General features: G+C 45.3%; 4 protein-coding genes across 7 annotated transcripts; 2 read left to right on the forward strand and 2 right to left on the reverse strand.

The window, feature by feature from the left end:
- The first annotated feature begins 4560 nt into the window (after positions 1–4560).
- Positions 4561–27796, forward strand: LOC112995083 (broad substrate specificity ATP-binding cassette transporter ABCG2-like). 3 transcript variants are annotated; one of them, XM_026119841.2, is made up of 17 exons: positions 4582–4709; positions 9517–9584; positions 11466–11743; positions 12308–12367; positions 13657–13771; positions 16068–16220; positions 16968–17125; positions 18191–18342; positions 19514–19630; positions 20461–20726; positions 21314–21396; positions 21755–21844; positions 22888–23012; positions 23382–23536; positions 24986–25075; positions 25916–26019; positions 26957–27796. In XM_026119841.2, exons 3-17 carry the CDS (start codon positions 11466–11468, stop codon positions 27102–27104), a joined length of 2094 nt encoding a protein of 697 aa, XP_025975626.2. In that variant the 5' UTR covers positions 4582–4709; positions 9517–9584; the 3' UTR covers positions 27105–27796. The 3 variants fall into 3 exon arrangements, with proteins under 3 accessions (XP_025975629.2, XP_025975626.2, XP_064370038.1); XM_064513968.1 differs by lacking the exon at positions 4582–4709 and adding an exon at positions 8962–9128; XM_026119844.2 differs by lacking the exon at positions 9517–9584 and having other exon boundaries at positions 4561–4709.
- Positions 27797–28249: 453 nt separating this feature from the next.
- On the forward strand, positions 28250–32755 carry BLOC1S2 (biogenesis of lysosomal organelles complex 1 subunit 2). Of its 2 annotated transcripts, none has more exons than XM_064513970.1 (5): positions 28250–28402; positions 29173–29289; positions 30907–31026; positions 31492–31596; positions 32163–32755. In XM_064513970.1, exons 1-5 carry the CDS (start codon positions 28342–28344, stop codon positions 32192–32194), a joined length of 435 nt encoding a protein of 144 aa, XP_064370040.1. In that variant the 5' UTR covers positions 28250–28341; the 3' UTR covers positions 32195–32755. The 2 variants fall into 2 exon arrangements, with proteins under 2 accessions (XP_064370040.1, XP_025975630.1); XM_026119845.2 differs by lacking the exon at positions 28250–28402 and adding an exon at positions 28581–28960.
- Positions 32756–41315: 8560 nt separating this feature from the next.
- On the reverse strand, positions 41316–49789 carry LOC135328711 (cytochrome P450 2H1-like). The gene is made up of 9 exons (XM_064513969.1): positions 49560–49789; positions 47356–47518; positions 46246–46395; positions 45314–45474; positions 44722–44898; positions 44222–44363; positions 43738–43925; positions 42659–42800; positions 41316–42195 (listed from the first exon to the last, which is right to left on the reverse strand). The coding sequence occupies exons 1-9, from the start codon at positions 49734–49736 to the stop codon at positions 42014–42016; spliced, it is 1482 nt and encodes a 493-aa protein (XP_064370039.1). The 5' UTR covers positions 49737–49789; the 3' UTR covers positions 41316–42013.
- Positions 49790–56437: 6648 nt separating this feature from the next.
- LOC135328712 (cytochrome P450 2H1-like) lies at positions 56438–64915 on the reverse strand. Its single transcript, XM_064513971.1, has 9 exons — positions 64682–64915; positions 62478–62640; positions 61368–61517; positions 60436–60596; positions 59844–60020; positions 59344–59485; positions 58861–59048; positions 57781–57922; positions 56438–57317 (listed from the first exon to the last, which is right to left on the reverse strand). The coding sequence occupies exons 1-9, from the start codon at positions 64856–64858 to the stop codon at positions 57136–57138; spliced, it is 1482 nt and encodes a 493-aa protein (XP_064370041.1). The 5' UTR covers positions 64859–64915; the 3' UTR covers positions 56438–57135.
- Between the last annotated feature and the right edge of the window lie 4353 nt (positions 64916–69268).

Below are 69268 nucleotides of genomic sequence, written 5' to 3' on the forward strand. Positions count from 1 at the left end.
TCTCCAGACTCCACACAAATACAACGTAAGTTTTGGAGTTTCCTTACCAAGCCTGTGTTTAGTTTACCAGTAGGTGTCAGCCGGCATCATTAACAGCCCCTCACGCCTACAGATGACTTCTCAGTGCCATTTTCAGAGGAAGTCAGTAGCAGATCTCCCATTTGTTTTACTGAGAGAAACTGAGACATAGAAAAATGACTTTCCCAGGGTTGCCTTGCAGATTAGCAGCAAAGACAACCCAGGCTTTCCAAAACACACCTTATCATACTAGAGCCACCCACACACGTTTTTGTTGCAGACTCTGCCCATCTCTGGCAGGTTACAATTCTTCATTCTTTCTCCATTCTTTAAACAGGGTTAGTGTAGGTTTTGCCCATTTTTGCAGTGTTGTGACAAATCTGTAATAAGAGCTATTATTAGCATACAGCTACTGCTGACTGGTCAGCCTTTAACACAGGAGACTGTCAGCTGGAGATCTCACTGCCCCTTCCCCTTTCACAAACACGTTGCAGCAGGAGTTACTTATGAATAACCAAGCAACATCAGGGAACAACTCACTCAAAAACAGGCCATATTAGAAACTAGAGAAAATGATGTGAGGAACAAGCATCATGTGATAAGCCAGCTGACTACAAACTCATAGAAAGTGCCATGCAGTCCTTTTGCTGGTCACAGAAGCCCTAATTCAGGGCCCCCCTATCTGAAAGCAAGGAGCCTGGTACTGGGAGAGCAGTAGACATAGAAGGAATTTCACTGGGTGTAAGGTCCAGTCCTTCTCCTGAGCTCAGATGCCAAGAGACACATTGAAAAGAATACACCAGATTTTGGAGAGAGGTGGTGGAGCGAAGAAGCTTTGCTCGTGGGCTGGTTTTGCAGGTGGCAAATGCCAGGCATAGCTCCCAGCCAGCCGGTCACAGTGTGTGCGTGCAAGCACTGAAGTGGACGGCAGCACAGTACCAGCCCCCAGGGCGTGGTGAGCTGAGGCTGAGCAGTGACACAGAAGTGCTGAGGGAGGAATGCAAATGTTGAGCTGATAAAACAATGTGCGTGACAGGTGCCAGCTTGATGTCACGGTTCAAAGCCACGCTTCACAGTGGCACACCACAACAAGTCATCCAGAGAGCCTGTGTGCCTGGCAGAGTGACAGGGCTCTACAGCACAAGCTTTCTCAATCCAGCTATGAATGGAGAGCAGAAATGTGTGTGGCAGAGCCAGTCACTCCAGGGCCATATACTGACCCTTGCCATCCCCTGAAAAGACCAGTCATTTCTCTGATGACATGCTCACCCCCAGGTCTCAGAAGGTGCAGCGGCCTGAGAAACTGTCAGTCAGAGCAACATGCAAGGCTGAGCAGCTTGTAGCTTGTGCTGCCTAGGAAGCAGCTGAGAAGCCACCCCAACAGGTCATTTCTGGAGGCTGTGACTACCTGCACAGTTGCCTTCTGTAAAAAGCCTCAGAAACAACAGCAAATGGCTTTCTCAGACATGGAGACACTGTGCATGTACATTTGCATGCACATACACTGCTCTAATGTGTCAAACCAGCTAGGTTGTTCAGACGTATCTGAAGTTCACAAAGCAAAAAAAGCTTAGAAATCATGTACACAGGTTTCTGGGATGAACAGCTTAAAAGGACAGAGCTTTTCCTCAGTTTCCTGTAGAACAGACAACTGTTACAACAAAGGGAAATGGCAGTCTTGCTGAATCCCTCCTGTCTCAAAGTGTTTTTTCCTGTACGGGCCCAGAAGAGGCCATACCACCAACCTCACCTTCTCCACCACGTAGATATGGAGGCAAAGGCAGTGGACTGGTTGAAATCACACAGCACCAGGGTCTGGTCCCTGGGCTGCTTGCTGGATCACAGAATCACAGAATGGTTGAAGCTGGAAGGGACCTTAAGAGATCATCTGTCCAACCTGCCTCCTCCAGCAGGGAGCCCAGGACCCTATCCAGATGGCTTTTGAATATCTCCAAGGATGGAGACTCCACTGCCTTTCTGGGCAACTTGTTCCAGTGCTCTGTCACCCTCAAAAGAAAGAAGCTTTTCCTTTTGTTCAGACAGAACTTCCTGTGTTTCAGCTCATGCCTGTTGCCTCTTGTCCTATTGCTGGGCACCACTGAAGAGAATCTGGCCCCATCCTCTTTACATCCTCCCTTCAGATACTCATACACAATGATAAGATCCCTCCTGAGCCTTCTCTTCTCCAGGCTAAACAGGCCCAGCTCTCTCAACCTTTCCTCGTATGTGAGATGCTCCAGTCCCTTCATCATCTTAGTAGCTCTTGACTGGACTTGCTCCAGTAGCTCCATCTCTCTCTTCTACTGGGGAGCCCAGAACTGGACACAGTACTCCAGGTGTGGAGTAGGGGGGAAGGATCACCTCCCTCAACCTGCTGGCAACCCTCTTCCTAATGCAGCGCAGGATACCCTTAGACTTCTTGGCCGCAAGGGCACACTGCTGGCTCGTGGTCACCTTGTCCAACAGGACTCCAGGTCCTTCTCTGCAGAGCTGCTTTCCAGCAGGTCAGCCACCCCCAGCCTGTACTGGTGCAGGGGGTTATTCCTCCCTCGGTGCAGGACTCTGCACTTCCCTGTATTGAACTTCACAAGGTTCCTCTCTGCCCATCTCTCCAGCCTGTCGAGGTCCCTCTGAATGGCAGCACAGCCCTCTGGTGTATCAGCCACTCCTCCCACCTTTGTATCATCAGCAAACTCGCTGAGGGCGCGCTCTGTCCCTTCATCCAGGTCACTCTGGGAAGGGGTGTGACTGGCAGTTTGCCTTCACAAGAAGAGGCACTCAGTGGTTGAAGGATAGCTGTGGCATCAAGACCACTTTCTAGACTTTCCCAGAGCATCAAAGGTGGAGGGAAAACACACACTACAGCACTGAAAGAATAGCCCTGATCACTGCCTCTGTACGCCAGATACACTTTGCTACAGGCCGTACCCTCTCCTGCTCTGATTTTGCCAGCCTTGTTAAGCTCAGCAGGATTGAGACTGATGAGAGAGGGCTAGGTGATCTTTCCAGAAGTAACTCCTCAGAGACTATGCAACTATGTTTCCTGCTTGCCTGAGAAGAAGGAAAGCTTTTTAAGGAGAATAGCCTGACCTGAGGAACAGGCCTTTCAGGGCCCTCGAGCTCCGATGGGAGGCTGTGGGCCATGGCCCTGGCCACACAGCTGGGCTGCAAGGGCCTCTAGTTCTGGCATGATATTAGTGGCCTTGGTAAGGGCTGTGTGTTGCTGAGGAGCTCCTGGAAGTGGAGCAGAAGAGATGGCTGAAATGGGCATGTACCAGTGCAGAGGTGGGCCGTGCAGGCAACCAGGAGCAAAAACCAAATGCAACAAGGCTGGTGTTCTTTTACCTGGGTACTCATGAGCACAAAGATGTTTCCAAATGGTCTATTCAGCATTCAGGCACCAAGACACATGTTCAGGTGCTGTGATCAGGGATCCTTGTGATGGCAGAGGATAAGGGTTCACAGCTGTTGAGTCCTCATCATGTCCTCATCCCAAATCACTGCCAGCTGGCTTCTGTCCTAGGGTACCTAGCTGTGGTTTAGTCATTCCTGATAGCCCTGGGCTCCCTCTGCTCCTTCTGCATGCACCAGCCATCCCCACTTAGGCAGCAGTTTCCAAACAAGGAGAGGAAATTAGTTCTGGAGGGAGCTCCTGCCCTAAGGAAACACTAAGCACTGGCTCTACTGAATGAAATTGCTAGGTATGGAGATGCACCTGGGACCCAGTGGAACATAACCAGTCGGGCTAGCTGCAAGGGGAGTACAAACAGCTCTGACACAAGTAGCTCAGGAGCATGAGGCTTTTTCCTGTGGCATTACTGGGTGAGCTGTGCAGCCAAATGCTTCCTTCTTTTTGTTCTTCCCTTCATCTATCTTACTGCCTTCATCTTTAAGTCAAATATCTAATCCAGCCCAGTGCTTTGGGTTCTCTTTCATAACACTTACTGCCTGGTGGTTCCCTGTCTTTCTGCCTCAGTTTCCTTATTGGCAAATGTGATTTATGTGCAGTCTGCATCAGAGCAGCGGGCCGTTTTCCCAGCCATTGCAGTTTGCCTTCTTCTTTCATCTAATGTGATGCTCTGCCCCATGTTGGAAGGAAGTGGCTTGGTAGTTTTCTGCAGGGTCATGTAGCACTGTTAGGCAACTAGGAAGGCACAAGAGGAGAGGGAAGTTTTGGCCTTGCCAGAGCTAATTTCTTATTTCTCCTTCTCCAGAATACATGCCATTTACTGTCCTGCTGTTTCACACTCTGCTGTTCTGTGGTGTCCCTTGTCTGAGCCCTTTGGGGCAATGACACGCTGTGAGTTTGGGTGTACAGTGCCTACTGCAAAGAAGTCTGAACTTATTCAGTGCTGCTGCAGCAAATACTAACAGCAGCAGCTCAGGCCTTGGTAGCAGCTAAAAATTAAATAGCTCATAGAATTGGCTTGTTGGGGCAGCCTGGACTTTGCTCCTGAGAAAGGAGGTAGTATGTCCGCATAATATTGTGTATGCCAACACTGACGTCTAGGGAGGGAGCTAACCTTTGAGAGCTGTGTTTGGACAGATAAAACGCTCTGCAATCCTGTTAACCTCCTGCAGGCACTGAGGCCCTCAGAAGGGAAGCAAAACTACGGACTGTCCGTTCTTGCAAATGGCAGTGGAAGACGTATTTGGAGGGGTCCTGCCGCAGTAGCTTGTGCCAAATCTGGGTGAGTCTTGCACTGGAGAACTCGTGTTGCTGCCCAGCTTAACTTGGTGTCAATTCTCCTGTTAGTCTGCAGTCCCAGGCCTTGCTCTGAACGTGTAAGAGCATGGGGTCTTGTTGGGTCTCCTTCCGGATCTGTTTTGTTGGGGAGCACATGGGAGCTTCCTTCTTTCTTAGCAGGCTCCCAAAGCTATATCCCCCTAACAGCTAGAGAGGATGGCTAAGATGTTTCCCTGGTCTATGCCTATTTCCAGCTTTCGCATCAGACCACAGTGTTTCTGCTCCCTCTGCCTGTTTTATCTCTCTCCCTTTGTCTGTCTAGACTGAGAGGGAAAGGAGAGTCCCTATGTATTTATACTGTACCTCATATGGTGGCCCTAGGTTCTCTGTAGCAACACTAACAACTTCAAGATGGAGCTGTAAATATCTGCATACATACATGACATTAGCTTTTTAACTACTGAAGAACTGGAGCTGTGGTTTAGATGCTCCAGATACTCTAGACTACAGATATTTTATCCTTGCCTGATTATCTATTTTACCCAGATGATACCTGTGTGTAGTTCTGTTGACCTTAGTTTAGCTATTCATAATTTCTGTCAGGCTCAATGTACCGCACCAGTTAAGTATGGATTTCCTTTACACATAGATTTGCTTGAATCCTTTTTTATCCTTAAGCGAGTAAGGATTTAGAGTTGCTGTGTATTCAGATAATGGCCTAAATGATTTACAAAGCTTTACAAAGTTAGATTTGTATGTAATTTGCAAGTCTTGTAAAAGCCAACTTCCTCAAAGCATGCAGCAGTTTAACCTAGTAAGGGGGGCCAGTCAGCACTAGCTTTGACATGGTGAGCAATCAGCATGGAAAAGGCAAGATGAGATGTCTTTGTGCCTAGGGTGGTGAACTTGTACATGCAGGAGATTCAGCACAGCTGTACACATCTGTACAGGGTGTGTCTTTCAGAATGGTTTCTGCAGCTTTTGGTAAAGAAAAGCTAGGAAATATTTCTCACTCATGCACCCCTATGTCTGATACTGCTATTTTTCTCCCTTGATCTCAGCTGCTTTTGTACCCAGAGCACTGGAATGTGCTTCTTGCTGCATTCTGTAGGGAAGGCAATAATAACTCATCAGCATCCAGTTCCTCCTGAATATATTTCTCATTCACTCTCTTGCTGGCTCAAGTCCCTGAAATATTTTATGAGCTTTATGAAATTCAGTATTAGGCTGGATCAAACAACCTGGATCCTCAGGGCAAGTAAGCATCCCAAGGAAAGCAGTGGAGAAACAGATCTGAAAATGTTGCATCTCATGACTATGCTAGGCAAAGCCATGGCTGACTGGATTAAGTGGTGGCAAGTCGTGGCCTGAGTGGAGAGCTGGACTAGAGGAAACCTCCAGCGGACCCTTCAAATCAGTGTTTTTGTGACTCTGTGGCTCTGGCTGCAGGAAGGAGGGGAGAAGAGTCCAGGGCCTCCAGGAGACAGTGAGACTGACAGTCCTTGGTAACTTCTTCTCCACTGCGTGCACTAGGGCACATAAGGGACATGTCTATAGTGACCAGATCCCATAGGAAGGAAGCAGTGTTCAGATTAGCTGCAAATGGGAATGATGCTTTCCAGCAGGCCTCCTCAAAGCCTGACTTCCTGCTAGATACATTCCCCCATCCCCAGCACAGTATCACAATCTCTCCTGCTCTGTGACCTTGCGGTGGCAGACAGATCAGACCAAGCTCAGGAGCAAGAGGGAAGCCACCAAACTTGTACTAAAACCTGCATGAGACCTGAAATATGACCCAGGTTGGTCTTGCTTTGCTACCACACTGTATCAAGCCAAAGCCTGTAGGTGAATTTGTTTAACATCACTCCATAAAAGCAACAAGGCTTTGTTGCTTGAAGTTTGCTAGAGCTTTATGCTGGGCTAATGCCTTTGTTATCTTTCTGTAAAGACCATATGCTTTAATGACAAGCAAAGACAGTGTCAGTTTTGAAGATGAATCCTCCTCCCCATGGATGAGCAGCAGAAATCACTGCTGCCACTCACTTATGTACAGAGTGGTGCAGTGGGAGAAAAATACAGTGTGTAGCACCAGACTCTTCTGAGGCTTGTTATGAGTGTTTGGCTTAAACACTCACACCCCTCACCAGTGGTCTCTGCCTCTGTGCTGGCAGAAATGTTCCTCAGCTATATTATGAGCTAGATCAGCTAGATAAGTAGATGCAGTTGAAAAATACTCCCCTCCTCCTAATTCTCTGTTGTTGCTAGGTTAATCTTCAGCCAGACCCAATTTCCCTAGTGTGGTCAGAAGTAAGCAGGGCAGCTGAGGCACAGTCTGTGTGCTTGGAGCAACGGAGAACTTTTAACCTTCTCTCCCATGCTGCCCAGCTGGGGAGGGACATGAAAGAGACTGAAATCAGAAGGCCCTTGAAGAGGCCCAGAAGAACTGTCACTTCAGCAACGGGCAGAAGGAAAGCCAGGGCCACAAGCCAAATGCTTTAGGTTGACAGATCTAGTTCTTCCCCAGATCTTGGGTCCCCACTGAAAAGGGATCAAAACTGTTTTCTCAGTAATGCCATCACGATGTGCTTAGGCACAGGCATTGCAGAAGTGTGTTTTTCATCTCATGCAGTGTGGGGGGAGCAGTGCTCCCCGCTGTAACTGCTGGCAGGAAGGGATCTGTGACCTAGGTCGGAACGGCGGAGCAACTGCAACTGACTGTCCAGAGTGACTGACAACCTCTAACCCCGCTGCTTTAGGGAGCGGTTCTTCTGCATCACTGCGCAGGGCCTGCGGTGAGCTGCAACTTCATACTGCTCTGAATAAGCTTCCCTCTGCTCCCGAGCACACAGACCGCTTTTCCCACTGTCCCACGCACATCGTGAGAAGGCTGTCACTGCAGCACAGTGGGAACGAGTGAGTACTTAAGTTTGAAATACCCTTGGAGACGAAGAGATGTGCATTCTTGGTGATTAAACTAGGGCAGAAGTCTTCAGTGTAGGCAGATTTTACTCAAAGGAGGAAGCTAGATAACAAACCAGATATGAACTCAAGTCTGCTTCTGCCCCATAAAGTGACTGAAAATAAAATCCTTATTCAGCAAGCCTTGTCCTTGGGCTCAAGTCCGCTTCTGCCCCATAAAGTGACTGAAAATAAAATCCTTATTCAGCAACCTGATCCTTGGGCGTACCTATGGCAAAACTTGCCTTCCTTGCCTTTGTGCCTAAAGCTATTTAGACACCCCAATAATCCCACCTGCTCCGGACTCCTGTCAGCCCTGTAGAGCAATGCAGCTGCAAGAGATGTAAGGGTCCATTCTCTGAAGTGCTAGCATGAACTAACAAGTACATGCCTGAGATGGGGCACATGTCAGTGAGGAAGGTGATGAACTTGCGGAGTTTTTACTGCTGGTATTGACTGGATAGTTAGAAACATGCTTTGGCTTATCTGAGTCTTAAATTGATCTAGCAGGAGTTGTACTTAGAGAAATGCAGTGCTGTACAGAGGAAATCACTGCTGTACAGAGCTGCAGAGGAAAAGTCAAATGAAAGGTAATTATTACAGTGACAGCACGATACAAATCGTCTCTATAAACCCTAGAAGCAGATCTTTGATGAACTTGTGACACCAAGGAGTCTGGGGAGAGTGAACTTATTTATAAAGGCAATAGTGCTTGGGAACATGAGGCTGAAGAGGAACCTTGACAACAAACCAAAGGAAACTGGATCTTCCTGCTTTCACACGTTCACGAAATGGGAACACATGGCAAGTGCCAAGAGGGTCCTCACAGAGAGCAGGCAACTTGCAGCTCCTCGGGCTATCGTGACCCCCTTGGGCCCAGAGAGGGAAAATACTCGAGAAGCACACTGCTGCAGGAGAGGCGAGATCAGTGTGGTGGTATTACCCTCAAAGGGGTTTGGCCTGAGCTGACCCAGCTGGAAGGACAGTGTCCACTGGGCACGATGACCTTTCCAGAAGGCACAAGGGAGGGAAAGCTGGGCGCTGCCTTGCAGCCCTTCTGCAAGCGCGTCCCTCCGTGATGGAGAGCCTGCAGAGGCCATGGGGGGTTTACGGCGGAGCTGGCAGGGAGATGCCCCTCTGTCTCGACACCCTGCGGTGCTTCGGTGGCTTCCAACGAGGAAGCAGTCCTTCCCCCTCCTTCCGCCCCCTCCCCGGACCCCGCCAGCAGGGAGGTCGGGCAGCGCCGCGGGGCGGGGCGGGGCCGCGTCCCCACGGCGGGGCCATCGCCCGCCCGGGCGAGCGGTACCGCGGCGGCACCGCTGCATCGCCGCCGCCTTGCCCGCGCCCCGGGGCGGCTGCGCGACTCCCCGCCGCCCGTTTATGCAACGCGCCGCCCGCACCCGCCTATAAACGCTGCCGCGGCCAGAGCCCCGCGCCCGCCGCCCCGGAGGCGCCGCGGAGGGAGGTAACGGCGCGGGGGGGCGACGTCCCGGGGGGCCGCGGCGGGGCTCGGGCTCGGGCTCGGGCTCGGGCTCGGCTCCCCGCGGTCCCGGGCAGGGGCCGCTCCGCTTGCGAGCTCGCCGCGGGGACGGGGGAGCGACGCGGCCCCCCGCCGGGCTGAGTCCCGCGGCCGCCGGGCTGCACCGCGCCGGGCGGGAACGAGCACCGCGGGGGAAGGGGGGCTGTGGCAACGGCTCGTGGTGTGCCCTCGTCCCCTGCTTGCTTGTAGCTGCCGTTAAGCTTTTATCTTTCTGTCATCCTTGCGCACACCCACAGTAATTGTTTAATTTGCCAGTGCTAATCAGTAACTCAGCAAAACCCCCAGTAAAAGTGTTTATGTTTTTATTGTTCAGATAAAGAACCTGGCTCTCCGGAACACGCGAGCTTTACGAGATAGTCGAGAGTTCAAAAGTCTAACCAGGTATTTGCCTCTAGTGTCATGGTCACCCTGACTATTTTTTTTCCCCCATGCGTTGTGCAACCTTTCAAGTGCATAAGCCTGCTGTTGCTGATGTAACTAGCAGATCTTTCCTTGCTTCCCACAGGCAAGGCATTCCCAGGGGTGACCAGCCTTGAAGTTCAGGATGTGTCCAAGTTAAACAAACAGCCCTTTCCCCTCACCAATTTTTATTTTATTTAAACAGCAAAAGCTATTGCAGCTTTTCAAACTTTAAGTGCTCAGAAGAGGCAGAGAGGAAAGGGCATTGTTTGTTTCTTTAAATCTGGCTCTTGTCCCTCCTTTTTCTTAAAAGGATGACCATCTCACTCCCCGAGAAATCCTCTGCAGTTATGGATATTATTGGTCTTACTGGTTATCATCCCCTCAGCTCTGGGGGACAGGCGCAGATGGTGGGAAAAGGGCAATCTGTGGGATACATCTGCCTTCCCACAAAACCCAAGAAACCAGTGCTGGATGTCTCTATGCCCAGTTCCCCCTCCTTGCTCTTAGCTAGCCTGGTGACTGCCATGGCTTTCCATGAGAGCGCAGCAGCTCTGTAGCTTTACAGCAAATACCTTCATCCCGGCAACTAAGAAGGGAAGTGAATGCTTAGACTAACTTGTGTTAGGCTACCACGAGTGTGTTCAGTTCCACTTGTGTTCAATTTCTGCAAAGGGCATGCAGCATTTCCCCTCTTCCTCGCGACAGTCCCTTGGAAGAGGGGAGGGAGGGCTTATGGCTGCCGGGCCTCTGGCTAAAAGGCAGGGCAGGAGCTATGGCCAGGTCTCGCACAGGCTGCAGAACTTGGGGGACTGCAGAGTTTCCAGATCCTTTTTCACATGCAATGTCAAGGCAATAACTTTAAATGTGTTTTTAATGAGAGAGGGGATTCAGACTTGTTGCAGTCAGTTACACCAACAGCAACAGCAAGGGAAGCAGCCCCTTGAAGAAACACTTAGTAGTCATAGCAGCAGTTATATCAATATTAATTGTTATTATGATAATTGCTGGTTATACCAGTACTGATGCATTTCCTACTAGGCAGGCTCTGGTTTATTGGCAGAGACAGCAGTTCCTTCTGTGTGCTGTTTACATGCCATTCCTTCCAGGTGCTCCTGCACCGAGCTAGAGGCAGATCATCTGCTTGAAACAGAACTATTTATAACTTTGCCTGTGATTACAAACAGTTACCATAATTAATTTTCTGTAATATACCAATTTCTATCTTGCTTATCTCTACTGTGAGATGTCCCAAATCTCTTCCTGTGGGAGAAAGAAATCTTACAGTTCTTCAAGGTAAATGGTGCCTGCTCAAACATCCAAACTCCTCTTCCGCCATGTAGCTGTGAAGCCTCTTTGTACTATTGCTATTGAATCATGGTAAGGAATGTGTGTATTCCATAGTCTTTCTGTGACCCTTCATACAGGTTCATTAAAGGTTTCCTCTGCTGGCTTTGCAGAGGGCACAAGTATGTTAAACCTGGAGGAGGGGAGCTTGAGTCTCCTTAGCTTGAGTGGGAGCAACCTGCATTTGTAGTCCCCAGTGTGTCAAGCAAGATATTGACCACCACAGATGGGCTGGGTTTTCATCTCGGAAGAAATTCTTGGAGCTCATATCACCTCTTCAAGCACATACCTGCTCAGTTCTTAAAACAGGCTATGCATATTGCTCTAAATCAGTGGGTTTCTGCCTCTTTGTGGATTACTGAATGTCTTCCAGTGTGGATGTCCGTCCTTCTGCAAACCTGGCCCATGTAGAGGATGGTGTGGTATGTGTGAACTTGCTTTTTCCAAGCAACTTTCTGCGCACTTCTTCACTCAGATCTCCTTCCTTCCATGTTTTTGCACTGTTTGTCTCAACAGATGGAAACTGCCCAGAACAGTGACCTCAAACTATCTGCAGTGGAGTTTGACCTGTGTAACAAGGACATGATGGCAGACACATTTGACCACAGCACCATTCCTGTTGGAGAAGAGGAAGGAACAGGCAACTTCCAACGTTCACTTCCAACACGAGAGTCCCTCCGGTCCCCTCGGGGCTCTGTTGTGAGTTTCCATAACATTCAGTACTCTGTCAAGCAGTCCAGCGGATTCCTGTGTAAACGGAAAACTGCAGAAAAGAAGATTCTTCATAATGTTTAGTAAGTTTTTGTTTAAAGAAGGTTCTGGAGGGGTAGGAATTAACCTGCTGCTGTGGAACTGTGACATCCATGTCGTCTTCTAGATTCAGGTGTGCTGGCAAAGAAATGACTGCCCTCCTACCCGTCTGCAGCTCATGTGATCACTTCCTAATTCACTTTAGGTGAAATAGCTGGGATTTAGCTGGAGCAGTTTCAATTAAATATCTGAGCAAATTAGGACCAAACTTAGGAAGAAGATCTGAGGATTCCCTAAACTATGGCTGAAGCTGAGGCAGGAGGAAAGGAGCAGCAGAGAGCAGTCATTTCTTCTTCCCAGACCCAGCTCAGCAGGGAAGACACCTTAATTTCTGTCTGCTGTAGATTGCTTTTATGTCCACCTCTGGTTCTGTCCCGACAGGAAGTTTGGGACAAGAAAGGAAAAGTGCTTATTGATTTGAGATTAAGGAGATGTTTTTAATCTCTCAAGTTTTTCTTTCAACAGCATTTTGTTCACATCCCATTTCCACTATCAACTGCATATGAACAGCCCCCCATTTGGGAATAATCCTTTCCTTTTTCTTCCAGTGGCATTATGAAGCCAGGCTTGAATGCTATCCTGGGGCCAACAGGCAGTGGTAAATCTTCGTGAGTATTTTCTTCTGTTCCTTTGGAGTCATTTGTTCGAAGGGGAGGGCTGGGGAAGACCTGAGGAATCTTCAGGCTCAGGCCTTTGACGTGTGCCTGCGAGAAATCTTGTGAAGTGGTGTGGCATCATGACCTGCTGCTGCCTGCTCTGCTGGAGGTTCCTTCCCTGTGGTGGGGTCACCAGAAGAGATTGTGTGCCCACCTGCCTATACTCTGATTTGTAGTCCTGTGTTATTGCAGTCACCTTTGGTGGTCTGAATTAAGATACCAAGCTGAACTGGTGTGACTGTCGCACAGGTGGATACTCCGTCCTGCTGGCAAGCTCTCTCGGGCAGGAGGGAAGTAGTCCTGTGCCAAGCTGCTGCAACAAGACTTCTTTGGAGATGCCAGGCTGGGCCCTCCTTTTTGAGGACTGCCAGGAAAATGGCATTATGTCTTTCTATAGAACAACTACCCTGGATCATCATCCTAACCTGCCTGTGGCCTCACAAGGGGGATTGCAAATATTCTGAGTTCTTTGGATGAAAGCACAGAGAAGTACCTTGCAGGCTATCTCCTGTCACTTGCAGATTATCTCCTGTCAATGCTGATGCTATTTTCTCTCCAGTGGAACCAGCTTTGCACTCTCTACCTTTGAGGATGTCAGGGACAGGGAAAGATGGTCAGAGTTCACACAAGTGTGTCTTCTTGGTGACCCCTGATCATCCCCTTTGAGGAGACTGCCAGCTAATCAGGACATTTTCAAGAGCAGAGTCTCAAGACAGTGTTTACTTAGGTAGCAGACAGGCTGACCTCTGCATCTGCTGTAAGGAGAATCCAGAGATATGTTAAAATTACTTTTATATAGTTGATCTTAACTCTGGTCTTGTTTATACCCATTTGGATTAACTCTCTTGAGATCAAAGTAGTTACTTCTGCGCTCCACTGGCTGGAGAGCCGACTTCAGCTACTTGGCAAGGTGCTTTTGTGTGTGTTTTCGATTGAGGTTAGCTGTTAATGTGGAGACTGAGTTAATGTCTGTAGGGGGCTGTAACTGCTGTGAATTGTGAGGGTCCATAGACCGCCAATACTGCTGGTGTACAATTTTCACTTGAATCCTGCATCTTCACCAGGCTTTCTGCACAAAAAGCTAAAGCTCTGGAGCAGGAAAAGCCCCTTCCCGTGCTCTTTGTTTGGTTTGCAGCATGCTGTGAACAGGCTAGAACAGCAGTCCTGACTTGTGGTACTTATCCAGTCAAAGATAAAAACAGTTGTTATGGCAAAATCTAATGCTTGGTGTTTATCTGAAGTCTTCTAGATGTGCTGGCTGCCAGAAAGGACCCATCAGGCCTGTCTGGAGAAGTGCTTATAGATGGCATCCCACAGCCTCCGAATTTCAAGTGCATCTCAGGATATGTCGTGCAGGTGAGTAATTGAGCCTTCAGTGGAGGCCTGGGAGCCTTTGAGAGGGAGGAGTGTAGACCAAGAGCAGGCTATAGTGTAAAGCCTTCGAAAGGTGTCTTCCATGAGAAGCAAGAGGTGGTACATTGGAGGGAACTTACCACACTTCATGAATGACAGATTGCAGGGTCTTCCCTTGTGAGCAAATACAGGTGGGGAGGGAAGGGGGCTCTGTCACATAAGATGAATAAAGCCTAAGCTCTTGAGCTAGAAATGCTCAGTGAGCCTTACAGAGCCTAATTTGATAACTTAGAGTATTTTCCTGGGAAAACAGAGGATCAAACTCTTACTTCTAGACAAGCATGCAGGTGTTTGTCTTCCTGAGGCCACACGGATGCCCTAACCACTAGGCTATTTTGGCTTGTTCTTTGAGCTTTGCCAGGATTGGGGGGAGGGGGAGTAGTGCACTGAAGGGGGGACACCAAACCCTTGTAAAATTCAGAAGCAGTTTTAGTTGACAAGAAGTACCTTCAAACTATCGAAAAATAATTCTAGGAAGTAAATAGACTCCTGCTGTTCTTCCTCTGATTCTGGCTGGCTAGGCAGAGCTTTGTCCCAGTCAGAGACAGGAAAAGCCAGCTGAATCTGGGGAAGTGGGTGGAGGCCTGGACCAATTATAGACCCTCCAAGCCCTGGGGAGCTGAGAAGGAGGGGATTCTTGGCAGCTGTATGAGCAGCCAAATCTGGAAACCATCCAGGGCTTCTGATTGCAGACAGACAACGAATATGCAGCCTTTTTGAAAGCTGCTAGTTGGGGGGTTTTGAGAGGATACATTTGAGAAGACTGATACTGGATCTTGATCTTCCAGGTAAAAATTCCCAAATCCTCAGTGTCTCATAAATGGTCAGAAAGGTTCTTGCAAGAGGTTCCAGTTTGAGACATCTCTCCAATATCCAAAGTAACAAAGCGACCAAACCTAACCTTGAAATGATATGCAAATAGGCAAGACATTAAACTCTCTCCCTTTCCACCCCCATGCACTACTTCCTAGGTTGAGAAAGATTGCCCAAAGAGTGAATATAAACACTTAATGCCTAAAAGCATACATACATATAGGGTCAGTTTTGCAGATCTGCAAATGAGCATGCAGACATGCCAAGTCATTTGCATTCCTATAAAACTCATGGTGGCCTCTCTACTCATGCCCTGTAAGTGAGGGTGTCATTCCACCGTTAGGTTTGGTTGTTAAGGTGGCTTAAGAGATTCCCAGCTGAGTTTCCAGTGCGATGCCCGAAGAGTTGTGTTCCCCACTGAAGATGGGGAATGCAGGAAGGACTAGGAAGAGAGATTGAGGGAGTGCACAGGTAGGGAAGTGGTGGTAGGATTTTCCTAAACCAGCTTTGACACCAAAGCCACTTTATTATACAACTACAGCCTGAGTGATGCTTGTCACATACTTCTGGCACAGCATCACGTTAAGCTTCCCTTTTTACTCCAGGGCCAAATGCAGTTGGCTGACACATCCTTTGCCCAGCTGATCAACTGCATCTGACATGGAAAGGGTCCCAAAGCTGCCCAGATGTTTGTCAGCTGGATAGACTTGACTCTTCGTCAAAATTCATGTGTCTGTGTTGAAGCATTGCTCAGGGATGGTCCTTAGAGTAATGTCATGTGCTCAAGAGTTGCAGATACTTGAGAGAGTGGGAAGGAAAAAAGAAAAAAGAAAGAAAAAAAAAAGAAAGGGGGCATCTTGGTGTGGTTGCCTTGTTCCTCCTAGGAGCTGGCTCCCAGTGGGGAGCTGGGGACAGCTCCTTGGAATCACAGCTGAACTTGGTGGGTGCTCTGGAGCACAGCACAACATAGCTTTTAACTGGGAACTGAGCTGACTTCAGTGACTCCCTGAATGACTGTCATGAATGCTGAGCTGTAGCAGTATCCATTGGCTTCAGCTGGACTGGCAGTGTTGCTCTTTCCAAAACCGGCTAACTGCTCTGCCCCACCATGGAAAATGTATGGAAAAGGCACTGCCTGTGCAACTCCTCTGCATTTGAACTCCTGAGCCAGAAAGCAGGCTGGGTTGGTAATGGCCTGTGCTGAGTGCAAGCTGGGAGCCCAGAGAGCCTAGTCTACCCTTGGCTGCTGCTGAGTGACCTTGAACTTCACGTGTCCTGTAAGTTTTCAAGCAGGGGTTATCACTCAGTCTAGTTTCCATTGTGGCTCCCAAACATTTTATCCAGCAACTGCCACTACAGGGATTCTGGTGCCCAGGCAGGTAGCTGGGAATGAGGCTTTTCAGCTGCCAATTTGTATTGCTTTCAGGATGATGTTGTCATGGGCACAATGACAGTGAGAGAGAACCTGCACTTCTCTGCTGCCCTGCGACTCCCCAGCTCCATCACCATAGAAGAAAAGAAAGAGCGAGTCACCCAGATAATCAGTGAGCTGGGGTTAAACAAAGTGGCTGATGCAAAGGTGAGTAGTGAGAATATATGTCCTGGAAGTCATACTACTTCTGGAAACCAAACTATTCAACGCTGGGTAATCTGGCAAGAGTGCAGCCACCCTAAGCTAAGCAGGAACCTGGCTAAACTGTATTGCACACAGGAAGTCAGTCCAGCTCTGGAGACAGCTTGGAAGAGCCATGTGTATTTCTTCCCAAAAGGAAGATCTTGGACCATGTCCAGTGTGTTGTGTAAGTGCAGAGGGAAAAAGTTGCCTAGGCGTAGCACCTTGGAAAGCTGCTAAGTCACTTCCTGGCTTTGTGGAACAAGGCAAGCAAATTGTTTTTACAGAGCCAAAAGCTGTGAGGGATGGAAAACTGGGCTGTGGTGGAGATGTTCTGTGCAGACCTTGTTCCTCAGGGCAGTATCTCCCCTTTCACTCAGGCAGCAGGTAAGCTACCTGTGAAAGGCATCCCTGAACACCAAAGCAGTCTCTGACAGCTGTGGTCTCATTCTGGCTCTTCCTTATCAGTGCCATCTTGGTTCCCTGAAGTCAAAAGGTGCCTGGCACCTCTGAAAATCAGACTCTCTTCTTGTTGCTACATAATCCCTAATGTGCCCTTTAAGGGTCAGACCCATCATCTGCTGCTAACCCTAGCGTTCACTGACTCACTGATGGGACTCTTTGAAAATGAAGTTGATGGGTGTGGTGAGCCCTGAAAACCACAATAGGCATTGACTGGGTCTTGTTGCAAATGCCTGAGACTTCTTTCTGTAGGTAGGAACTGAATTGATCCGGGGAGTGTCCGGAGGGGAGCGGAAGAGAACCAACATTGGGATGGAACTCATCACGGAGCCGCCAGTCCTTTTTCTGGATGAGCCAACAACTGGCCTTGACTCCAGCACAGCCAATGCTGTGCTCATCCTTTTGAAGAAGTAAGAGTCAGTTCTTCAGGAGTCTGCTGGGATATTTTTGCCAGCTCATTATTTAAAAAGGGAATGCTGCTATGACTGATTGGCTATAGTGCTGGTAAAAAGCTGGACTAGTAGACTCAGAAGTGGAGGTTAATTCTTTATCTGGGCTGTGTCCAAAGCCCTTTGAAGTTGATGGGAAACTTTCCAGAGCAAGCATTGGATTGAAGCCCAAAAAGCAGATGTAGCTTGGACAGCTTCCCTTTGCCACAGAGAGGGGTGGACTGGGAGGTCAGGCCCTGTAATCATAATTTCTTGGCCTTCCAGCTGAGTCTATTACAAAGGCTCTTCTTCCACTATGGCAAGGGCCTGGGGCTGAGATCAGATTTCACTTGTAGATTTACCCTGAGCACCCCTGCATCTGTTTGGGAAACATACTGGCCTGTGGTACAAACAGGACCAAACAAGGCTCACTTCATGAGAACGTTCCCAATCCTCCTCCTCTGTTTGTCGTGTTGTCTGGTATTATTTGGGGGGACATTTAGCTCTGCTGTTTGTGGACAGAGGTCTTTGATCAGCAAGGATATTTGAGCATCAGTGCTAAAGCACTTGAAAGAGCTTCTGACAAATCTGAAGGAAAACTAGTTTTGACTTCTCTAGAGAGTAAACGCTCAGTACAAGAGAAATCTACCAGGTTGCCAGATTTCCAGGCTTTATCTAGCAGGCCCTGGAAATGTCATTAAGTGCACCATTTGGATTGTTCAGGTTGAACCCTCATATAGAAAATGTGCGAGGAGGATTTACATAGCAGCTGTGGCCCTCAACCTTTGTCCACAGGCAACATCATACTATGTCTACCTGAACTGTAACAGCAGTTTTAACAGTTGTAATCATAGGTGCTCTCTAAATGTCTTGCAGTGTGTGACACAGTGAGAGAGAAAACAAAACTACTGTTTCACTGAATCGAGACTCTCATAAGCTGACAAGTGCTTGTTTCAGATTTGGATGATTAATTTTTGTTTGCGTTAACGTGTTCTTTCCAAAATGCAAAGTGTGATGTATTTGAGAGAGGTTTTGTTTCTATTTCAGGCTCTCCAGAAGAGGCCGAACCATAATCTTTTCCATCCACCAGCCCCGCTATTCCATATTCAAGCTGTTTGACAGTCTGACATTACTTGCTTTGGGAAAAGTGCTGTACCACGGTCCTGCTATGCAGGCCCTGGAATATTTTCGTTCTATTGGTAAGTCTTCTGTACCAAGAGCAAAGGTAACACCTAACAATTTTCATCTGTGAGGGGATTCTTAACCTAGTGCTGGATAAAACTCTTCTGCTGTTTTATTATTAGGATACCCAGAGGCTGTAGGTCTACAGTCTGAACAGTATTTAGTTAAACTAGGAAAATAAGAAATAATAAAAGCAGAGTCTTCCAGACCGCACAGAGCACAGGTCTTTCCTGCCTTTGTTTTGCCTTGCACCAGGCCAAAGAAACAGTAGCTGCTTGCATGTTTAGAAGCATGATATGCAACAAACAAGATGTTTGTGTTTCTGCCAACCCTAGGTGACAGACCCAGTGGGTCTTGAACCATAGCCTGTAGATTGGCAGCAATCTGTAAAGGCCAATCCAAGAATCTACTCTAGTCTGGGGACAGGTGGGTGGCTGAATGGAGAAAGTCATGGTGTGTCTTAGGATAGTTAATAATTGCACTGTTGGGTGGCTGCTCCCTGTACAAGTCAGCAGGATGAAGGATTCTGACTATAATGTACAGAGGATGTGGAGTAGATTTCCAAATCTGCCATGGACATGTTAGATTGTAGGCTTTCCCTAGCTTTGGGGAAGATGCTATAACCAGTTTTACTCCTTTTACTCTTCTTTGTATCCCCTTGCCCCCAACTTCCTTCCTCACAGGAATGTTATAGGATGAGCATCCTTGCTTTTTTCCTCTCCATTCCATGGCTAAAACCATATTATAAAACAAAGCTCTTGGACAACACTTTCTCTTCCTTGTGATCAAGGAAACACAAGCAAGATTTGAGGTCCTAGAGTAGCCCAAGCATTTGAGGCTGCAGAGCAGACATCTAGCAACACCTAGTGAGGAGCTGTATGTCTCTGAGCAGGATGTGATTGAACAGGATTGGGAAGGAGACAAGAGTTGTTCATGCTGAGCTGTGTAAAAGCAATTTACAGATTTCTTCTCACCTGAAGTCAGTGGGGAATAACTGTCTCTGCAGCTCAGTATTGATGCCTTAGTTTCCCCATCTCCAAAATCCTGTCCATTCTACTGCTGTAAACTAATGCTCAAGGAGAGCTGTGAGGTTCTTGTAGGGTTGTGGAAAAGTGATGTAGTATTAGGCCTGGCCTTCCAAGATGTGCTCTCTGCAATACAAACATGCTGTGGTTGCTCTTTTGAAAGGATATGAATGTGAACCCTTCAACAACCCAGCAGACTTCTTCCTTGATGTCATAAATGGTGATTCGACTGCTGTGGCAGCAAGCAAGGAAGGTCACAGACCTGTGGACAGAAAAAGAGGTAAAATTGTGAAAGAGAAATCCACTGTTGGCTGGAGTAGAAGAGAAACAGTATGTGGTGATGCTGAACTTTTATCCTCTGGTTTCCTTCTAATCTGAGATTTCCTTTTCATTATACTTTCCCTACTAATAGATATACTTTGCCTTGGACTTCTTTAAAGATCTCAAAACTTTTTAAAAGGGATTTTATTTCCTTCAATAATATAGGAGAGCCGTGAGAAATATCAGTAGTCTACAAGACATGGTATGTGGGAAGGACTGAAGAACTAGAACTGCTTAGTTTCAAGGGACAGCTGACAGAACATAGGAATTTTCAGTCATATAAGAGACTCCTGCAGAGAAGACAGGGTAGATAGGCCAAGGAGCAATGGATTTACATGGCAGTGAGAAACATTGGAACTAGATATGAGAACAAACTCTAACACTACACTGAGTGAAATGTTGGAAATGCTGGGGATGCTGTAGTATAACCATGACTGAAGGATTATAAGGGTACATTAGACACCTGTTAAACAGTTTTGGTAGTAGTGCCTTTGGGGCATGGGGGAATGGATCCAAGCAAATCATTGATCCTCAAAATTCAGTGAAATAAAAGCTTTCTGGTGGCCGGTTCTGAGATGGAAACTATGTGCCACAAGCAACAAGCTAGGTTGGATTAAAATTGCAGGGGAACCCCCTCAGTCAAGCTAGCCTCCTAAGCGCAGGGCTGAGGCTTGAACCATTCAAATACTCTAAACATTCCTGCTATTCTGTCCAGCCTCCACAGCTGATCTCCGTCTGAGGGCAAGGTTCATGGGGAATTACAAGCCTTATGTTGTTTTTGCTGTTCAGAGGTGAGTGGTGAAAATGGAGTGGCAGAGGAGAACATGGACAGCAGTGTGGTAGAAGTGCTGCACAAGAAGTATCTCGACTCCAGCCTGTATCAGAGCACAAGGGAAGCGTTGAGTAAAGTGGAGCTTGGGCAGGGAAGCAAGCAGAGGATATCCAAGAAGGGACATGAGATCACCTACGCAAATGGCTTCCTCACCCAGCTGTACTGGGTGTCCAAGCGTTCTCTGAAAAACCTCATCAGGAACCCACAGGCCTCTGTTGCACAGGTAGGTAACAGTCAGTAAAGGTTGCAGACTTGTTCTGTTCTTAGTCCCTCAGTCCTCTCACTCTGCAGTTTGTAGGACTGATTTTCTTTTCAAAGGCAGCTAGGGAAATAGGAAGGAAGGTCCTGTGCTGCTACCATTTAAGAGGAATGAAATGCCCAGCTCCCTTTGCTTTTGAAAAAAATCTCCATTTTAGTTCAGTACAAGGACTACTATGCTGAAGACTGGGGAGTCAAGGGAAATGATCCATCCTTGAGTTCATATGTGGAGTTTCCAGGGTGATGTTAATTTTGTGGCTTGCTTGAAATTTTCAAGCTGGGTTTTTTTTTTTTTTTTAGCATGCTTCCACTTTTTCTGATCTTCATGGCTAGGGAAAACTAAAAGAAAAGTGAAGAAGATAAACTAGGAAAATTTGGTGTGTGTGTGTGTGTGTGTGCGCATGCATGGACTCACGACAACAAAGATTTTTAGGCAGGTGTGATTCTTAAACCCTGCATGTACCTCAATGACTGAGCACTGTGTAATGGCTTGTCCCTATTTACCCTTTTGAAGCACTCCCTTCTCCCTTTTTTTCTTTTCATTTCTTCTAGATTGCAGTGACCGTAGTTCTAGCTCTGGTTGTGGGTGCCATCTTTTTCAGCGCAAAACTGGATCGAAGTGGCATTCAGAATCGGTAAGTTGGAAAGCTGCAGCTTGCTCACTTCCCTGTGTGTAGCAGACAGGTTTCAGCAGCAGGGAAGGCCTTGGGCCCTGCTTGGACCACCACAGAAGTTTGGCAACAGCAACGTGTATTCCTGGAGTTTGTAATGGGACCATTGTCCCATCAGGCTCACAGATATGGACCGAGGAAGGAAACATGAAGGGGCATACAAAGGAATAAGCCTAGTTTTACAGCTAAGATCTACAGTAGCTCAATTAAGTATCTCCATACTGTGGCTAGAGACAGAGAAGCACTGACTCAACTGGTATGATGATCAGTGCTGATCTTGGCTGTCTCCTCACTTCTTGACTTGTTCTGTTCTGCCTTTCAGGGTTGGTTCTTTGTTTTTTGTCACCACAAACCAGTGTTTTTCCAGTGTCTCTGCAATTGAGTTGTTCATCAGAGACAAGAAGTTATTTGTGTAAGTAGTGATGCTCTTAGACTGTTTCCCCTTGCCTCTGCGGGGAGGTGGGACAAGTATCTTACACAATAACAAAAATGATTTTTACCTGTCAGGACTTAAGAGTTGATTTCTCCCTTAAGAAATACTTGCTTCTAATAGTAATACTAAGTCTGTCCATAAAATAGGGAGCTGAAATGGTAAGAGGCAAGTGATGGGGGTAAGGAGGGGAGGAATAAAACTGTTTTATTTGCCTGCTGCATCATGGTTAATTGGGAAGTACTTTTCATACTTTTGGTAACATCTGGTTTGAAATCTGCTCTGCTCTGTCAGGGCAAAGCCTGCCTTTTTACATGCAGGGGTGAAAAGTTATCCATCAATGATCCCACAGTGGTAAGATGATGCAAAGATTATTGGAAAGCTTCACAAAGGATGCTGAGAGGAAGAGAGCTGCTGGTTGCCTTATAAGAGCTCCCTAACAATCAAGTGCACTCCTATATGTGGGTAGAAAATGGCACCTAACCACTTACAGTATCTTTTTATGAGCTCTATTAAGCAGCAAAAGGTTGTAATGATATTTAATTGCCTTGTGAACTGGAGGCGAGTAGATGTCCTAGATGTTTTCCCGTTCTTGGTATCACTCTCCCTCCCTTGTAAACAAGACATGTGTTGAGGTAGCTGGGAAAACTGTGGATACAGTGTGCCTCCAGGTAATAGCAGTCTAATACTTCCCCTGCTCTCACGTTCAGGATTATTCTTTGGAAAAGAGCTTTAGGTGCTTTTTTGTTTGTTTTTCTCCAGCATGCTGCTTAGCAGTCACAGCCTTTCAGTCACCTCTTTAAGTGTTTTCAGTGTCATTGCTAGGCCCATGAGATAGATCAGCATTTGCCCTTATTTTACAGATGAGGAAGTGATAGCACAGAAAATAAGCAGCTTGCATATAGAGAGGGAATTAGTGACAAAGAGAACAGAAACTGAACCAGGACAAACCAGATACGTGTACTGAGCGTTATTCCCACATAACCTCTAAACCTGTGCAACTCCCCTCCTTCCTGTCCTTACAGCCATCAGTACACCAGTGGATATTACCGTGTGTCTGCCTACTTCCTGGCCTTGATGGCAGGAGATCTGCTGCCCATGAGAACTGCTCCAGCCATCATATTCTCATGCATCAGTTACTGGATGATTGGTAAAGAATTGATGCTTTCATTGAACCTGTCATCTTCCAACATACTTGATTTCTGACTTAGCCAGAGTTAATTCCTACATCTATACAATGAAGCTGGTTGAACCCTCAACTGATTTTTAGGTGCTTGACATCAGAATGGCTTCTGAGGGTGCTGAGAGAGGGCCAGAGACACCCACAGTCTAAGACAGCAAGTTGCTTCACCGTATCTTTTGGCAAGGTTCGCTGGGGCCTCTGGTGCATGCACAGTTGCTGCATCTCCAAACTGTCTCTCTTACAGCTTTCCATGCCTTGTGTAGGACTCCAGGGGTACGTCTCTGGGATTCATGATGTAGCTGTTTACTAGGCTTTTCCCCTTCTGTTTTATGTCAGGCTACCAGGCTGTTGCAGGACGGTTCTTCTTCTTCACACTGACCCTGGTACTGGTATCCTACACTGCCACAGCCATGTCTCTGGCTATCAGCGCTGGGATGGATGTAGTGGCCGTGGCCAATCTGCTCATCACTATTTGTTTTGTGCTGATGCTTGTAAGTACATAAGGGTCTGTGTGTGTGCTGCTTTGGTGGTGGAGATGAGGAGATAACTGACAGAGCACAATTTGGTTTAGGAGACAAGCTGAGAGGACTGGATTGAGCCAGCCATAAGCAGGCTGAGAATCCACAATCCTGAGATCAAGTGTCAAATCATCCCTCAGATGCAATTCTGTAGGTGTAGTGCCACCAGAGCTGTGTAAACCTAGTATCCCCCAAAATGTTTTAATTTTCTTTACAAAAAGTCTTTTTTAAAAAAACTTGAGTTTCCAGTATTATGAATCTAAGCAATCAGCTAGATCACTTAAAGAAAAGAAAACAAAAAAATCCCAAACCGCAAACCTGATTTTTATTGCATTGACTCTTGTTGCTCAGTGTAGTTAGAAAGAACATACCTTCTCTTTATTTTAGCTAACTATTGCTTTGGGGTTTCAGAAATTACTTCAATACTTTTCTTCAAGAAATTCTAGCGAAGACAGCAAGTGAAGGAGAAAGTAACTTTGTCTACATGCAGACGAGGGATGTAATTTCTTTTTCAAAGAGATGATGTTGTTAGTGATAAAACTTCACTGTGAGGCCTATAAAGTTACCGTAGCGTAAAAAGTTACCTCTTGTCAGGAGATTCCTGGTAGTTTTCTGTGCAAATATTCTGCACCCACAGCAAATCCCTTATCCTTTAGTTTGCAACTTATCTTAACATGCTTTTGCAAAAAGCTAAATGATAGTCAATCACTTCAAACATTTGCTGTGGGTGAGGAGTAGTGTGAGTGTGCAGTGAAGGGCAGCTGATATACAGTGAGTGTAACAGTAACATTTTTTTAATGGATTCATTTTTTATATAACAAATGGCTTACCCTGATGTCTTTTAGGATAGAGATAAGCACAAGAATACTATACATAAAGCACAGTCTGAAGTATCATGTTTAGCCACAAAGCCCAATTGCACTAAGAAGTGAAATAATAAACTTTGCTCCAGGCAGTAAGGAGCACAGATACAGGACATAGGCCAGAGGAGGAACCTAATACAGTAATAGCCCCCAAGGCTCCCCACGGTTTCCTCCTTGTTTTCTCTGCTTCCTCGTTTCCCAGTCATTATTCTTCAGCTTCTGGTTGGCTTTACCATAGTACACAGTCCTCCAGAGTAAGATCTCGCTAGCAGTTCCTTTGTAGCTGACATGCAGATGTAGAAAGCCTTTCTCTCCTCTTTGCAAGCTGTTTGCAACTGGGATACTTAGGTGTGCTGTTAGGCCAGCTGGCTGGCACTGCTGCAAAGTTAGCACTTGCGCATAACAGCAGTAGGAGGTCCATCCATCACAGTGCACCTCTGCTCGACAAGTGGTGCATGGTGGGTAGGGTTAAAATTATAATATCTGTGGAGGAATAGTAGTGTTTGCAATAACAAAAGTTAGTGACTCTATTACAGTTTGTTATGGTCTGTTGTTTCAGATCTTTTCTGGCCTTTTAGTAAACCTCCCTTCTGTAATGGCCTGGCTGAACTGGCTGAAGTACTTAAGCATCCCACGATATGGCCTCACTGTGAGTACAAAGTAGCATCAGTCTCTTGTGCGTGAGGTAGCCATGGTGCAGCTTTCTGGAGAGCTTTGAGTATAAATGCACTTACTTTAAAAGCCAGGTTTGGGTTCCTTTCTCACATGAACCTGGTGAATGAAAAACAAACCAACCAACCCCACAAAGCAAAAGTTAATCTATATGTGAGAGGTGAAAATCCCACATACTGAACAAATCACTTGAAGCACAAAATTAGTGCTGCATGGACAGCAGCAAAGCAAGCTGTCTCAGTGAGGCCCTCATTCCTAACCTGAATAGCTGATCCCTATGGTTTAGAAGAAAGTTAAATATTGCATGGCCCCTCCAGAGACTGCCATTTGGGTAGCCAGTGTGAGGTTAATGTCTGTGTTTACAGTATTTACCATAGTACCTGAGTGTGTTAATCTTCAATGTTGCTTATTCTGTAAAGTGAAATGTGTCTAATTGCCATTTCAGAATAGTAAGGAGCTGGGGTACCCCTCAAAGATGGATTTCCCATCTTTGCTGAGTAAAATTTGCTCACTGAAGAGACAAATGAATGCCAGAGCTGGTGCAGTGGGGAGGGCAGGACCATGTGGCTGGGAGTACAAGGGAAGGATTAGGGAAGGATGTGAGACCTTCCCTGTTTTGGCATCACTGAGAGGTTTTATCAGTGTTGCTGCTTGTGGAGCTGTCCCACAAGCCTAAAAAGGAATACCAGTCTTAAGGAGCCTAAAAGGAACATGACTCAGTATGTATCTCTTAAATAAGCTCCTTTGAGGTGTTTCAGCTTTAGTGCTCAAAATCACTAACTCTTCGTAAAAAAATGGTGTCTGGCTCTTTCCCTAGGCTCTTCAAGTAAATGAGTTTAGAGATCTCTACTTCTGTGACAAGAAGGATCCAAATGTTACAGTGCCCGTAGGCAGCTGTCCCTCAGTTATTTCAGGAGAAATGTAAGTGTCTACCTCATGATGGTTCTTAGGCCTAAGTTGTAATGTCTTTCTCAAAGAAAAGTCTATGACTATTTCAAATGTTTACATCATTCACAGAATAACCACTCAAAAGCTAGTCTCCTCAAGAATATGTCACAACATAATGTATTTTTGAGTATCTATTAAAATTTCACAATTACCTAAGACTGAAGTAGAGACAAGACTTCCACTCCTAAAAATGGGCAAATGAGCTAAATGAAATTGTTTTTGATTACTTGGCCCTGGCTTATCAGTTTTCTTAGGAACAAACAACTCTGGGGTTACTTTACAATAGGAATGCAATTTATGGGCAACAACAGACTTGGTGGGAAGCAGTAGACTTGTGATCAGAAACATGCCTGTCCCTAAGAGCTAGCTGGTAAGTAGTGATACCATCCTTACAGATACAGAGGAGAGCCAAGGTGTCTTCCAGTGTCACTTTCCTACTTGAAATATTCTGACTATTGATGCATTACGCTGCAGCAGTGCAAGTATTTCATCATGATGACACATATTAGATGGCTGGTAAACTCAGGTTATTGCAGGGAAGAGCACTAGAGCAGGGTTTTCATAGTTTTTGGACCTCAGATCTGTGTTATAGACCTCCAATGATTGCTGCATGAAACAAATGCTTTTGTACATATCATGAGTTTAATATGGTCCTGAGGCTTACTCATATATTACCAGCTATCTGTGAAAAACAACTAGGATCATCTCAAGGATGATGAGAACCAGAGATCTAGATTTGTTCCTTTGGCTGTTGATTCATGATGGGTTATTAAGCTACTCCATTTCTGTCATTTCTGTTTTGCTGATTTGTGGGAAGAGGAAACTTTGTGGAACAGGAATAAAAGTAATTACTTTGAGACTTACAGTACCAGGCAGCACATACTAACTTCTGCCCCATGCTTTTCTGCAGCTGTTTTGGTGAGACATACCTCTGCAGCCAGGGAATTACACCTACCAACTGGGCCATGTGGGAAAACATAGTGGCTCTATTCTGCATGACTGTTTTATTCCTTATAATAGCCTATGCAAAACTCCGATTTATGAGAAAGTTCACATAGACTCCTCCATTGCCTTGCTCTGCAGCTTCTCAGGACTTAAAATGGCAAAGCTTGTTAGAGCCTACTGGAGGTTGCCGAAAGATTTCAGCTGACTTTACTGGACTTCGAATGAGAATCTTGTCGCTTTGTTTCTGAAGCATGATGTCCATGTGATTATGTGATTCTAACACTGAGTAGGTGAATTTTTAAGGACCTAAGAGGGGAATATATTCTCTTAGGTACTTATCAAACTATGTGTTACAGAACTTCATTCTTCTGCAGCCAGCCTCTGACATATTTCAGAGAAATTATACGGGAAATGTTCAAAAGGAAACATTTCCCTCTGAAAATATGAGCTTCTCTTGTTATGCACAGTACAAGGCTATGATGGCATTTATGCACTGATACGCTGCCCCTCACTAGTGCCTCAGTGTACATGCTGCATTGGAGAAGCATTCGAGTTTGATGTCAGTAAACAGGGAACGAGCTGTCCTCCCCAAGCAAGAACAGTTTCCTTCCAGTACCATCGCAACGGAAGCGACTTCTTGCAGCAACAGCTTTTGCTCATGAAAACTAAACACAGTGCCTGGGACTGACTCCAAGTGACAAGTATGATGCTGATGAACTGTAAAACTGAACCATTTACTACTTAAGAAAAGAATTTCCTCCCATCCTGTTCTTTTTTTGACAATAAACCAGGTTTTGTGTACTTAGTAATGGCAACTTTTTATTTAACGGGCTACCGCTTAGCAGTGCTACCCCCATCGTGCTGTATTTGATACTGAGCCACAGGGGACAGTGTGGACTTTCCAATGCGTCGGTGGCAGCTGCAGCAGGTCACGCTGCAGCCCCGGCTCAGGGCGGCCTGCGGCCGACGGCAGCTGCCCCCTCGCCGCCCCTTCGCGCGAGCGGCCGGGCTGGGGCTTGCGTGGGCCGCGAGCAGCCATCGAGCGCTGGACCTCACGGCACAGCGGCTCCAGGTGCTTGAGAAGTAACTTAGCCGCGGTTACGCGAGCCGCTCGCTCCTGCCTGTTTACGCCACTCAAGTGCGCAGTTTTTTAAACAGACCTAAACCCGCCGCCCCCTGGGACGCAGCCCGCCGCGGCCGTGGGCAGCGCTGCGCAGGCGCGGCGCGGCGCGCCGGCCCTGCCCCCCGCTTCCGCCACCGCCCCGCCCGCGCGCATGCGCCGAGGGGCGTGGCGGCGACGTGCTGCGGAGCGAAGGCGGAAGCAGCGGCGGCGGGAGGGGGCCTGTCGCCATGGCGACCGCGGCGGCGGCGGCGGAGGGGCTGCCCGAGGCCGGCGCGCAGCCCGCCAAGCGTAAGGGCCGCGGGGGCTCCCCGCCCGCCGTCCGGCCGTCTCGCCGCCGGGTTTGCCCGCGGGGCGGGGCGGGGCGGGGGGGCTCCCGGCCGCGGCGCCGTGCGTCGGGCGGTGAGGGGCGGCGCGGGGCCCAGCAGCTGGGAGCTGGGCGCCGCCGCCCCCCGGGGAGCCTGGCCTCGCCCGCAGGGCGCCGCCGCCCCCGGCTTGCGCCCCGGCGCTGGCGCGTCCGGGAGCCGCCGAGGGCCGGGGGATCCTCGGTGTTCAAGCCGCAGGCGATGCCAGACTGTGCCCTCGGGCTAAAGGAGAGGGACTGGATTATTTCCGTGGAGAGCGGAGCAAGCGCGAGTTGTGGCGGAAGTGGGTTTGGAGAGGAGACGCAGGGGTTATCGGCTTGGAAGCAGTTCTCGTGCTTTAAGGCAGCGACTAGAAATGGGAAGACATGAAGAGCAGTGTGTGCGATGTTTAGAGGCAGTGCCACTCAAAAGTTTTCCCCAAGTTCTGCTTTCCTGTCATCTCAGCATAGGAGCGGGCTGATGTTTATGTATGCTGTCAGAGCAGGTACCTGTTTCTTAACTCCAAAATACTATTTTAAAATAATCTTGGTGGCACTTTAAGGAACCTGCCTGGGTTAGTTATCCCTTAATGTAAAGTAGACAATACGTGTGGAAACTAGATGTGGTCTATTTAAAAGAAATTGGGTTGTCTATGATGTATTTCGGTACCTGCTAACTTTCCCCTAACTCCATGATGTCTGTTTATATCCTGATTAGAGGAACCTGCTGTTGAAACAGCAGAGGAAGCTAAGGAACCAGCAGAAGCAGACATCAATGAACTTTGTAAAGACATGTTCAACAAAATGGCCACTTACTTAACAGGTGAACTGACAGGTAAGGCATTGCAATACTGACTTGCAAGTAACTTTTTTTTTTTTTTAAAGAAATCTGCTGTCTAGTTTGTCTAAATTATACCTATTTAGATAACATCTGTGAGGACTGGCAGTTCAAGCCTGGCAAGTTGCTGGACTACTAGCAACACTGAGATTAGTCATGTTAATGAACTCCCAGATTAGCACAAATATTTTTAAAAAGTTGTCAGGATGATACCAGCAACTTTAACAAGATATTTCTAGTCTGGCACAAGCTTGTGTGTGGGCAAAAACATAACCAATCTAGGCTAAGAAGGACTGGAAGAGAAGGACAACTGAGTGTGGCATTTGTGAAGCTCTTTTATTTCCGAGTGAGAGCAAGAGTCATACATACATGTTTCAGCATTCATGCCTTCAAATAAACTGCCATGCAGCATTAACTGGAGTAAAATAAATGGAACTTCATTTCAGGAGACTGGTTCTGCCTTAAAACATTACAGTCTGGGAGGTTTTAAGTTACTTGTGGGTTAAAACGATTAAAGTATAAATAGCAATATAGAACATAATTGATAACTGTCCTTTTTGTCCTAGGTGCTTCATATACTTAGGTTTTTCAAAAATCTGAAAGCCTGTCCAGTTGCTTTGATTATGTATCAGGAAATTGTACGATAATTTACATCAGAAAGGACCTCTGCAGATCATCTAGACTAACTCTCTGGGCAGAGCAGGGTCAGCTTCAAAGTTAGGTTGCTTAAGCATAAGCCTGTCTAGCTGAGGTTCTTTTTACCACTGCTGTTATCTCTAATGTGATTATCCTTCTATGCCGGTGTAAAGAAGATCAGTTATTCCTGTTTTACAGATAAGGAACTGTGGGATGTAGGAACTTAATGATCTAACTTCTAAATTTCATTGAACGGATATCTTGAGAATTTGGATCTAAGTGACTTGACTGAGGTAGGCAAGGAAGCCTGCGATGCTGGGAAATTGTTGGGATTGCCCAAGTCTTAGTCTGCCATTCTAATCCTTGGAGCATCTTTTCTTTTTATGTTTTGATGAATCAGAGGCTGGTCAGCAAAATGACCATTTAAAATTTCCTTTCTTCAGGAGTTTCTCATGGTATTTCTGGTGAATGTGTTAATCTCTTAGTGTTACAAACTCTAACCCTCACCTCTTCCCCTGCCACCCCTCCAAAAAAAAAAACAAAAAAAAAAACAGAAGAAAGAACTCATTGAATGTTTTCCGATTTTATTTAACTCTTTAGGCTTTGATTTCAAAAGCACTTCACAACACTACTGATTTGCATGGGCTTAAGGGTGTATGGTCAGATTAGCCATCTGGATTTGTACTATCAGTTTTGTAAACAGAAGCATCTGACGGTCAGAATAGTAGTAGATGTGTGGAATTAGTCATTTTTTTCTCTCGCTGAATATATTGCAAGTGCAGGTCATCAATCCAGCTGATTTTTCTACATTGCAAAATGTGATCTCTTTTTGCAGAGCATTCTGCTAATAACTGTATTACCAGCTAAGCTGTTAGTTACATTTGGATATTGCTTTGAAATCTCTAGTCCTGTTGAAGAGTATTCCCTCAACTCAAACTGTACCAGTTTTCAAACAAAATAAACTTTATTGTTTTCAAGCCACCAGTGAAGACTACAAACTCTTGGAAAACATGAACAAGTTGACTAGCTTGAAGTACCTGGAAATGAAAGATATTGCTATAAACATCAGTAGAAATCTGAAGGATTTAAATCAAAAATGTAAGTAAACCAAAAAAGGGAGGAGTATAATAAACTATACACTTATATAGTAAATAAAGCATCTAAGAATCCAATAGTTCGCACTGCATTAGTCTCTGATGGAAAGAAGGCTGCAAAATATACATGCTGTCACACAATGCTGATCTTGTGTATTTCTTTAAGGCTATAGACTACATAATTTCAGAAGTATAGCAGTGATTTCAGAACTGATTGAGATTGAGTAACGCTTTTTTGATTCCCACAGTATTTTATTATTGTTGAGTTTGAAACTATAGGTTAAACTTTTCATACTTCACTGAAATATGACTATCAGCATCGCCACTTGATTTTGGAGGCAGGGGAGGAAGGAGTTTTTAAAGTATTCTATCCAAAGAGTGTCCTGAGAAATTCTTGTGTTTCAAGTGTGAATTGTTTCCTTGAGTGAATTAGTAAGAACTGATAAATGTGATTTTTCTCCTTTTTAAGATGCTGCTCTTCAGCCATATCTGGAACAGATCAACCTAATCGAGGAGCAGGTTGCAGCTTTGGAGCAGGCAGCTTATAAATTGGATGCATATTCCAAAAAGCTTGGTAACTATTGCCCCCTACTGTTACTAGCTCTCAACGTAGCCCCTTGTGAGGGGATTTAACAAGCCAAAGTAAGTTTCTCTGAGCTTCTCTACAGTCTGAGCTGTAGAGTTGCCCATACAGCTTAGCATTGACCTGCTTTCGGGCAACTGAATACTAGAGGTGCATGTGAAGTGGCAGATGCTGGTGAAAGATTAGTGCATCGAGTTATATGGAGATGGACTTGTGCAGATATTCTTGAGCTACAGACTATTAATGAAGCGTGGTTTCTTTTTTGCAATGTGCAGTGATCCAAGTTTTCAAGACAGATGTTTAATGTTGCAAATAGAGGGATTCATGAAGTTCCACTGTGCACCCAAATCCCCTTGGCTTAATTTAGTACTAGTTGTCTGACCTAAGCACCTAATTCTTAAAAATCCCCCTGGACAACTAGATTCATCTAAATACTTTGGGGAAAAAATGGTCCCCTAAATTAACCTGAGTTTTAAGATGTATAGCACCCTCAGGATTCAAGCCTTTTACCCATCCAGTCCTAAAATCCTAAAATATTGTTATTTTTCTTTCTGCAGAAGCCAAGTACAAAAAACTGGAGAAACGATGAAATCTACAACAGAGACTTGACTTAATAATAATGTTGAAATTGGAAGTTGGGTTAAGAGACAGACTGATCTCTGTTTGTTTAAGTTACATAAGAGCAATTACATACATTGCCAAGGAGTTGATTGCAGCTGACATCAAGACTGGCAACTTTTTGTATCTAACCTTCTTGAGGCTGAATATCTGCCTCTTCTCAAATGTTTCTGTTGCCTCAGTTATTGCTCTGTAGTGAAAAAAAGTGAAACCTGTCCCAGACCCTTCTGTTGATACTGGGTGTCTGTGTGTTAGTCCTATGTCCCCCATAATATATTCTACTTAGGAAGAGCCCTCCATAACCTGTAAAGATGTTATTCCTTAGTAGCATGAGGACCCGAACCTCTTTCAAACCTCTCTTCTCCCCCCCGCTTTTTTTTTTTCCTTCATTGTGTCTTGCTTTGAGAAGATACCCTGGCCTTTGGAGTTGTGAGCATGATATTGAAAGTGCTTAAGTTTGGCATCCATCTTTGTCTGTTTGAAGTAGAGAGACTAGTTATGATAAATTTATAATAAAACTAAACTTACTTCATTTGTCTCTCTTGTATCTCACACTCCTGTTGGAAAGATTATGCAAGTTGTCTTTTTTTTTCGGAGGGTGTGAAAACAAAGACCAACTCCTTTCAGCTGCTGGAGATGATAGAAGAGAACGTGCTTTAAACTCTGCATCAAGTATTCCTGTACTCACATGCTTTGACTGTCTGGACCTCACGTGAAATTGCAAGAATATTGCTTAACCACATGGTTGGCTGATTTAGCAGATACTTCCTCTAACTCCCCAAAGAATCATCTATGTTACAGTTTAATCATAGTAGTTTTTGAAGGTGCATGCCCGGTAACAAAAGCTGCTTCTCTACCACGTCAACAGCTTTCCAGATTGCTGGTTCAGCAGAGCCCGATTTGCTGAACAGCTGCTCCTACTCCAGGTTCTTTTTTTCTCCTATATATTGATCTGGACCAGTTCAAGTTGGCTTTTGAGTGAGCTGCACTAGGGGACAGTACAAGTGCTGATGTAAGAATTAAGAAATTCAAACTTCCTGCTGGCTAGTCAGAAGAATGGTTAGTCAAGTGCTGATATGGTGAAGATTATAAAGCTGTCAGTCAGTGTATATCAGCTTTAAATAGTCCAGATTCACACTTGTCTCTTCCCTGGTACTATTTAAGAGTAGTGAAGTGAGGAACCATTGAAGGCCTTCAGTATGGCTTTCAAAATCTTGGATTTTAAGATGGGAAAGACTATTCTAGATGGCCATGATGTAGGATTTAAGGAATAGAGTTGAGTTAGAAGAAATGAATGGAATTTTGGAATAAGCATCTTTAAAGCACAGTGTTAAGCCTCCTAGAGGTGACCAGACATTTGCATCTGTATTGCTGTTCTCCGTTATTAGCTCACTGATAAATGTTCTACTTTTGAAAGCAGATTGGATGTTTTAGTATTGTTACCAAAGCAACATCCTCTGACCCAACAGCAGCAAGTACCAACAGATGGGTTACCAGTTCTGTGTTGGAGGAAATTGTACCATGAAGAATGGCAGCCAGTCTTACGAGCTGACAAATCGTCATCGTCTCAGGATCAATGGTGTGTTCTCAGTTCTTCTGGACCACAGGATCTAACCAACCAGATCTAAAAATCTTCGTGCCCAGAGATTGGCATTTGAATGACAGCCTGGAGAGTGGTCTGCTTGGTGGTCTCTGATGCTGGGAAGTGTAGCACAACAAGAGCAGCAAGACAAGATGGTAGATAATCTACAAGTCCTGTTGCACCAGCATACCATGAACCTGTATGTCATATTAGGTCTGGACAGGATTTGGCCACACTTGCCAGTGTTTTTCGTAGTACCAGCTTTCTCTTTTGCCACTTGAGGAGAATCACAGGTGTGCGGATGATGATGTAAAAGCTGTCTTGAGGGTGCTGCTCAGAACTCGTCTGTCCTCTGGAGGAACAAGGATTTTCCTTACAGCACTGAGCACTCTAGGGTGGCCTGGAGCTTAGTCCCTGATCCACTGTAAGTCCTCCACTCCCAGAGTGCTCTAGTCATGTTCACCACTATGTTTCAGTGCTGGGTTGTTTTTTGTCTTAGTTGCCCTTCTTCATGCCCCTGCTTTGCTTCACTGTGGGATTGGACAACATAAAGTTAGGCACTTAGCAGCTCCAGGTGCATACAAGGTAATACTTAGAGAACACTGTCACTTGTTCACCAAGTACCTGAAAGTACTGTCTCAGGTGATGAACCATTTGGCTCCTAGTCTGCACATCCTTATCTGCCCTCTCTTGCACTCTCTTGTCTCTTACTATCTGTAAGAGCAGAAGAGTCCCTGATCCATATCAGGTTGGAAATGAACTGGAAGGCAGTTTGGTCCTGGATATGTGGAAATTGGAATCTAGGGCTGAATGCTTACTGGTGCAGGTTGTTCTAGGCTTGAAACAAGACCACTGCTCTTCCAACCTAGTGCTCTCTTTAGCTCCCAGCTTTTTCTGAAAAGGTGGTACTGTAGGCAAGAAATGAGTGCTGTCACACAAAAGAATTGTTCTCCACCACAGAGATACAGCCAGCCCTCCCCTCGCTGGCTAGGTGCAGAGGCCAAGATGGAGGAGTGGCACAGACACATCCCAGGAGATTGCAGTGGAGAACTGGCCATCTGCTGTCTAAAGCATTGTGATCGTCTCTATGTGATAAGGATAATATCAAGCTGTGAGTGCAAGTGACTTGTTCTATAGCAAGCTATTGTTCTATTGGCAGCAAGCCCAATAAATTCTGATCTCAGCCAAGAAACTGCAAATTCAAGTATTGAACACAGAATGGGATATGGCCCAAAGAGGCTCCACGCTCCAGGGGCAGCGTGCTGCTGTGTGTGGCACTCCCTTGTCAGACACACACCAGGTACTCACTCAGACTCTCAATGGGAGGCAGACTCCACAGATTCAAGCTGGGTGCAGAACTGGATGCATCCTTCCTATGTCTTTAAGATATGTCCCAGTCACTATTCCATTTTCCTTAGCATACACTGTCCACATTCCAGTCGGGATGCCTAAACTCATCTGAGTTGCATCAGTAAGAAGGCTTCGCTCTGTCACCGGGATCATAACAGTAGCCTTGCTGTGCAAATTCCTGCAGTGGCCAAGCAGAACAGCACAGCCTTTCTCTCCGTTTTGTGTTTACATCCTCCAGTGATTTCCACTGGGGCTACTTGAGATGTAGTAGAACCTTTTCATCTCAAGACTGTGGGGCGGCACATGATGGTGAAGATGTTTTGGGACTGCTAGTCTTTCTTAACAGAAAGTAGGAGACAGGCATATGTGTCTCACCCTTAAGCACAGCTCAGTCATGTACCAAGCTCATTCCATGGCAGCAAGACTTTCCTTCCATGATGTGTGCCTCGAGCATCATATGTTGCCAGTACAGCTTTGGACATTACAGCAGCCCAGGCTGCTGTAGTTTTCCCGAAGTGGGAGTTAGATGCCAGGATTGCCAGAGTGTTTGGGGATGAGGGACTACACCCAAGGATGGGCTAGTGCTAGCTAAGTAAGAACACATTCTCAGGGACCTGAAGGCTAGAGGTTCCCCTCTGTTCTGCAGAGTCTTGGATATTTGTGGTGAAGCAGATTGTGACTGTACAAAACATTTCTCTGGAGTATACACATCCTGGCTGTTCGTGCTAATCAGCGCCTCTTAGGTCCCTGCAGGCCCATCTGAAAGCAGAGGATGCTGCCAGTGTCACAACTAAAATCAGAATGGGGCACTCCAAGAGAGCATCTGAACAGCTGGTGTTAACAGGTATTGCCCTTAACCCCTCAAGGTCACGGGATCAAGGGGACAGAGTGACTGTGGACAGGTAAATACAGTCACATGCAAGTAATAATATTTTGTTTTGTTCCCTCTGCACTTGCCTCAACTGGCAAGTGCTCAGTCTGCACGGAGCTTCCTGGCCTGCCCCATGCCATCTCTTCAGAGTCAGAGGCCCAGTCTCTGTCTTGTATCTTTATAGCAAGACTCAAGAACGTACTTGAACAGGCTCCAGTGGCACTTCTGTTTGGACCCACTTTGTAGAGCTGTTCATTGGCTTAGCCATGCCTTGTTTTACTGGCAGATCTATTGGGCAGTTGCTTTGCTGAAGAGATCCATTCACCACATTGCAGCCCAGCAGGCTGGCGGAAGGTCTGGGAATCAGTGTGATCCAGCCATAGAAAATTTCAAAGAAAAATAATATGGCATTTCTCTGCTCCTTGTGTTTTCCTGACAGGGTTGCAAGATGGCCGCAGGAGAGTGATGTATCAGAAGAGAAAATTCCAACAATATAAAGCAGTATAGGGAAAGTAAGGACCAAATCTTGTTCCTGTTGAAACAATGTCTTCTCTACTTATAGAATACCTTGGTATTTCAAAACTACAAAGATGAATACCTCCAGGAACTCTGGAGGTGAAAATCCATGTCCAGCTTTGCATTGCCAGCAAGCACCTAGTGTTTTCAGGTAAGAGAACTCAGAAATAAGAAATTTCTTCACAAGCTCTTGAGTATCCCACCTCCAGGAAGTAGAGGTTGCAAGAGGAGTTTGTCCCACAAGTGACCCTTTGTTGAGAGGCAATTTTAGAGATTGGCTGCCTGGCTGGCTTGATGACTGTGTGACAGTGGCATCCTAATTAGGGCAAGAGCTGGCAGTTGTGTTCTCAGTTCTGGCTCTAAGTAGTCACTCCCCTCTCCGATTGAGGGCATAATAGTGTGTGACTAATGAAATTGAAACCACAGCAAGGACAGCAGGTCCCTGAAGAGCAGCACGACAGAAGAGGTGTGGCCGGGTGTGCGTGAACAGCTTAGTGCTGGGGAAATGCATAGTCCAAAAGCCAAGGCACATCTCAGTTGCCTGCTCAAACATTTCACCTGGAGATTGCATGAGCTATTCCAGTGCAGGCCCGGTGGGAGATTAAATCACCATCTCTTCTCTTCTGTGGCACTTCCTGGCCAAAAAAAGATAGTAACAAAGCAATGCAAGTGCTTGAAGGGAAGAACACAAAAGAGCACAGAGGAAGGGGAGGGCTGACAGGAGAGAGTCAGGGGGCAAAGTATGTCATCAAAGTGGTCTGTCGAAGCACAATGCAAGAAGTCAGAGGGAGGTGAAGCAGGACTTGAGGACTCAGACTATAACTGCAAACCAGGGGCTGAAAGTCAGCCTAGCAAATGCAGCTCTTTAAGCAGAAATGGAAAAGTTCAGTCCCAGAGCAGGATTTTCTCCCCAGCATCCTTGAGGCAGTTCTTCCCAGCTGTTCCAGTGGGTTCCTCTGAAATCAGGTTAACCTTTAGAATAGTATTTTATGGAAACGTCCTGGTCTTCTGAATGGGGTCTTAAATCATTAGTAGCAACTGCAACATGTTCAGCATCGGAAAAATAACTCGTCTAGAATAGAGTGTACTGTTTCATCTGGAGCTCTGGGTTGAATAGAAATGTTGAAAGATATCCAGTGGAATGCTAATCACAAGTGTATAGTGGCCTGAAGATGAATACTGTGTTGTAGTTGCAGTTTTCCATCATAGGGCAAACATCTAAGCTGTGCTTAGTGGCAGTAGTAGACAGAAAATTAGCATGTGATGAAAATATGTCCAGGTTTGTTAATGCAAAGTTTGTTAATGATTAATGTTTCTCCCTGGTTTCTGATATTACAGTAAAACAAGACTGAACCTTAACACAGGTCACAAAGAATTAAAAATTAAAGCAATTCATTGAAGTTTGTTGGCAGCCAGTGATTTTGTCTGATTGGTATGTTTAACCCAGGCGAACCAAGAGCAGCTATTGGTTACCATAGCACTGGTTTTTGCGCCATAGGCTACCTAAGGTGAGGCTTCCAGGATGCAGTTTCAAACCTCCTCCAATTCCACATCCCTGTTCCACATTGTGATGGAGCTTCTTGGAGCCACAACTGTGTTCTTGCTGGTTTGTGTTGGCTGCCTTCTTGTCTTCTCAGAATGGAGGAAGATGTCTGGAACAGTGAAGCTGCCTCATGGCCATTTGCTTTGCCCATCATAGGTAACATGGTGCAGCTGAAGGATTGATACTGCCTGAGGCTGCGGAAGAGATAGTGTGTTTCTCTGCAGTACTTGATGGATCCAGCAGGAAACATTAAGAAACACTAGAGATAAGATAGTCAAAGTATGTACCGTTTTTTTCCAGATGATGGCAGAAATTTTTCACCAGTCAGAGCAAAAGACTTGGTTGAACATTTGTGAACAAACTCAAACAAACTTTGTGAACAAACTTTAACCCAAAACACACTTCATCTGAACAACAACCAAGCCAATGAAATGGCATCTGTTCATCAGGGATTTCCAATAAATAGCAGATTGCTATGACTTTGCTCAGCCCCCAGAAGGGCAAGGAAGTTCAGCTCATAGGCTCCCAACATGTGACCTGCACTGGGACTCCACCAACAGTAAATCATTATGCAGCTGCTGTTACTCATAACCTTGGAGCAGAGCCAAGTGTCTTAGCTCTAGACTGTGTTCAGCATCAAAGAAAAGCAGGCCCTTCCCCAAGCCAGGCAGAAGAAAGTCAGGAAGTGGGAAAGTAAGTCCCAAGGTGAAGAGAGACACAAAGGTGGAGGCTGCCAGATTGCAGAGGAGATGGCTGAGCATCGTAGGGCTGCGGAGGTTTCTGCTCCCAGCTGCCTGCCCCACCTTGGCTGCACAGGCAGCATAGCAGATTGCTATGACCTTGCTCAGCCCCCAGAAGGGCAAGGAAGTTCAGCTCATAGGCTCCCAACGTGTGACCTGCACTGGGACTCAAATGTCTGTGGGAGAATATGCTATTGGCTATTTGTCTCATCAGCCTAGTCTTCCAGTACAAGTTCACACAGACAGATTTACATATTTTCTTACCATCGGGGAGGCTTCCGTTTCTGGATGGAGAATATTTTAGAGACCTACATTTAGCCTTTTAACTTCATGTTTACAGGTATTCATGTCTGTCAGTAAGGCTTCTCCAATCAAGCCAAAATACATCAAATGAGGTAAAAGCATTCATCACATTTCCTGACTCTATAGAGTAACTGAGGAAATGTAAAGTAACTTGAGAAAGGAGGAGTGAGCCAGAAAATGGAAGGAAATGAGGAAACGGTATTTACTACCCTACAAGTCAAGGAGCAGTGCACAGAGCACAGGACAGGGTGGAGGGCACTGCCGGTGAGGGGTGCTTCTCTGAAGGAGGGGGTAGTGGCAAGCTGCTAAGTATGCAGTGGGGCTGCGAGTACAAGCATTCAAATTATCCTGAAGAGTCAATATAGCCCCAGCGGCTTTTATGCAGTATTGAGTATCACCTGTGCACACTGCTGTCAGGTGCTTTGAGGATATGGCTAGAGTGCTCTCTTGGCTAGTTGCCACTGACGGTTGTGATCCTGGCCATATGTTCGCAGCATCCCTCTTTTTGGGCCCTGGTGTGCATCTGAGCCTGAGGTGAGTCAGTGAGCAGCTGATTAGGCAAAGAACTTGTCACACTTTTAAAAATTCTTGGTGGGGTTAGTTGTGTGCCAGTTTACTCCCTGAGCTGTGCAGGTATCTGGACAAAGGCAGCAGCTGGAGGACCAAAAGCTGGCCATGGGATTGCCCTACTACTAGGACCGGAATACTCCACTCTTGGGTAGCCACTAGAGCAACTCTGCTGTACCACAAAACCATACCCAGATGGGAGTGGCCCTGATCTCTTCCCTGGCAATAGGTATTTGCCACTTTCATTGTGTAGGATCTGGTGAGGATGCTTGCTGAGCTGGTGTAATATTGATCTTGTGTCAGTGAGACTGTGAATCTTACTAGTGTACTGTGAAGCTGTGCACGAACTTCAGGCTGGCTCAAGTATGATCTGTTCTATAGCAGCCATTGTTAGAGCATAAAGCTGGCATAAATGGACTGGGATGTACTATGGCTAATTGGATAAAAAAGTGATTGAATGGGACTGAGGATCTGAGATGGAGTTATTTCTCTTCCTTGCAGTTGCAGAACCCATTCCTGCTCTACCTCTTGTCACGTGCTCTTTCCTTTTCCAGGTATTACCTTCAGCAATGCGGAGTGGTGGAAGCAGCTACGTTGATTTGCCCTCACAACCTTACGAAATTTTGAGATGAGCAAGAGCATTGAGGATCAGATCCAGGAGGAAGATCATTTTCCGGTGGAGAAGTTAAGGAACATACGGTAGGGGGACCCTGAAAGTGGGCATGAAGTGAGACCATGTGTGGAGATTGCTGTCCTCCTAGATAGTGACTTAGACGATTCCACACCAAAGCAATTGTCTTCATGTCCAGCAAGATGATGGAAAAGCAGGAAGGGAAGGTTTTAGATGTGAACTTAGTGCTTTCTTCTTTTTTAATTGGTGAGGAGACTTATGGCAGTAAACTAGATGGCATTTTCATGTATCTTTCATTCATATTACAGTGCCTTTGTAATGCTGTGCTACCAACTCGTGGTATGTCAAGCATATTTGTGATTTGAGAGAAAAGAGGTTTTGGGTGCTTTCCATGAACAATTAATGCCATTGTGGTAATGTTATTGTTGCTGTCTTTTTCCACATAGCACAGGTTCAGCTGCCTGTCTTCACTGTTAATTGTATGTTGAATGTGATCTAGTCAAGAAATGCCAGTCATGTAAATGAGTTGGCAACTCATTGCCACTAATTTGTTGGCAACTCATGTAAGCTCTTTTTATCTCATTGTAGAATTGCTTTAGTGATCTTTACCCACTTTATAAAGGTATGGGAAGATGCAAGCTGCCATTCCTCTAGTAAATGGCACTGTGGGGGTCCCAGTATTGTTTCAGTAGAATTGGTGTATCCAGTGCAATTAGTTGTCCTGTTTTGTCACAATGGCCAACTCTGTAACTGCGGTCTGGGTTCTAATAGGTCGTATAGGGTCAGTCCAGCCTCACATTGTCACCAGGAAGGAAATTCTTTTAGATCATAGACCAGCTCAGTCTTCAAGCCAGAATACATTTCATATAAATGAATGAAATAAAATAGTCGTGTATGTACAAGTCTGGGGAAACATTTGGGCATCCAGGCTGTGTGGAGGCAGGTTATCCACCAAAACCCTTCTGTCTAGACTCTCAGAAAAGCAACAGTCCAGTTTATTACTTTTTCTTTATTTTGCAATATAAAGTGTAATTTCACAGACCTTTATTATAATCACATAAGAGGGGACCCATCTGCCTAGTCCTCAGATAAACTCCATCCCCACCGAAGGAGAGGATATATACTATGGCGAGAATACAGTGTCTGCTGAGCCCCTGAGGGTGGAAGATCATCATCTTCTGACAGGAAAAAAAACAGTTCTACACCATTTGTGCTTACCATCACAAGCAGGTCACAAAGAAAAAAAAAAAAAAGAAAGAAACTACAGAGGAGAGACATGTACCTCAAGCAGTGTCTGGGAAAACTCTATAGTACAACTGTCACTGTTCCTGCTGTGCTGAGAGGAACAGGTGGCACAGACAGCAGTAGCAGGGCTCTGAGAGCACTAACTCACATACCCTGAGGTATGTCAGGAGGTAAGGACCCAGAGAGGAACCTGGGTTAGGCAGAGGAGGCGTGGAGGAAAGCCTGTATAGCTTTGCCATAGGGAGCTGTCTCCTCCCCTGTGCAACCACCTACTTGCCTTAGAGCTGGATACATACAAACATTTTCTTCTTTTTAGTAGGACATGTCTCTCGATAAAGAATCTAGCAAATGGTCTCAGTGTTTAGTATCTCCAGGTTGGAAAATGATTGTCGTTCAAGCAGAGCTTTCAGGAGCTTGGAGGTTGGCAACTGTCTTTACTTGGCTAACGTGGAAGGAAAGAGATCTCGTAAGGTTTTGGCGTATTTGCAAAACTGTTGATTATTGGGGAAATGTCAATGTCCTTGCGATCGATAACAGGTTTCAAAGTAAAATTCTGCAGGATGGCTGTTAAAAATATGAATAGCTCCATCCGTGCCAGACCTTCTCCTGCACAGATGCGTTTTCCTGCAAGGAAAAAGAAAAGTGAGGTGATAGTGGAATATTTTTCTAGTAACTTGTTTTAATCCCTGCTTAATGAAAGTTCAGACATCTCAGAATGAACAGGCAGCACTATGGCATTTTGGGGAAGCGAATGAGTTAACCTAGGGGCTCGGTGTCTGGAACAATATGGGAGTGCTTGGTGGGCAAAGGCCTGCTGCTGTCTGATATTAAGTTTGGAGAGACAAGTGGCATGGCTGTGGGTTACACTTCATGCAGCTCTCCTTGTAGAATCCGTTGGAGGAGCTTTTGTAATGGTAAAAGATGAAATCAACTGGAACGCCAGTGCAGGGCTTAGAGCTGCCCAGAAGTGACTCTAACAGGAGAGCACCAGGTGTCACTGTGTAGACCATGGTGACAGAGCCACTGAAATCTTCAGAGAGTCTCTAGGAGAGGATAGCCTGGGATCTGAAATAGATAGAGTGCTTACCTGCAGAAAATGGCATGAAGTAGTTGCTCTTTCTAAAGGTTCCATTTGCATTTAAGAAATGTCCCGGGTCAAATTGTTCTGGATTTGGAAATTCCTTGTTGTCATGTAGGACAGATCTTAGCATGGGGAATATCATAGTGCCCTGAATTAGCAAAGAGAGGAGAAGAAAGTTAAAGCAGAGATACGCTAAAGCAAAGTGGCATTGAGAAGTTCCCTGCATGGACCCATTATATACAGCCTTCAATAAGAAGCAGCAAGATTAAAATTGCATGAGACAAACTAATAGAACTGCAAAAGAGCCGTCATGGAAAAGTCTTGGGTGAGTATTAGGAAAAAACAGTTTTTTTTCTGAGCAAGAAAATAAGTTTAGGAAGGGTTGACTGAGATCAACCGTACTTGTTCGTCTCTAACAGGTAACTGGCTATGTTTTTTCATTGATGCAGTTCATTCCATAACAACTATTTTTATAACAGGTAGGAAGCAGGAATACTGATTCATAAAGGGAAACACAAGCCTAGACCATTGCCAGTCTTAGTGCCTATTAATGCCTCCCCCCCCCCCCCAAAGCTAACACCTTAATTCTCAAAATTTTCCAGCTTTGAGATTATTTGGATTCAATTCAGTGAATTATTTGGCTTTGGTGTAGGAAGAGCATGCAGCTGCAAAGTTTGTATGGGGACAATATGCAGCCAGCCCTGCAGTCCAGAGCAGGAAGCTCCAGCTCTTCTTTGCCCTCTTCCTCTCTTCTGTTGGCTTGTGTAGGCTCTGTGATCATCTCACAGATTAGCTGAAAGGGAACAGTGCAAAACTTAGCAGAGCTCTGGGCTACTGAGGTCAGGGTACCTAAGTCTGCACGTGCACATGGGATTTGAAAACCCTGGTGAGTTAGGAAACTGCTCAAATGAATCTCTGTGTAATCCATAGATATTAGAAGGTTAGAAATGCTCTTTCCCTAAGCAGAAGAGCACAGCTTGAAAAGCAAGTTAAAAAGAGAATAGAACACAATGAACAGAACACATCATGGCTTTGTTCTCTTGGGGCAAGAGAGTATGACTTTTCTCAGAAGCAGTGGAACTGACCTTGGGGATAAGATAGTCTCTGAACTTGGTGTCTTTGGTCACAGCATGTGGGACATTAAGTGGAAGTAAATCCATGAATCTCTGGATTTCATGGATCACAGCATCTGTGTATGGCATCTGGCTCCGATCCGCCATGCAGGGGCTTCGGTCTCGGCCAATCACATGGTCAATCTCTTTGTGAACTTTCTCTGTTAGGAAATAAGTAAGTGTTGAATGGGCAAGTCTCCCATCCGTTTGCCTAGGCCTGTCCTGTATTTACAGCAAAACTTGGTTTTGGCACACCAGGAATATATGAATTTACTGTGTACTAATACCTTTCTACTGTGAACAGAACTAAGACTGATACACGTTCCATATTGTAAATACATGTTTCCTTAGTCAAGGGAACATTGCCACTTGTAGTAATGACATGAGTTGTTCAAACTGATTCCATGATGTAAAAAAAAAAAAAGAGTTTTCAGTTATTTATTCCCTTTTGTATTACCTTCTATCTCTGGGTATTTCAGGAGAATCAGAAGTCCATATCTCAGTGTAGTGCTGGTTGTCCCTGTTCCAGCAAGGAACAAGTCAAATGTGGTTCTGATCAGGGTCTCAGGGGTAAATTCTGAACGAGCATTCCCTTTCTCCTGGAGAAAGATTTGGCAAATTGTTTGAGCGCAAAGCCTAAGACACTTGTTTACAATGGAAAGTCCTGTATGCATCATACATGTTTTTAGATACATCTAATGTCCTTTTAGAAGTACAACACTCACTCTCCAGAACACCAGCAATTACAGAATTTTTACTGAATAACATCACGGACACTTTTTAAAAATTCTTAGTAAGAAAGTGGAGAGGACAGACTAAAGCTGATATGCCAAGAAAAACAGATTTCCCTCTCTGTTTGCAAGAGCAGAATGCCCTGTCATGACCGTGAGAAGATGCTGGGATTCCAAACAAACAGGGGTTTTCTTGTAATCTAAAAAGCTATCTCTGTTACACTACCTGTTCCATTTTGATAAGAAAAGCATCAGTGAAGTCTCGAGGACAGGTGGGATCCAGGGATTTCTGGTGGGCTGTTACGATTTCAGAAATAAATTTATAAACTGCGTCAATATTCTGTGCCAATTTGTGATGAGGCCCGGGTAAGTGGTCCAGGATACGTGGCATGAAATTGTATAACTGTAAAAATAAAATGATGGAAAAGCACATTCTGGTTAGTCTGAATGCAGCAAAGTTTTCTCTTAACTGTGATTATAAAATATGGCAGTTAAACCCATTTGGAACAATAGGTCTTTATTATTCAGCTGGATTTTAATGCCTTTTACAAACTTTATGGTGTCACTCTTCAAGGAAAGACTTCACTACATTTTGGTTACTTTTCCAATGATATCCTCCTTTGGACATACAATGGCAAGTCCTTAAGGAAAAAAGACTCAGGAATTGGTCACTTCACTGCCTTTTGGGCCTTCAAAAGTCTTCTCCCACTTTAGGACAGACCACCCCAATGCAAAACTAATTACATGAATAAATATTCACTAATAAAAATATTGTAATCATTCATAAATTTATTAATGAAATGAAATTTTGCACATACCAGTGTCTGTATAGCATTCTGGATCCTGTTATTTTCATCTAGCAACTCAATTAGAGTCAGAAATTTTTTGTCCTCATAGTCAAACCGATCCCCAAAGACAATGGAGCAGATGATGTTGGAAACAGCATGGACTAGGAAGCTGTCAGGCCTGAAGGGCCGCTCTGGAACAAAATCAGTATCTTGCATTCATTATTTCAATCCATTGTTCCCTCCCCTGACACTACTGGGAAGTTTTGCATCTATGCAAGACCCAGAGTCCCACAGTCCTTTGAGCAGATGATGAAAGGCTTATCCAATTTATTCTTCCCTACTTGAAGTGAAGATTTTCTTGCTTAAAAGGTTTAAGTCTTTTGTTCTGCTCTCAGCAGGACACTGGTCTGAGTGCCTTGGTCCCTCATCAGCTGATGTATGGCCCTGAGAATCCCACCAAAACCAATGCTCATGGGAAACGGTGATGTTGCAGCAGCCTTTTAGGTTTGTCTGCTTTTTCTCTTACAGAATAAACATGTGTGAAGGCTGGCTGCAGAAAGGAAGCCTGTGGTCCCTGCTGGCACTGTGCCACTCTCAGGGGAGGTAGTTAGAAGCAATAGTCTTGGCTGATATGCTACCAGAAAAGACTTTCATAGGGTGAAACCAATGGGGTTACCCTCTGCCCTGCCCTGGAAAACAGCCTATAGTAGTCGCTGTCCCCATCATCCCCTCCCTAAGAGCTGGGAAGTATTGTCTAGTGTTCAGAAGACTGGACCCAAAACCAAATGCCTGAAAATTACTTATCCTGTCACCCACTTCTTCAAGACCCCTTGGATCAGGGAGCAAAAGCAGCAGCCATGTGCCCACTTCCCATGTCATACACTTGGTGAAGCATCGCCACACCCTTCCCTATCATTGCAGGCATGCAGGCTGTCCTAGTAGCCCCAAAGTTCATGTCCTACCACGTGTGTTCTTGATCCTCTCCACCAGAAAATGAGCTTCCTCCTGGATCCGGTCCTCAATGCTCTTCTTCCCCATCCCAAAATCACGCAGGGTAGTGAGGGCAAATCGTCGGAGTTGCTTCCAGGTCTCCCCATTGCTGTTCACAATTCCTGACACACGGAGGAAAAACAGAGACTCGGTGAGGAGACAGACTTTTTTCCTCTAGTAAGAAAGAGTGACACAGTAAATACTTGGCATGCAAAGACGCCTGTCTGTGGAGTTCCACTGCAATTGCTAGATGCCCCAAACTCTAAGAAGCTCTCTGCGGTTCTGGAGGTGGCAGATCTGATCCTTCTGATTGCTGCAGGTTGAGTAAAACACAAGGGACAACGGGAAGGAGGAGTACGAAGTAGTCTGTGAGAAGGGTACTTGGCATGGTGTTCCTCACTGTTGGATGCCACAAGGCTTTCTCTAAGAGCGCTGCTGAAATAATCATTACACTACAGCGCTGTTTTTGCTTGTGGTGGAGACTAAATGCACCTGCTGAGGGGGAGGCTGGATGGAAATCCTGGGGATTCTGGTTTCCCTCTTGCTTTCTAGCCGTCTGTCTTCTTCATACCACGGAACCTGTAGTACACGCTGGAATAGCTGTTTACTTGGATAGATACCATACTGGAAACTGCCCTGCTGATTGAGCCCAGGGCCTGGTTTTTACTGGCAGAGCCTGTGTTTAACTTCTCTTTCTTGTGCTTTGGAATTTGACTTTTGCTGATTCCTTAGCGGTTTACGTATTGCTGATATTTTTGGAGATGGGAGAGTAAAAGAAAGATCTTACAGGCATACTTCATGAACAAAATTTTGGGCCAGAAATTGAAGACTGCTGCAAAAACAAGGAACTCAGCAAAGCCGGCCCAGGGCCTTAAAAACCTTTAGTGTGAGCGTGAGTATGGAGTTCCCATTTACTCAAGGATCCAAGTAGACAGTTGGGCTGTTTGTCTTTCATTCTTCTTTTTTTATATACCTGACGGTAATAAACAAAGTCCCCACACTGCCTCCTTCGCTGCCTTTGCAGCTGTTTCCTGAAGCACTGGAAGCATCGGCCCTACATGCTAAGATTACCCAGAACATACCTGTGCCCTGGAAGAATTTGTCAAACAGCGGTAGAGTGCCTCTTCCACTGAACTCATCTGCCTGATCAATCAGAGCTTCTTTCACAACGTCATAGCCATACAGCACCACAACCTCTTTGGGGCCTAAACGTACTGTGAAGACAGGACCGTACTTCTTGCTGAGCTGTAGGAAAGAACACAAAGAACACCACAGCTGAATGTCAATCAAGCAAAAAGAATTTCATAGCAAGGAGGTCTGAGACACTGAGAGGTTTCATAGCAAAGAGGTCTGATTGTTGAGACATGGCATTGATCAGCAGCAGTGTAGAGATCTTTAAACCGTGAATTACAGCCAGAGGAAGAGGGAACAGTCATACAAAAAACAGGTGGTAGGAGTGGAAAGGATGAGGTGTCAGGTCCAAATCCCACAAAAAGAAACAATTCTTCACGGGGCCTTCAGAGCAGTCTGGAACTCTTTGCTGCAGGGTGGATAACAACAGTTTACACAGGCTCGAAAAGCAGTTAGACATGGTCACAGAAGTCCATGAAGGGTTTTCAAACCCAAACACACCACACTTGTCTTTAAAAGCTCCTGGGCCACAGATCTCTGGAAACTGGAAGAGTATACCAGGGAAGAGTCTCTGACTCCTCGTGCTAGTCGCATACGCTTTTCCAGACATCTGCTTTTGGCCTGCAGTTGAGAAGAGGACATGGACTTTTGGTCTGACCTGGAACACCTTTTCTTATGTTCAGTCTTTAAGAGCAAGCTAGATAAAGTCCTATTTTTTTATAGTAGGAAACTGAATAATCTCGTGCTCTAAAATAAAGCAGGATGCTTAGAGGGTGCTCATGACTCAACATGCAGAAGCACTGAGGCAAAAAGGAGCTCATATGTGTATGTTTGCTAATGCACGCAGTGATGCTAGCCACCACGACATTTTTGTGCTGAAGAAGTGAATGCTCTGAAGCAGCTTTGTCAGCCTTAACACTTCATACAAAGGGTCTTTTGTCATTTTTTAAGCTCTGGAAATATGTGGATACCACACCACCATGACCGACAAAATGTCTGTTCTCTTACGCACCAATCTGTAGAACTGCTTAACAATATCCAGGCTGGAGGCACATAGTCATTGTACTGGAAAAATTGGGATTATGCTTTGCTCAGCAGAATCTCAGTCACTGTTAAGGATTTGAGAGAGAAGAGTTGGAGGCTCAGTATAGGCTCAGGCATATTTAACCTACAAGGGTTACTTGTGCACACCTCTGGGCTCTCCACAGACATTATTGTTTGAGTAACGATGCTTCTGGTATCAAGTTGCCATGTGGAGGCAGCTAAATGAAGGCTGAACAATAGAGGCTGAAGTAGATTGCTGACAATGGTACTCAAAAGCCTTCTATTACACGACCTATTGACCAGTGCAGCTATGTTACCGCTTGACCCTCCCCCTCTCCAAGTATTCATGGTTGGCAAAATACTACAATGCCACCGTGTTCCACACTACTGGTAAAACTTGTGGATTTGCTGGGCCTGTAGGTGAAGCCTAGAGCTTCTCGGCTGGTCTGGTTTCCCAGGGATATTGGGATTTTCCCCTGAGCGTTTTCACCTAGTGGAGGGCACCTCCGTTCAAAGTGTCTGGAAGCCCAGAGACCCTCCTCCTCCATCCACCATCCTCCCCATGCAGTCACGTAAGTAACAGGTGCTCCAGCAGAACTCCCAACACACAGGTTTTGCTTGACAAATATGTGCCATTAGCTGGGAGAAGAAATGGGCAGCACACCTCACCTCCAAACTTTCCTGCTTCATTCACTGCGTCCACTCCCAGGAGATCACGTCTATCTGCTAGGAAGAAGAGGCAGCAAAATGGAGTGGGGGGTCCTCCCCAAACCAGGGCCAGGCCATGTTGCCAGAGTGGTGTGGAGTCGGGCACAAGAAGAGTACCACAAATACTGCAACAGCATCAGTACCTTGACTGCAAAGCCATTGCAAATTGCAGTACTGCCATGAGGCCAGCAGAGCACTCATCATTATTATGATTAATATAATAGACAATATACAGATTTCAGAAGGACACATTTCTGAGAAAGTTTTTTTTCTGTTTTGAGTCTGACATTTGGTTAATGCAGCTTTGACATTGTCTGTTGCATTAAGCTGAGAGCCCATCTGCACTGGACCTCATTTTAAATGCAATGGAGACAACATAGGAAGAAAAGAGGCAATCCCTTACCTTCTCCAGGCTTTCAGGCACGTTTCGTGGGTTCAGATGGAACATGCTTCCAATGAAGGGGAGTGCAATAGGGCCAGGAGGCTGCTTCCCTGTTCGAGATTTACTTCTCCACGCTGAAAAGAGAAGGCATGAGAAACAAGTCATCAAGAAAATCGTGGTCATTCCCAGGGGCTCCATGGTGGGCCAAAGAAAAGGTGTCAAGTTCCAGAAGAAACTGAAGTTGGACCTGCAAATCCATTGCTATATATATATGCTCTGGCACTGAAGCACTTGGAAAAATCAGCCAATGGCACCTCTCTGTTTCCGCTGAGATAGGAGATTACTTATTAATCTGCCCAAGATAAAAATGAACAAACTAGGAATGAAGCAATTGTTTACATACGCTGGCTTTTACCTCTTTGGTTTGTGTTCCTTTCTGTAACATAGAAGAAAAGAAATCAGCTTCTAGTGCTGTCAGAAAAACTTGAAATACTTCTTTCTCCAGGACTGGCAATGTTAAGACCTGGAACAGTCCTTGTGACAACTGGGACCTGTAAATACAGTAATGCTGTCCTGGTGTGTTCCTCTACAGAATAAAGGTAGCGGATGGTAGAGAGCCAAGATACATGACGGACCAGAAAACAGAAATGTTTAGAGCCCGCTGCAATGTATATGTCTAAACTCTTGCTGTTTGTCCTCACGCATAGGGTAACGTCTGCCAGTCACTCTAGTATGTGACCACAGTGGAGGGGGGCACTGTGGTGGAAGAAAGGGCATTATCCCGAGTTCTTAGGTATTCCACCTCCATTTCTGGAATGAAATTACACAATTGTACTCACACGTGCAGATTTTTGACTAATAAACTCAGCTCGTCCTGGTCTGCTGTTTTAACCAGACCAATCACATTGTCTATAGCATTTGCATTGCCACTGAGGAGTTCACATGTTCTGCCTGAACCACGGAGTCCTGCAGCAACCTGCAGCGCTTACATTTCAAGATGTCTCTAAAAACTAGTTGAAGATGATCAAGGTGCATTTATGGGCAAATGCACCATGATCAGAGCTTAGCAGAATGATCAGTTTAATGAATATTAAAGAGTTAATAAAACATAAAACATGAAATGACATATTGTTTCCCACGCCTCATCCTCATTGGAATCCAAAACCCCTATAAACAGGGGTGAGTGCAGAGGGCTTTCCACCCCACTCTAGGCTCTGCTTGCACTCTGACTGCTCTGTGGCTCTTTGCCTCAGACACGTGGGTCTCTGGCCCTTTGTCCTTTCCCTGAGACACACCACTCAGTTTGCTGAGACCCCCCAAAATGCACAGGACATGCAGGTTCCCGTTCAAACCATTCCCACAGCACAGCACTGCCAGCCTAGCCCAGGGACAGCACGCAGTGCTGTGTGGTGCAGGGCTGGTGGAGCCTGCTCCACAGAGCTCTTCATCACCCCAAAGTTGTGCCAGAAGGAGAGGGCAAATGGCAGGGATGCTTTCACCACTCCCCCTAGCTGGAAACAGGACGAGGAGGGAGGGATGAGAGGTGAGGGGTGGAACAGGCCCACATTTACACAGCATCCTTTGGGCGATCCCAATGGGCAGGATTCACCTCACCAACGATACCCGTCTAGGAAGGAAAGCAACTGGCCCCAGCCCTCCCATGGGCACCTATCTGTGGGGGGGCACCAAACAGATGCCTCTTTCTCTCTACGAAGTAGAAAAGGAGCTCAGCCACATTCTTAGACAACCTTGTCAGATAAGGAGGAGCCCACCCAAACTACCACCGTAGTGGCCTCCTCCAGGCCCGCAAAATAGGCCAGAGAACGCCGCTGTCCACTGCTGATGCTCAGCCCATCCCATTATGGCTTTTGAGGTACGTGGCAAAAAAGATACAAAGTCTTAGATGGTGTGACACTGGAAGGGAATGTGAAAACTTAGAGGACATCTTCCATTTCTCATTTATCCCTCAGGTAATGGCAATGAGTTGTGAAAGGCCTTTTCTTTCCTGTTCCAGCCTGATGCTGTAGAGCTTGAGTCCACATCAGTTTGACCGTTCTTTGAGTGCTCACATCTACACTCTTCTTTGTACAAGAAGAGACCAGATAGATAGACAGGCTGTGAACACTGGGCGATGGCTTCCACTGAGCTGTCCAAACATACTGGAAAGGATGGGCACATTTTATTCTTCGTCCAATTAGCTGAGGACTAGCACATTTTCCAGCAAAGAAGAAGGAATTATTTCTCATCTAAATTAAGATATTAAAAACAACTGCTGTGAATACTCATGCACTGGAAAAGCAGGGCTTTGTTCATGGCTTAACTGCCATGTCCAAACATGCCCTTTTTATTATCTCATTACCCACATAACCTCTGAAGAGTTTCCGAGTGATGTTGGGGTAAAGCCAGAACTATTCGGAGGGCTCTGTGAGTGTCACTGGGAAGAGATTTTAATGCAAAAGGTCTTGGGTCACCTCTGATGACAGAAAGACAAGAACCAAACCCCAGGCTTTTCTGAGTAGGAAAGACCCATCCTGAGGCAGTTCACGTTCACAAGAAGCACCTGAAAGATTCTGCTTTCCTCCCAGTGTGGCATGAAAGCAGATGTCAGAGCAGTACAAAATGCACCATCCTCTGGCTGCATGTGCTATTTTCTGCTCAAATTATCAAGGCAGGACTCCACTGTGTGAAGCACTGTATAGACCTTCAAAATCCAGGCCTCCCTCTGGACATATCTTACGGAGGCTCTTGTTTTGCTGGCTCTGCCTCGTGGTGGGTATGGGCTTGCTCCTGCGATGGTATTTGTATGTAGCCTTTAATCTGGGACCTGCATTTCTCATTGTTTAATTCACTCAGCTCTGTTCTCCTTTGGATTGGCACTGTGAGAAAATGCTATCTTCTTACCTCCAAAACAGCCCCTCCAAGTGTATTTGTAGCCTAGTGGCACTCTTGTTTCAGCTATGCTCTGGCATAAGTTATGTCTCTTCAGCTAAAGCACATCCTCCGTGAGGGGAAGAGCAACAGGACTGGCTGGCTGCTTCCCTTTCCCAGCTATTCTTCTTCACACTGGAAGAAAGAGAAGGTAAGAGATATACACTTGCCTGGAAAACGCATGTGACTCCCAGCATTTCCAGGGCAGGAATTAGCTACCCCAGGGGAATTTCAGGATCCGGAGTTTCCATACGGCAAAGCTGGGTACAGGCTATTAGCCAATAGCTGTTCCCAGGTACAAATAAAATGACAAGTTTCAACCTGTATTCCTTTTGTTATTCACTATCAAAAGAACGCTTGAACTCTTGCCTAGCAAAAGAGGCTGTCTGGATATAAGCATTACAACATCAGAGTACATACTCTCTGGCTAACCATGCACTGGGAGTGTGCTGGGCATCAAGGGACCTCAGAATGGTTTTATGCAGATTAACCCTTGTGTAATTACATAGATACCACAAATGAATGGAGATGAGACCCAGCTTCTGAAGAAGACAGATATGCCCCTTGAGCCCCTGAGGGTGGGATGTTGTATGATGATTTGGGAGGCAAGGACATGCAATTACATTTCTAACATCACCAGCTGTGCAAGTTCCAGTCTCTTCTAAGGTCTGCTGGACTGTCTGCTCTGGTCAAGCACTTTGGGAAGGCTGGATAATACTTGTATCATCAGACGCATATCCACATGTATTTTCAGATGTAACGTATTATCATTATGCAGATTGGCCTGTGGAAATCTTCTTGCCTGCTCTGCTGTGAGTAACATCATCTCGGCTGCTAAAACCTTTTTTCTTTCAGAAAGCACTCTCCTTCCTTCCTTGTAGAAAATGACTATGTCAACCACTGCCTTAATTCAGGCAGCAATTAGACAGAGGACCTGCTGTGATTAGCACATAATAGGGGTCAGTCACCACTGCACCGTTCAACAATTTGTGTAACACATACACTTGTAACATGCTACACAGCACTAGAGATAAGATAAAGTACGTACTGTTATTTTCCAGATGATGGCAGAAATTTTTCACCAGTCAGAGCAAAAGACTTGGTTAAACATTTGTGAACAAACTCATTTAACCCAAAACACACTTCATCTGAACAACAACCAAGCCAATGAAATGGCATCTGTTCATCAGGGATTTCCAATAAATAGCAGATTGCTATGACTTTGCTCAGCCCCCAGAAGGGCAAGGAAGTTCAGCTCATAGGCTCCCAACATGTGACCTGCACTGGGACTCCACCAACAGTAAATCATTATGCAGCTGCTGTTACTCATAACCTTGGAGCAGAGCCAAGTGTCTTAGCTCTAGACTGTGTTCAGCATCAAAGAAAAGCAGGCCCTTCCCCAAGCCAGGCAGAAGAAAGTCAGGAAGTGGGAAAGTAAGTCCCAAGGTGAAGAGAGACACAAAGGTGGAGGCTGCCAGATTGCAGAGGAGATGGCTGAGCATCGTAGGGCTGCGGAGGTTTCTGCTCCCAGCTGCCTGCCCCACCTTGGCTGCACAGGCAGCATAGCAGATTGCTATGACCTTGCTCAGCCCCCAGAAGGGCGAGGAAGTTCAGCTCATAGGCTCCCAACGTGTGACCTGCACTGGGACTCAAATGTCTGTGGGAGAATATGCTATTGGCTATTTGTCTCATCAGCCTAGTCTTCCAGTACAAGTTCACACAGACAGATTTACATATTTTCTTACCATCGGGGAGGCTTCCGTTTCTGGATGGAGAATATTTTAGAGACCTACATTTAGCCTTTTAACTTCATGTTTACAGGTATTCATGTCTGTCAGTAAGGCTTCTCCAATCAAGCCAAAATACATCAAATGAGGTAAAAGCATTCATCACATTTCCTGACTCTATAGAGTAACTGAGGAAATGTAAAGTAACTTGAGAAAGGAGGAGTGAGCCAGAAAATGGAAGGAAATGAGGAAACGGTATTTACTACCCTACAAGTCAAGGAGCAGTGCACAGAGCACAGGACAGGGTGGAGGGCACTGCCGGTGAGGGGTGCTTCTCTGAAGGAGGGGGTAGTGGCAAGCTGCTAAGTATGCAGTGGGGCTGCGAGTACAAGCATTCAAATTATCCTGAAGAGTCAATATAGCCCCAGCGGCTTTTATGCAGTATTGAGTATCACCTGTGCACACTGCTGTCAGGTGCTTTGAGGATATGGCTAGAGTGCTCTCTTGGCTAGTTGCCACTGACGGTTGTGATCCTGGCCATATGTTCGCAGCATCCCTCTTTTTGGGCCCTGGTGTGCATCTGAGCCTGAGGTGAGTCAGTGAGCAGCTGATTAGGCAAAGAACTTGTCACACTTTTAAAAATTCTTGGTGGGGTTAGTTGTGTGCCAGTTTACTCCCTGAGCTGTGCAGGTATCTGGACAAAGGCAGCAGCTGGAGGACCAAAAGCTGGCCATGGGATTGCCCTACTACTAGGACCGGAATACTCCACTCTTGGGTAGCCACTAGAGCAACTCTGCTGTACCACAAAACCATACCCAGATGGGAGTGGCCCTGATCTCTTCCCTGGCAATAGGTATTTGCCACTTTCATTGTGTAGGATCTGGTGAGGATGCTTGCTGAGCTGGTGTAATATTGATCTTGTGTCAGTGAGACTGTGAATCTTACTAGTGTACTGTGAAGCTGTGCACGAACTTCAGGCTGGCTCAAGTATGATCTGTTCTATAGCAGCCATTGTTAGAGCATAAAGCTGGCATAAATGGACTGGGATGTACTATGGCTAATTGGATAAAAAAGTGATTGAATGGGACTGAGGATCTGAGATGGAGTTATTTCTCTTCCTTGCAGTTGCAGAACCCATTCCTGCTCTACCTCTTGTCACGTGCTCTTTCCTTTTCCAGGTATTACCTTCAGCAATGCGGAGTGGTGGAAGCAGCTACGTTGATTTGCCCTCACAACCTTACGAAATTTTGAGATGAGCAAGAGCATTGAGGATCAGATCCAGGAGGAAGATCATTTTCCGGTGGAGAAGTTAAGGAACATACGGTAGGGGGACCCTGAAAGTGGGCATGAAGTGAGACCATGTGTGGAGATTGCTGTCCTCCTAGATAGTGACTTAGACGATTCCACACCAAAGCAATTGTCTTCATGTCCAGCAAGATGATGGAAAAGCAGGAAGGGAAGGTTTTAGATGTGAACTTAGTGCTTTCTTCTTTTTTAATTGGTGAGGAGACTTATGGCAGTAAACTAGATGGCATTTTCATGTATCTTTCATTCATATTACAGTGCCTTTGTAATGCTGTGCTACCAACTCGTGGTATGTCAAGCATATTTGTGATTTGAGAGAAAAGAGGTTTTGGGTGCTTTCCATGAACAATTAATGCCATTGTGGTAATGTTATTGTTGCTGTCTTTTTCCACATAGCACAGGTTCAGCTGCCTGTCTTCACTGTTAATTGTATGTTGAATGTGATCTAGTCAAGAAATGCCAGTCATGTAAATGAGTTGGCAACTCATTGCCACTAATTTGTTGGCAACTCATGTAAGCTCTTTTTATCTCATTGTAGAATTGCTTTAGTGATCTTTACCCACTTTATAAAGGTATGGGAAGATGCAAGCTGCCATTCCTCTAGTAAATGGCACTGTGGGGGTCCCAGTATTGTTTCAGTAGAATTGGTGTATCCAGTGCAATTAGTTGTCCTGTTTTGTCACAATGGCCAACTCTGTAACTGCGGTCTGGGTTCTAATAGGTCGTATAGGGTCAGTCCAGCCTCACATTGTCACCAGGAAGGAAATTCTTTTAGATCATAGACCAGCTCAGTCTTCAAGCCAGAATACATTTCATATAAATGAATGAAATAAAATAGTCGTGTATGTACAAGTCTGGGGAAACATTTGGGCATCCAGGCTGTGTGGAGGCAGGTTATCCACCAAAACCCTTCTGTCTAGACTCTCAGAAAAGCAACAGTCCAGTTTATTACTTTTTCTTTATTTTGCAATATAAAGTGTAATTTCACAGACCTTTATTATAATCACATAAGAGGGGACCCATCTGCCTAGTCCTCAGATAAACTCCATCCCCACCGAAGGAGAGGATATATACTATGGCAAGAATACAGTGTCTGCTGAGCCCCTGAGGGTGGAAGATCATCATCTTCTGACAGGAAAAAAAACAGTTCTACACCGTTTGTGCTTACCATCACAAGCAGGTCACAAAGAAAAAAAAAAAAAAGAAAGAAACTACAGAGGAGAGACATGTACCTCAAGCAGTGTCTGGGAAAACTCTATAGTACAACTGTCACTGTTCCTGCTGTGCTGAGAGGAACAGGTGGCACAGACAGCAGTAGCAGGGCTCTGAGAGCACTAACTCACATACCCTGAGGTATGTCAGGAGGTAAGGACCCAGAGAGGAACCTGGGTTAGGCAGAGGAGGCGTGGAGGAAAGCCTGTATAGCTTTGCCATAGGGAGCTGTCTCCTCCCCTGTGCAACCACCTACTTGCCTTAGAGCTGGATACATACAAACATTTTCTTCTTTTTAGTAGGACATGTCTCTCGATAAAGAATCTAGCAAATGGTCTCAGTGTTTAGTATCTCCAGGTTGGAAAATGATTGTCGTTCAAGCAGAGCTTTCAGGAGCTTGGAGGTTGGCAACTGTCTTTACTTGGCTAACGTGGAAGGAAAGAGATCTCGTAAGGTTTTGGCGTATTTGCAAAACTGTTGATTATTGGGGAAATGTCAATGTCCTTGCGATCGATAACAGGTTTCAAAGTAAAATTCTGCAGGATGGCTGTTAAAAATATGAATAGCTCCATCCGTGCCAGACCTTCTCCTGCACAGATGCGTTTTCCTGCAAGGAAAAAGAAAAGTGAGGTGATAGTGGAATATTTTTCTAGTAACTTGTTTTAATCCCTGCTTAATGAAAGTTCAGACATCTCAGAATGAACAGGCAGCACTATGGCATTTTGGGGAAGCGAATGAGTTAACCTAGGGGCTCGGTGTCTGGAACAATATGGGAGTGCTTGGTGGGCAAAGGCCTGCTGCTGTCTGATATTAAGTTTGGAGAGACAAGTGGCATGGCTGTGGGTTACACTTCATGCAGCTCTCCTTGTAGAATCCGTTGGAGGAGCTTTTGTAATGGTAAAAGATGAAATCAACTGGAACGCCAGTGCAGGGCTTAGAGCTGCCCAGAAGTGACTCTAACAGGAGAGCACCAGGTGTCACTGTGTAGACCATGGTGACAGAGCCACTGAAATCTTCAGAGAGTCTCTAGGAGAGGATAGCCTGGGATCTGAAATAGATAGAGTGCTTACCTGCAGAAAATGGCATGAAGTAGTTGCTCTTTCTAAAGGTTCCATTTGCATTTAAGAAATGTCCCGGGTCAAATTGTTCTGGATTTGGAAATTCCTTGTTGTCATGTAGGACAGATCTTAGCATGGGGAATATCATAGTGCCCTGAATTAGCAAAGAGAGGAGAAGAAAGTTAAAGCAGAGATACGCTAAAGCAAAGTGGCATTGAGAAGTTCCCTGCATGGACCCATTATATACAGCCTTCAATAAGAAGCAGCAAGATTAAAATTGCATGAGACAAACTAATAGAACTGCAAAAGAGCCATCACAGGAAAATCTTGGGTGAGTATTAGGAAAAAACAGTTTTTTTTCTGAGCAGGAAAATAAGTTTAGGAAGGGTTGACTGAGATCAACCGTACTTGTTCGTCTCTAACAGGTAACTGGCTACGTTTTTTCATTGATGCAGTTCATTCCATAACAACTATTTTATAACAGGTAGGAAGCAGGAATACTGATTCATAAAGGGAAACACAAGCCTAGACCATTGCCAGTCTTAGTGCCTATTAATGCCTCCCCCCCCCCCCCCCAAAGCTAACACCTTAATTCTCAAAATTTTCCAGCTTTGAGATTATTTGGATTCAATTCAGTGAATTATTTGGCTTTGGTATAGGAAGAGCATGCAGCTGCAAAGTTTGTATGGGGACAATATGCAGCCAGCCCTGCAGTCCAGAGCAGGAAGCTCCAGCTCTTCTTTGCCCTCTTCCTCTCTTCTGTTGGCTTGTGTAGGCTCTGTGATCATCTCACAGATTAGCTGAAAGGGAACAGTGCAAAACTTAGCAGAGCTCTGGGCTACTGAGGTCAGGGTACCTAAGTCTGCACATGCACATGGGATTTGAAAACCCTGGTGAGTTAGGAAACTGCTCAAATGAATCTCTGTGTAATCCATAGATATTAGAAGGTTAGAAATGCTCTTTCCCTAAGCAGAAGAGCACAGCTTGAAAAGCAAGTTAAAAAGAGAATAGAACACAATGAACAGAACACATCATGGCTTTGTTCTCTTGGGGCAAGAGAGTATGACTTTTCTCAGAAGCAGTGGAACTGACCTTGGGGATAAGATAGTCTCTGAACTTGGTGTCTTTGGTCACAGCATGTGGGACATTAAGTGGAAGTAAATCCATGAATCTCTGGATTTCATGGATCACAGCATCTGTGTATGGCATCTGGCTCCGATCCGCCATGCAGGGGCTTCGGTCTCGGCCAATCACATGGTCAATCTCTTTGTGAACTTTCTCTGTTAGGAAATAAGTAAGTGTTGAATGGGCAAGTCTCCCATCCGTTTGCCTAGGCCTGTCCTGTATTTACAGCAAAACTTGGTTTTGGCACACCAGGAATATATGAATTTACTGTGTACTAATACCTTTCTACTGTGAACAGAACTAAGACTGATACACATTCCATATTGTAAATACATGTTTCCTTAGTCAAGGGAACATTGCCACTTGTAGTAATGACATGAGTTGTTCAAACTGATTCCATGATGTAAAAAAAAAAAAGAGTTTTCAGTTATTTATTCCCTTTTGTATTACCTTCTATCTCTGGGTATTTCAGGAGAATCAGAAGTCCATATCTCAGTGTAGTGCTGGTTGTCCCTGTTCCAGCAAGGAACAAGTCAAATGTGGTTCTGATCAGGGTCTCAGGGGTAAATTCTGAACGAGCATTCCCTTTCTCCTGGAGAAAGATTTGGCAAATTGTTTGAGCGCAAAGCCTAAGACACTTGTTTACAACGGAAAGTCCTGTATGCATCATACATGTTTTTAGATACATCTAATGTCCTTTTAGAAGTACAACACTCACTCTCCAGAACACCAGCAATTACAGAATTTTTACTGAATAACATCACGGACACTTTTTAAAAATTCTTAGTAAGAAAGTGGAGAGGACAGACTATAGCTGATATGCCAAGAAAAACAGATTTCCCTCTCTGTTTGCAAGAGCAGAGTGCCCTGTCATGACCGTGAGAAGATGCTGGGATTCCAAACAAACAGGGGTTTTCTTGTAATCTAAAAAGCTATCTCTGTTACACTACCTGTTCCATTTTGATAAGAAAAGCATCAGTGAAGTCTCGAGGACAGGTGGGATCCAGGGATTTCTGGTGGGCTGTTACGATTTCAGAAATAAATTTATAAACTGCGTCAATATTCTGTGCCAATTTGTGATGAGGCCCGGGTAAGTGGTCCAGGATACGTGGCATGAAATTGTATAACTGTAAAAATAAAATGATGGAAAAGCACATTCTGGTTAGTCTGAATGCAGCAAAGTTTTCCCTTAACTGTGATTATAAATTATGGCAGTTAAACCCATTTGGAACAATAGGTCTTTATTATTCAGCTGGATTTTAATGCCTTTTACAAACTTTATGGTGTCACTCTTCAAGGAGAGACTTCACTACATTTTGGTTACTTTTCCAATGATATCCTCCTTTGGACATACAATGGCAAGTCCTTAAGGAAAAAAGACTCAGGAATTGGTCACTTCACTGCCTTTTGGGCCTTCAAAAGTCTTCTCCCACTTTAGGACAGACCACCCCAATGCAAAACTAATTACATGAATAAATATTCACTAATAAAAATATTGTAATCATTCATAAATTTATTAATGAAATGAAATTTTGCACATACCAGTGTCTGTATAGCATTCTGGATCCTGTTATTTTCATCTAGCAACTCAATTAGAGTCAGAAATTTTTTGTCCTCATAGTCAAACCGATCCCCAAAGACAATGGAGCAGATGATGTTGGAAACAGCATGGACTAGGAAGCTGTCAGGCCTGAAGGGCCGCTCTGGAACAAAATCAGTATCTTGCATTCATTATTTCAATCCATTGTTCCCTCCCCTGACACTACTGGGAAGTTTTGCATCTATGCAAGACCCAGAGTCCCACAGTCCTTTGAGCAGATGATGAAAGGCTTATCCAATTTATTCTTCCCTACTTGAAGTGAAGATTTTCTTGCTTAAAAGGTTTAAGTCTTTTGTTCTGCTCTCAGCAGGACACTGGTCTGAGTGCCTTGGTCCCTCATCAGCTGATGTATGGCCCTGAGAATCCCACCAAAACCAATGCTCATGGGAAACGGTGATGTTGCAGCAGCCTTTTAGGTTTGTCTGCTTTTTCTCTTACAGAATAAACATGTGTGAAGGCTGGCTGCAGAAAGGAAGCCTGTGGTCCCTGCTGGCACTGTGCCACTCTCAGGGGAGGTAGTTAGAAGCAATAGTCTTGGCTGATATGCTACCAGAAAAGACTTTCATAGGGTGAAACCAATGGGGTTACCCTCTGCCCTGCCCTGGAAAACAGCCTATAGTAGTCGCTGTCCCCATCATCCCCTCCCTAAGAGCTGGGAAGTATTGTCTAGTGTTCAGAAGACTGGACCCAAAACCAAATGCCTGAAAATTACTTATCCTGTCACCCACTTCTTCAAGACCCCTTGGATCAGGGAGCAAAAGCAGCAGCCATGTGCCCACTTCCCATGTCATACACTTGGTGAAGCATCGCCACACCCTTCCCTATCATTGCAGGCATGCAGGCTGTCCTAGTAGCCCCAAAGTTCATGTCCTACCACGTGTGTTCTTGATCCTCTCCACCAGAAAATGAGCTTCCTCCTGGATCCGGTCCTCAATGCTCTTCTTCCCCATCCCAAAATCACGCAGGGTAGTGAGGGCAAATCGTCGGAGTTGCTTCCAGGTCTCCCCATTGCTGTTCACAATTCCTGACACACGGAGGAAAAACAGAGACTCGGTGAGGAGACAGACTTTTTTCCTCTAGTAAGAAAGAGTGACACAGTAAATACTTGGCATGCAAAGACGCCTGTCTGTGGAGTTCCACTGCAATTGCTAGATGCCCCAAACTCTAAGAAGCTCTCTGCGGTTCTGGAGGTGGCAGATCTGATCCTTCTGATTGCTGCAGGTTGAGTAAAACACAAGGGACAACGGGAAGGAGGAGTACGAAGTAGTCTGTGAGAAGGGTACTTGGCATGGTGTTCCTCACTGTTGGATGCCACAAGGCTTTCTCTAAGAGCGCTGCTGAAATAATCATTACACTACAGCGCTGTTTTTGCTTGTGGTGGAGACTAAATGCACCTGCTGAGGGGGAGGCTGGATGGAAATCCTGGGGATTCTGGTTTCCCTCTTGCTTTCTAGCCGTCTGTCTTCTTCATACCACGGAACCTGTAGTACACGCTGGAATAGCTGTTTACTTGGATAGATACCATACTGGAAACTGCCCTGCTGATTGAGCCCAGGGCCTGGTTTTTACTGGCAGAGCCTGTGTTTAACTTCTCTTTCTTGTGCTTTGGAATTTGACTTTTGCTGATTCCTTAGCGGTTTACGTATTGCTGATATTTTTGGAGATGGGAGAGTAAAAGAAAGATCTTACAGGCATACTTCATGAACAAAATTTTGGGCCAGAAATTGAAGACTGCTGCAAAAACAAGGAACTCAGCAAAGCCGGCCCAGGGCCTTAAAAACCTTTAGTGTGAGCGTGAGTATGGAGTTCCCATTTACTCAAGGATCCAAGTAGACAGTTGGGCTGTTCGTCTTTCATTCTTCTTTTTTTATATACCTGACGGTAATAAACAAAGTCCCCACACTGCCTCCTTCGCTGCCTTTGCAGCTGTTTCCTGAAGCACTGGAAGCATCGGCCCTACATGCTAAGATTACCCAGAACATACCTGTGCCCTGGAAGAATTTGTCAAACAGCGGTAGAGTGCCTCTTCCACTGAACTCATCTGCCTGATCAATCAGAGCTTCTTTCACAACGTCATAGCCATACAGCACCACAACCTCTTTGGGGCCTAAACGTACTGTGAAGACAGGACCGTACTTCTTGCTGAGCTGTAGGAAAGAACACAAAGAACACCACAGCTGAATGTCAATCAAGCAAAAAGAATTTCATAGCAAGGAGGTCTGAGACACTGAGAGGTTTCATAGCAAAGAGGTCTGATTGTTGAGACATGGCATTGATCAGCAGCAGTGTAGAGATCTTTAAACCGTGAATTACAGCCAGAGGAAGAGGGAACAGTCATACAAAAAACAGGTGGTAGGAGTGGAAAGGATGAGGTGTCAGGTCCAAATCCCACAAAAAGAAACAATTCTTCACGGGGCCTTCAGAGCAGTCTGGAACTCTTTGCTGCAGGGTGGATAACAACAGTTTACACAGGCTCGAAAAGCAGTTAGACATGGTCACAGAAGTCCATGAAGGGTTTTCAAACCCAAACACACCACACTTGTCTTTAAAAGCTCCTGGGCCACAGATCTCTGGAAACTGGAAGAGTATACCAGGGAAGAGTCTCTGACTCCTCGTGCTAGTCGCATACGCTTTTCCAGACATCTGCTTTTGGCCTGCAGTTGAGAAGAGGACATGGACTTTTGGTCTGACCTGGAACACCTTTTCTTATGTTCAGTCTTTAAGAGCAAGCTAGATAAAGTCCTATTTTTTTATAGTAGGAAACTGAATAATCTCGTGCTCTAAAATAAAGCAGGATGCTTAGAGGGTGCTCATGACTCAACATGCAGAAGCACTGAGGCAAAAAGGAGCTCATATGTGTATGTTTGCTAATGCACGCAGTGATGCTAGCCACCACGACATTTTTGTGCTGAAGAAGTGAATGCTCTGAAGCAGCTTTGTCAGCCTTAACACTTCATACAAAGGGTCTTTTGTCATTTTTTAAGCTCTGGAAATATGTGGATACCACACCACCATGACCGACAAAATGTCTGTTCTCTTACGCACCAATCTGTAGAACTGCTTAACAATATCCAGGCTGGAGGCACATAGTCATTGTACTGGAAAAATTGGGATTATGCTTTGCTCAGCAGAATCTCAGTCACTGTTAAGGATTTGAGAGAGAAGAGTTGGAGGCTCAGTATAGGCTCAGGCATATTTAACCTACAAGGGTTACTTGTGCACACCTCTGGGCTCTCCACAGACATTATTGTTTGAGTAACGATGCTTCTGGTATCAAGTTGCCATGTGGAGGCAGCTAAATGAAGGCTGAACAATAGAGGCTGAAGTAGATTGCTGACAATGGTACTCAAAAGCCTTCTATTACACGACCTATTGACCAGTGCAGCTATGTTACCGCTTGACCCTCCCCCTCTCCAAGTATTCATGGTTGGCAAAATACTACAATGCCACCGTGTTCCACACTACTGGTAAAACTTGTGGATTTGCTGGGCCTGTAGGTGAAGCCTAGAGCTTCTCGGCTGGTCTGGTTTCCCAGGGATATTGGGATTTTCCCCTGAGCGTTTTCACCTAGTGGAGGGCACCTCCGTTCAAAGTGTCTGGAAGCCCAGAGACCCTCCTCCTCCATCCACCATCCTCCCCATGCAGTCACGTAAGTAACAGGTGCTCCAGCAGAACTCCCAACACACAGGTTTTGCTTGACAAATATGTGCCATTAGCTGGGAGAAGAAATGGGCAGCACACCTCACCTCCAAACTTTCCTGCTTCATTCACTGCGTCCACTCCCAGGAGATCACGTCTATCTGCTAGGAAGAAGAGGCAGCAAAATGGAGTGGGGGGTCCTCCCCAAACCAGGGCCAGGCCATGTTGCCAGAGTGGTGTGGAGTCGGGCACAAGAAGAGTACCACAAATACTGCAACAGCATCAGTACCTTGACTGCAAAGCCATTGCAAATTGCAGTACTGCCATGAGGCCAGCAGAGCACTCATCATTATTATGATTAATATAATAGACAATATACAGATTTCAGAAGGACACATTTCTGAGAAAGTTTTTTTTCTGTTTTGAGTCTGACATTTGGTTAATGCAGCTTTGACATTGTCTGTTGCATTAAGCTGAGAGCCCATCTGCACTGGACTTCATTTTAAATGCAATGGAGACAACATAGGAAGAAAAGAGGCAATCCCTTACCTTCTCCAGGTTTTCAGGCACGTTTCGTGGGTTCAGATGGAACATGCTTCCAATGAAGGGGAGTGCAATAGGGCCAGGAGGCTGCTTCCCTGTTCGAGATTTACTTCTCCACGCTGAAAAGAGAAGGCATGAGAAACAAGTCATCAAGAAAATCGTGGTCATTCCCAGGGGCTCCATGGTGGGCCAAAGAAAAGGTGTCAAGTTCCAGAAGAAACTGAAGTTGGACCTGCAAATCCATTGCTATATATATATGCTCTGGCACTGAAGCACTTGGAAAAATCAGCCAATGGCACCTCTCTGTTTCCGCTGAGATAGGAGATTACTTATTAATCTGCCCAAGATAAAAATGAACAAACTAGGAATGAAGCAATTGTTTACATACGCTGGCTTTTACCTCTTTGGTTTGTGTTCCTTTCTGTAACATAGAAGAAAAGAAATCAGCTTCTAGTGCTGTCAGAAAAACTTGAAATACTTCTTTCTCCAGGACTGGCAATGTTAAGACCTGGAACAGTCCTTGTGACAACTGGGACCTGTAAATACAGTAATGCTGTCCTGGTGTGTTCCTCTACAGAATAAAGGTAGCGGATGGTACAGAGCCAAGATACATGACGGACCAGAAAACAGAAATGTTTAGAGCCCGCTGCAATGTATATGTCTAAACTCTTGCTGTTTGTCCTCACGCATAGGGTAACGTCTGCCAGTCACTCTAGTATGTGACCACAGTGGAGGGGGGCACTGTGGTGGAAGAAAGAGCATTATCCCGAGTTCTTAGGTATTCCACCTCCATTTCTGGAATGAAATTACACAATTGTACTCACACGTGCAGATTTTTGACTAATAAACTCAGCTCGTCCTGGTCTGCTGTTTTAACCAGACCAATCACATTGTCTATAGCATTTGCATTGCCACTGAGGAGTTCACATGTTCTGCCTGAACCACGGAGTCCTGCAGCAACCTGCAGCGCTTACATTTCAAGATGTCTCTAAAAACTAGTTGAAGATGATCAAGGTGCATTTATGGGCAAATGCACCATGATCAGAGCTTAGCAGAATGATCAGTTTAATGAATATTAAAGAGTTAATAAAACATAAAACATGAAATGACATATTGTTTCCCACGCCTCATCCTCATTGGAATCCAAAACCCCTATAAACAGGGGTGAGTGCAGAGGGCTTTCCACCCCACTCTAGGCTCTGCTTGCACTCTGACTGCTCTGTGGCTCTTTGCCTCAGACACGTGGGTCTCTGGCCCTTTGTCCTTTCCCTGAGACACACCACTCCAGAAACAGCAGCACAGAGTGGCAGTACGGTTTGGAAAATCAAAGGAGAAAATTATAGAAACAGAATAGCTCTAAAAAGTGATCTCACGTAATGGCATAGCCCAGTAAGGGGCATTTCTAGCAGGAGGATGGTCTTTCTTCATCATGGTGATGCCATCTCCCCATGACTGTACAGAAAGTGAGGCTATGGTAATTTCCTTAGCACCACACAAGAAACCACTAGCATGTTACAACGCAAATGTTTGTGGGAGAATATGCTATTGGCTATTTGTCTCATCAGCCTAGTCTTCCAGTACAAGTTCACACAGACAGATTTACATATTTTCTTACCATCGGGGAGGCTTCCGTTTCTGGATGGAGAATATTTTAGAGACCTACATTTAGCCTTTTAGCTTCATGTTTACAGGTATTCATGTCTGTCAGTAAGGCTTCTCCAATCAAGCCAAAATACATCAAATGAGGTAAAAGCGTTCATCACATTTCCTGACTCTATAGAGTAACTGAGGAAATGTAAAGTAACTTGAGAAAGGAGGAGTGAGCCAGAAAATGGAAGGAAATGAGGAAACGGTATTTACTACCCTACAAGTCAAGGAGCAGTGCACAGAGCACAGGACAGGGTGGAGGGCACTGCCGGTGAGGGGTGCTTCTCTGAAGGAGGGGGTAGTGGCAAGCTGCTAAGTATGCAGTGGGGCTGCGAGTACAAGCATGGAGACCGAGGAGCACCAGTGGTTGCCTTCACCAAAGACCCCAATGCATCGCTGTGCTAAGGCCAACACAGCCAAACAGGGACACAGGAAGAAGGAGAATTTGCAGGCTTGAGGAGGAGTTTCTGGAACTTTATTTTCTGCTCACCACAGTGGAAGTCAGTCATGAAAAACTCTGGCAGGGACAGAGACTATTAGGACTACAATACTCCACTACTGGGTAGCCACTAGAGCAGCTCTGCTGTACCACAACACCATACCCTGATGGAGGTGGCCCTGATCGCTTCCCTGGCAATAGGTATTTGCCACTTTTGTTCTGCAGGATCACGGTGAAAGTTACTCATGGAAAACTCTGGCAGGGACAGCTGAACTGATACAGCCTGATCTTTCATGACCTGCGTCCCCTGAGGGACAAGACCTCCATGAACTGATGAGCAGATTAGGGTAGCAGATAAACAGACAGTGCTTCTTTGGCAGGACACAAGCAGCAATGGCTTGGAAAGCAACATAAAAAAATGAACTTATGAATGAACCAAAGCCAGAGTTCACAAGATTAAAGCAAAGAGCTGTGTACTTCATGCTGAAGTGAGATTTTCTAAGATACTCCTTGTATTTGAGTTTCATTTAATGTTTAATAGTGACTGATTCAGAGGCCACATGGCCCATTCTCTTCTGTGGCAGCTGTCGTCATTCAGGTCTTCATTCTTCACCCCACCACATAACCAAAGCATGTAGCAAGCTTTTCCATTCCTCTCCACTGCAGGCTTAATGCATGAGACCACTGGGTGAACAAAGCCCAGGTAAAGACTCCTCTGCTGCAGCTCTCATTCCTGCCTCCTTTGTGAAAGGTGGCTCAGTCCGTCCTCAAAGCAATCGTCTTCTGCTGTACATACCACCCTCTCTAGCAATGACAGTGCCTAATGCGTTCTCTGTCATAAAAATGACAGATGTCCACCATCATTTGGCTTAAACACAGTTGGACTAGTGGAAGAGGCTGGCATCAGCTGTGATTTATTTTTCCTCACTTGGAAGATGTCTAAAAATATGACATTTCAAAAAAACCTGACAATTAAAAAAAAATAAATCTACATTTGGGTATTTTCCCCTGCCTTCCTCCTGTATGACTTTCAAATAAAGAGTCATTAACCGACGTAAATCTCCCAGTAGCGCTAAGGCAAAGTATACACACTGATCCATATGTGGTACAGTACAACTAATTCTGTTAGTGTTCAATAGCTGAGATGATACTGTCACTGGAGGCAAAACAAAGTACTAACAAGAAGCTAAACAGACACTTTGCACAGCCTATACGATATTTCACAAGGACTTGGCAGGAAGGATATTTGATTTGTCAGCACAAATGGCTTGGTTAAATGTTTCTTAATGAACTCAGTTAATCCAGGCATCAGCTGAAAGGATCCAACATTAGACTAACAAAGCAGCTTTTATTAAAAAGCATGAGCGCTTTCAGTGTACCTTTTTAACGTACCATAACCTCTTTCATGATACCTGGCAATGTAAGGTACGTTGAACCCTCAGACTAAAAGTTATTTAGGAGAGACTGTTATTTATTATTTGACTGCAAAGGAGAAGGGTGCAGGGACAGGCACCCTTGGGTGCCCTGTCAGGGGGTCCCGTCTCATTCCTTATACCTGGCCTGTGGCAGCCACGACGTGCCACTGGCAGACGAGGGATTTACAAAGGTCAGGGAGGCATTTCCGACACATTTTCCTGCCTGCCATGACCACTGAATGTCATTACGCGTTAAAGCAGGAACACTTGAACTACAGAGTGGACTGCTATGCCCCGAACTCCCTTGACCACAAGCACAGATTGAAAAGCAGCAAGCAAATATTCTGGGCTTTCATGAAAGGAAATAAATCTTATCTGGTTAATGATTAAGAGCAATTCAAATTGAAGAACAAACCTAGATGACCTAATGCAAACAAGAAAAAATACACAGCAGTCTAGCTAATTTATCTAACCATGGCATACAAATTTAAATAGGATTTTAAGCTACTTGGCTAAGGTGTCGGTTTTTCATTTAATTTTCTAGTGATATATATGGAAATTTGTCATCTATTGGCTTCCTGGATGTTCAGCCTTCATTTAATTCTACGCTTGCCCCATCAGTGTGTAAGCAATAACCTGATAAATTGGTTCTGGCTGCACTGGCTTCAGTAAATTTTCAACAAAAAAAGAAGAAGAATCAAAAGAGCAATACAAATTCCCTTCTTTACATGCTTCTTCATTCACCTCTGTCCATTTTTTCCTTAACATCCACTGACAAAAAAATATGGGTCATTCCTCATATCTCAAAATAACAGGCTCCATAGCTAATAGGCCTACATCTTATCTGATTGTCTACACCCCCCACTACAGTTAATGGAGTCAGACAGGAATGTCTTGGGGTTGAATCACAAATAAGGTGAACTGCACCCTTGAAATACTCAGTTATGATCATCCCACTGATGACTATAAGGCCAGAAACTTCAATATTTGCACTGAAACATTTTTGGTTCTAAAGGCAGCGTGCAAAACCAAAGAGAAACCAAGAGAGCCATGTCACTTAGGATAACCTTTGCACTTAGCCACTTTGTCTAT

The sequence above is a fragment of the Dromaius novaehollandiae genome, chromosome 6 (assembly GCF_036370855.1).
Source record: "Dromaius novaehollandiae isolate bDroNov1 chromosome 6, bDroNov1.hap1, whole genome shotgun sequence".
NCBI lineage: Eukaryota > Metazoa > Chordata > Aves > Casuariiformes > Dromaiidae > Dromaius > Dromaius novaehollandiae.

Excerpts from the sequence above, each read along its gene's own strand:
- LOC112995083 (XM_026119844.2), top strand. The coding sequence starts at position 11,466 with ATGGAAACTGCCCAGAACAGTGACCTCAAACTATCTGCAGTGGAGTTT. Across the intron at positions 12,368-13,656 it reads ACAGGCAGTGGTAAATCTTC|TCTTCTAGATGTGCTGGCTG; the intron begins GTGAGTATTTTC and ends GTTTATCTGAAG. Across the intron at positions 26,020-26,956 it reads TCAGTTATTTCAGGAGAAAT|CTGTTTTGGTGAGACATACC; the intron begins GTAAGTGTCTAC and ends GCTTTTCTGCAG.
- BLOC1S2 (XM_026119845.2), top strand. The coding sequence starts at position 28,861 with ATGTTTAGAGGCAGTGCCACTCAAAAGTTTTCCCCAAGTTCTGCTTTC. Across the intron at positions 28,961-29,172 it reads TATGTATGCTGTCAGAGCAG|AGGAACCTGCTGTTGAAACA; the intron begins GTACCTGTTTCT and ends TATCCTGATTAG. Across the intron at positions 31,027-31,491 it reads GAAGGATTTAAATCAAAAAT|ATGCTGCTCTTCAGCCATAT; the intron begins GTAAGTAAACCA and ends CTCCTTTTTAAG.
- LOC135328711 (XM_064513969.1), bottom strand. The coding sequence starts at position 49,736 with ATGGAGCCCCTGGGAATGACCACGATTTTCTTGATGACTTGTTTCTCA. Across the intron at positions 47,519-49,559 it reads TGCCTGAAAGCCTGGAGAAG|CTCAGCAAGAAGTACGGTCC; the intron begins GTAAGGGATTGC and ends TCTTTCCTACAG. Across the intron at positions 46,396-47,355 it reads CAAATTCTTCCAGGGCACAG|GAATTGTGAACAGCAATGGG; the intron begins GTATGTTCTGGG and ends TCCGTGTGTCAG.
- LOC135328712 (XM_064513971.1), bottom strand. The coding sequence starts at position 64,858 with ATGGAGCCCCTGGGAATGACCACGATTTTCTTGATGACTTGTTTCTCA. Across the intron at positions 60,021-60,435 it reads AGAATGCTATACAGACACTG|TTATACAATTTCATGCCACG; the intron begins GTATGTGCAAAA and ends TTATTTTTACAG. Across the intron at positions 59,049-59,343 it reads GAAATACCCAGAGATAGAAG|AGAAAGTTCACAAAGAGATT; the intron begins GTAATACAAAAG and ends ATTTCCTAACAG.